Source organism: Necator americanus, chromosome III (genome assembly GCF_031761385.1).
Source record: "Necator americanus strain Aroian chromosome III, whole genome shotgun sequence".
NCBI classification, from domain to species: Eukaryota; Metazoa; Nematoda; class Chromadorea; order Rhabditida; family Ancylostomatidae; genus Necator; species Necator americanus.
The window spans coordinates 35,774,450-35,845,342 of record NC_087373.1 but is presented as its reverse complement, the minus strand read 5'-3'; the positions used below and the strand labels follow the sequence as shown (position 1 = coordinate 35,845,342).

The window sequence follows — 70,893 nt, the reverse complement described above, 5'->3', positions numbered from 1 at the left end:
AAATTGGACAAAGTGTTTATTACATCCGTACATCAGGAGGTTATTTGGAGCATTTTGCATACCCCATGTATGTATCTCTGAAACGCACCACATTTTACCTCTGAACCCCCCTTCCCTCAATCATCCAACCAAATCGCGTCCGTGAATGATATCACATAAGGATAAAGGATAAAGTGACCAATCCGCTTGGGATCCGCCCCCACGTTCAGTTCAATTCAAAATCGTTTGAGGTTTACGAACGTGTAACTGGCCTATACAATGACTTGCGGTGGCTAGCCGATATGTCAAGACAGTGCTTTTATTCTCCCAGACAAGTCTGGTACCAATTTATCAACTCCGGAGGGATGAAAGGCTTGGTGAGTGCTATGGCGGATTCGAACCTCCGATCGAAAAGGAAGGAAGCGGAACCTGTTACCGCTACACTACACCCGCCCTGATTGATATTACATAATTAATGACAATACTCACCGGTTTGTTTGGAATGCGAAAGCCCAAACATTGTGGATCGAGAACGCATCGATATCAAAGAGGAGCAGGATCAGTAGAATGAGTTTCATCGTAGTTTCTTTTCCTTTTTCGGCACACAAAGACATTATTCACAACGCTTTTATGTATTCTGATTCTGATCCAGAGCCATCCAGCCATTAGATGATTTAGGCTATTCTGCTGATGTCAAATGTTCCATTATCAGAATCGTTCCGCACATTTTTTTGGACGTGTGCAGATCCACGTGTCCAAAAAATTCAAAAACACCGTTTGTGTTCTCGAATGTATTGCGCTAATGTTATATTGTACGACACCTTTAGGAAAATTAGGAAAATGGAAAGGAAAGAAAAATGCGCTAAACACATAGCGTTGTGCTCGAACGAACATTTCTACTGTTGTAATTGCCAGAAAAAAAATCACACAGCTTCCGTGATTGTGAACTTTTTTCTTTTTGGTTTTCGAGCAAAATATCTATCCTGCTCGGCTAAGAATAATCTTGACTTATTGTTCTCAAAAATTCAAGGAATAAGTTTTTAGAGTGGACAACTTATCCGTTGAATTTTCGAAGATCTACAAGTTGTTGAAAAATCTGTCCTTTCAAAAAAATCTTTCAGAAAATAATCTTGGAAAAAAAAAGAATCTTTTCTTCGGTTTTCTGTAGGTGCCGTGATTTTCTTGCAAAATTTCAATTTGCAATTTATCTGTGTGACTTTGACGTAAACGAACACGACACAGCTTCTTCCTGACATTTCCCCGCGCGCGATAAGCGATATCACTGGGATTTTTTTCACGAGAACTTGATAACGGATAGATTATCGGGAATATTAATCCTCGTTCTAGCGTTCGGCAAATCTCCAAACCCGCTGCTCTTATCCCTTAATTTTTTATTTTTCACCTTTTTTTCACCCACGCTGATCGAAATTGAATACACTGTTGTCCGAAGGATTCGAAGCAACGTAAGAAATAATCAAAAATAAAAGTACAATGGAAAATGATGTAGTAAAAAATAATACGTACTAATAATAATAAATAATACAAAGTAAAGAGACAAATCCTTGAAAAAAAAAGTGAAACCGAATCGAAAATATTTATTATTTTAATTGTAGTTTATTATAATATAATTTAATATTATTTTATTACTATTTATATTACTGTTATTATTATTTTATTATTATAATACATTTTATTATAATATTTTCTTCAAAAATACTAAGACAATATCAAAAAGCACAACAGAAATCGATCAATAGTCTGCCACCTGGCCATTTCGCTCGCAGACGCGTGCGGCGCGTATGCGCTTGTGTCCTGTGGCCGTGGTCCGTTATAAGGTGCCTCGTAGGCGGTTATAGGTTCACCCGAAGCGGTTCTCACGTGGTCTTTTTGGATTATTAAGGGGAATTGAGCACTCCTATCCCTAATTACTCGTTGAGAAGATCTGATCCTGAGAATTTCGTGATATACTGTTTTTTGTCTAATTACACTAACAAACATTCTTTGTTAATGTCAATTATCGATTGATTAAAAAGTTGTGTCAACTTCTAGTATTACCTGATCCTCCTTTTTTTTTGCGAATTTTCTCCAGTTGAAAAACCACATCTATTTCTTGCCGTCGGAACGATCAATGATCAAATGATCGCTGGAAATTTCGCATTCATTTACTATGATTTAATCAATAAGATCAAGATGAATTCTTCTGAATAACTGGTAGTTACAACCAACGATCCACTGAACTCTGTTTGTCTTTGTGTTCGAATGAAGATTTTCGTCGTCGTCGTGTTTGCTTAGAGGAGACGATTTCATGTAAATCTCCCTCTCCCTCTTCCGCCGCCGATACGGTACGGTCAGAGAGAATTTCGTAGTTCGTTTCAATGTTTCAGCATCTTCAACTCACTCATTCACTTTACGATATGATACTCAGCCGAAAAAAATGGATGAGTTTTGAGTTTTTTTCCTTGAACGAAACTGTACTTCACTGTATTTCCACTATATTGCTATTTATATTCTTTATCTGCTTATTTCAGAGTATTCCGGTTTTTTTCCTCCTTTTCATTTTTCTCCTCTTTACCTTTTCCATGTGTATCTTCAGAGAAATTTCCTCTTCTCGAATATGTCTTGCGAGTCTAGAGGTCTGGAAAAATACTTCTAAAATAGAATAAATATGTCGATAATAAAACATCCGTATTAATCCCAAATCGAGCTCACTACTCCTATTCGTCCCGGCTACAGTAACCTATCGTTTTTTGAATGAATAGTTTCCTGTACTAGATGAAAAGTGTGCTGCACTGTATACGGTACTGCTACTGTAAGAAATAGAAACTTCACTTTCATTCTTGTTTTGCTAGATGAATCCTGAAATCTGTACGGGCGTAGCGTAGTGGTAAGACGTCGCAATTTGGCATTCGCAGTCGATGGTTCGACACCGCCGACGGGCAACTAGCGACTGCAACCTTTTAGGGTCAGCAAATTCCTACCAAAAGGTCTGGAAGGATACTGAACACTGACTTGGCCCACTTCTCCTCTGCAGTTGAGTTCTTAAGGCGCATACACTTTTATAAACCTCTGCAGTTTTGCTTATAATCAGGTTGAGGCGAAATTCTGACGCTTTCGCCCTGTGAACGCACACATCTGCGCTTTGTCTACGGTGACTTTCATCTCCTAGACCGGTAGAGCATCTAAAAAGGCAAAATAATTAAAATAGAGGATAAAATTGAAAAACGGATCGTTTCGCCTCCACCTAGAACGGTAAGTTGTAAGTTGAACGCATCGGCTGGTAGTCCACGATCGATCGATGGTTCGAAACCCACAGGAGCCAACCAATCTTTTCCTTTCATCCCTCCGTGGTCGATGAATTAGATGTCATACTTGCCTCCAAGGACAGTGCACATCGGAACACGTTCTATATTCAAAACACAATGTGTATCAAATAATAAATAATAAATAATAATAATAATAAATAATAATATAAACTATAATTCTACAAGCCGGACCCACTATTCATAAACCTCAAATGATTCTTAATTGAGGTCAAACTCATCGACGCGTCACAAACACTTAAAAAGACTATAAATTCTAGAAAAATCTCCAAAAAAAAAGAATAAAACTGCAAATAAATTATGAAATCGGGTGAAAATCCAAAAATTTCTTCAAACAGGTAAAAAAGATGGATATTTATTTGAGAAAATCCTACAGCTATATTCAAATCTGCACCAGTTCTATTCAGTTCAATCCGATTAGGACGTGTCTTTATTCTCTCAAAGTTTTTTTTTTTTAAGATTTTGAATTAAAGCTGAATTTCTGGAGCTTTTTGGTGGGATTCAGATCGATCGATCCACAAAAAGCGCTTTTCTCGTTTCCATCACCTGGAATTCCTCAATTTGTGGATGCTTCTTGTGATAAAAGTGAGAAAATCGCTGACATAGCCATTGTTTTTGACATCGGGAGTTGAGGGGGCGTCGATCGAGTCCAGGGAAGGTCTCGATTAACGCGATTTCGAGTTTTCTTGGCGTCGCATAAATCGAGAAAAGATCACTGGCGGCCGGCACCAAAGGTTAGCGTGAATGCGTTGAGGTACGAGGAGGAGGAGGTGGAGACGGCGGGGGGAGAAAGAGTAACTCCTTCCCCTCCGAGTGAATAAAAATTCAGAGCGCAACCGATTCTCATATGTTTACATATGAGGTCGAACATGTGCGCGCGCGCATGTGGGTGAGGTGAGGTGCTGCCTGCGTCATTCGGCAGGCAGCTCCTCGAGTCGAGGGCTCCGCTGCGCGCGAGCTACGGTCGTCGTTCGGTCGGTCGGTGGTCGGTGGTCGGTGATCGATGGGTCCCAGTCCCGGTCCCGGTGCCGCGCCCGGTCCTCAAGTGATTAACACGAGAACACGTCCGGTCCGCTCGATATTTTTCCAAATTCGCCTTCAAATTTCCAAATTTATTGATTTTTCTATCCGTTTTTTCTAAAGTTTCTAATTAGACTTTTGTTTTTAATTATTCTTTTTTAATTCTTTTTTTTTGATTAGAGTCTTTAGATTTTCAAGTTAACTGATCTTTCCAATAAGTCTTTAAATTTTTAAATAATAACTAATTCTTTCAAGCTAACTTTGAATACCCAAGTGAAAATTAATCTCTTTCCTAAACGTCTTTAAATTTTTAAATAAACTAATTTTTTAGACTTATCTTTAAGTCTCTGAATCAATTAATCTCTTTCAATCCATTCTTGAATTTTCAAATTTGGTTTTTTTTTTCATTTCTTCTTACACTCTATTTTTGCTTGTGAAATTTTTATTTTATTTTTGAATTTAATTGGAATTTTCGAATCCTCGGCGCCAATAGAACACCACCATTCTCCTTACGTTATCCACAAATTAATTATTTGCTACAGGGAAATTATTTTTGAAGCTATTTTTTCCTTCAAAAATGCATAAAAAAGGGGTAACACGTAATTTTAGTGTGTTGTACACAACAATAGAAATTGTAATAATGGCAAAAATAATAATAATAATAATAATAATAATAATAATAATAATAATAATAATAATAATAATAATAATAATAATAATAATAATAATAATAGAATAATTATGGTAGTAGATGACGTATTTATGCTTATCTGGTGTGAGAAAGGCTTGAAATTTCTATAGATTATTTTTTTAAAATATTTTTAAAGTTAATGCTCATATAATCGTTGCGGTGTCGTTGGAAAGGTCATATAACATTGTAATAATGCGATCCAACAACCACATCAAATTGTCCCTAATAGTTATTGATTTTTCCTTTGTATGTCACCTGTTACTCAAACTATATAGGTATGTAATCGTATTGTTGACTGTAAATGTTCATTGATCGCAATCGATCTGACAGTTCTCTGCATTTACGAAAAAAAGAAAAAAATTTCTGTGAGAATAACAAGAATATGGTTAGTTTAACAGGGACAGTGGTACTGTACGGGAACGACACTTGCTCGGGGATTTTTCTCGGTGAAAAATCCAAAATTCCTTCAAATTAGACCTTCCTCGAAAAAGAAAAGGGAGGAATTAGAAAAGGTGCGGTTCTAGCGGATTTTCTTAACTAAATGAAAATAAAATTTGATTTGATAATTTAATAGTAATGTTAAATAATTTAAAAGTTAGTATTTCGAATTTTGTTGAAAAATAAGAAATTCAAAGCGAACAAAACCTAATTTTCCATTTTTCTAGGTGACTTTGGTGAAAAAACTTAGCTGTCATATTTTTCTGTCCATGTCTATCCGTGATCTCGTTCACCGTCATACTGTAAATATTTCTGTTCATTTAATGAAGTTCAACCATTTTTTCATCCAGAAAATTCGAAAAAAAAGATGGAAACATCTATGGTGTGTATCTGTATAATATTTTGTTGTTTCTATTTATTTTACTTATTTCCACCAGTTATTTAGAAATTATAGAAACAATAAACGGTTAAATATAAAATGAACATAATATAGAATAAAAAATTAATAATTAAAAGTAAAGCCTTTATTTCTATCTATATCCATATATTTATGCATAGTTTATACGTAGTTATTTATTTTTATACTTATTTTTTATTTGATTGCACTCTTTTTTACTTTATTTTTACCTTTTCACCATTTTTTATTTTATTCGTTTTATTACTAACTTGTGATATTTACATAGATTATATTTATTTTGTTTATTAACAACAATAATTGATCAATTTTATCTAAAATCAAATAATCATAGTTTATTCAATTGAAAAATTGAAGGCACATGGTTAATTGAGGCTATTCTCGTAGGAAAGATTCATCCTAACGCGAATTTTTTTTTCGTTATGTTCTCATCCGAGGTCAAGGACATCCTTCGAGGAGTTCGCTAATTCATAGACGTCGACATCGACCACCTATTATTCCATAAAACAATGCATCTTCGGTTATGTGTGGGCGTGTCGGTGCGGTCGCATGACCTCATCACCTCATTACCTCTCGACGCTCACAAACGTCGTGACCCTGAAATTCCTGCTGTGGTGATATTATCGCATCATTTCTACTTCGTTCCTAGGTTTTTTTTCTACCATTTCCGCAATTTTAACGATGTTAGGTTATTTATTATTTTATTGCTTTAATTATTTTATGAGGAATTCCCTATTACATTTATTTATAATGTCTGCCGTATCGCATCATTTCTGCTTCTTTCCTAAATTTTTTTCCCACCATTTGCTTAATTTTAAGTGGTATTAGATTATTAGATTAATTCTAGAGGAATTCCCTTCTGCATTTATATATAATTTTTATTTATTTATTTTTTAATTTTTTGATAATTTTTTATTTTTCTTCGTCACATGTATTGCGAAATTTTTGTAATGCTGCTTAAATACCTCCGGGACTAAATGAAATTGCTCCAAAAACTTTCCTACTTTTCCTTCTTTACAGTCAGTGCTCAGTGCTCTTTTTTCCTTCCTATTTATCTGGAAAATTCTCAATTTTCCACATGTGATTTCCGTACGAATAGGATAAATACCAGAAAGCGGCAGGTGCGGGATGTTTATGTCCACCATTTGAATTCTCAAGGATTATTTTATAAAACTCTTGACATTCTAGCACTTTCCTTATATTGATTTGAAATTCGGAACCCATTCATATTAATCTGATAGAGATAGTAAAGGAAAATCGCCAGTTCCCATTCTCTTTTCTTTCCTGGGAGTGAGTGTAGTGTAGTCGGTAGGAGGTTCGACTGCGACTGCACAATCGATAGCTCGAAACCGCTCCAGTGCCAACTAAACGCTCTATCTTTTCGGCGTCGACACATTGATTCCAGAGCTGTCGGGGAGGATAAAAACGCTGACTTGACACATTGGGTCCCATCCACATTCCTTGTAGGGCTGCACACGTTCATAAACCTTCCTGAAAAATCCTGAAATGAGGTCAAAAACGTAGGTGCATCCCCATAGAGGTTCACAAACGTTGTCTGTTTAATTCTTTATGTTTTATATTTTGTTGAGTAAGGGCTTTTTCTGTAGGAAAAAAGTTGGGAGGAAAAAAAACTACCAGAAGAGTAACTTCGAGGAAAAAACACCTACATAGGGATCGAACCAGAGAAAAAAGAAAATAAGAAGAAGGAGAAAATTGTCGTGAACAAGTTTTTTCTATCGTTCGTAAAACCTTTAATACCGAAAAAAGAAAGCAAGATGTTAGGCTAAGAAAATTTCAGAGTATCGATTAGGTCTGAAACTCGGCCTCCTTCCTCTTACGGGCGGAAATCCAGTCCTAGGATTTAATGAGAGATCACAGAGAGACTAAATTCAGTATTTTCCCCAAAATCGTGAGGGATCAGAGGGAGATTAGTAGGAGTTAACGTTAAGTTCAGTGAAAGATCTACCATATTTATTTGTTTATTTATTTATATTATTTATTTATATTCATATTTGTTTATTTATTTGTATATTTTATTTATATTCATATTTATTTGTTTATTTATTTATTTAAATTTGTAGGTTAGATAAAAAGAACGAGAAAAGGGACTCCACTATTTGAAAGAGGGAGAATAGAAAAATCTGTGGGGGAAAAAATCCGTTATTTTTCTGGAAATATTTATTTAACATTGTAGAAAACTGTGTAAAACCGGTGACGAAGAGGAATGAAAAAATTATCAGGGAATTTTTTTTTTGTAAAAAATTAGGCAAAACAATGTAAATAATAGCAATGTAAATAATAATAATAATAATAATAATAATAATAATAATAATAATAATAATAATAATAATAATGTAATAGGGAGTTTCTTTGAAAACACTTGAGCCTTAACTCGAGGAAAACTTCCTGAAATGTGATCTACAGTAGTCAAACCTCGAGTTTGTTTGCTAACTTTGACAAGACAAGACGCTCGGTTGCGTTCCGAAGCGTTAGCACGTAAGCGGATACCGATCTTATGTTGAATCAGAGTTTTTTTCTTTGCGTTCCGTTTCATTGTTCCGCAATCGTCAACGTCGGCGGCGAGTCACACGTCGTCCGGTGCGATGCGATTGTTCATCCGGAACAATACCGTGATGGGTGATGATTTCTTAAATACAGCTGTTTGCTGTATAGAAATCGCGTTAGCACCGTTGTTTTCGTGTCAGTTCCGTTTTTTTTTTCGTTTTCTTTTTCGATTCCTGAGTGCTCTCCAGTTGAACTCACTGGATAATCATCATCAGCGCTGAGTGCACTGCTCTCTCCAGATTCTCCAGAAAAAAAAAACTATTAAATAACCAGTCAATGAGCATGCACTATGATTCAGTGAATAGGAACCACATCCATCCATCCATCCATCCATCCATTCATTCATTCATTCATCCATTCATTCATCCATTCATTCATCCATCCATCCATCCATTCATCCATCCATTCATCCATCCATCCATTCATCCATCCATCCATCCATCCATCCATCCATCCATCCATCCATCCATCCATCCATCCATCCATCCATCCATCCATCCATCCATTCATCCATCCATCCATCCATCCATCCATCCATCCAGCCAGCCATCCATCCATCCATCCATCCATCCATTCATCCGTCACCGTTGATCAATCGGTACTCATATTTGACTCGGTGTGCTCACGTAAGCAAAGCACCTTACTTTTTTTTTTCTTGCTATTTGCTCCACTCATTAAATCCATGAAAAAAAAAACAAACACACAGAAAAACTTATCAAGTCTTCCAGTTCCACCTGAAATATTTGAGTAGGATACAGAAACGAAAATACAGTAACGAGGAAAATGTAGGGGAAAGTTATCATCTGAATCTGTAAGAAAAATAAATCCGTATCTGCTAATCATGGAAATTAAACCTCATGGTGATTCACAAAAAATCGTATACGCAATTATTTGCACACAAAAATCCACAAATCCGCTGTACAACAAAAACACGAAGAAAAAAAAACCTTGTCGTATTCGTAGTTACTCTGGAAATATTTTAAGGTGTACTGTACAGTAACAAAAATGTAGCGGAAAAACATGAACCTAATTTTTGTGTGTTACGAAAATTAAGTTCCCAAGAGAAATCTTTTTTTTTTGGATTTGAAAGAGTGTTCAATGTTTTTTAACGCTAACGTTTTTTCTTCAGATTTATTCTGTTCCTTTTTTGTTTGTTTTTAGATTGTTTTTTCTTTTAAAATCCTAAACGCATTCACGAAAACGAAATCACCTTAAGTTGTTATGAAAATGTGTCAAAGTGGTTTATTTTTGATACTTCTTTATTCATTACTTGGTTTCCTACGTATATTTTGTTATATTATATATTTATGAATTACTATTTACTAATTTTATTATTTATTATATTATATGTATATCTGTATGTCTGAAATTTTTATTTCTCTATCTTTCCGCTGATTTCTTTCGTTTTTTTTCAGAGCTCAATATATTTTTTCTCTTCGTCGTACTTTTTTGAATGTTTTTTTTCTCGGGTAGATGAAGGAGATGAGGAAATTATGACAACTGGGAATAGAAAAGAAAAATAACTTCGTGGTGACGTGACTGGCGCTCCTCCTCTCTTCCCCATCTCCTTCCTGAACTTTTGCCTTTCTCGGTGCAGTTTACTTCTCCGCTTGCGCTGACAACGGTATCAACTACGTAAAAAACTCGATGCCGTAATGCAGATAAGACCATTCGTCTCCAAAACACTTTCATTTCACTGAAAAAATATTCTTTCGGCTTCATTTCACCCTTGATTTTGATTATGTTTTACCATTGATCGTAAAAATTTAGTAATTAGACAGTAACTATTTGAAATTCACAAGTTTTTATAGATTTTATTCATTTTATTCCTTATTTATTATTTATCACTCACTACTATTTACTTATTCTTTATTTATTTTATTCCTTATACACCTTAGGATGATTCTTCATTCAATTGTATACGATTATTTCGTTTAATCTGCCTTTAATTCTTTCTTTTAAATTGAATTTGTCGTTTTTTTAAGTTGATTTTTTAGCAGAATTTTTTTAGAATTTACTTTTTTCAATTTATTTTATTTTAGATCATTTAATTTTTCCAAACTGAATGTATTATTTCACTGAACTTGTTATTAGAACGCTTCAGCCGGGAAAAAAGTGGTGTTCTGTATCTGTATGTGTGTGCCGTAAATCTTATTTTTAACTAATATTTTGTATAAAATTTATTTTCTTTAAATTTATTTTATTATGAATTCTATTTTTTGTTCTCTAAACTGGATTGATTATTTCGTAAATTGTTGAGAGCCTTCGGCCGGGGAAAAACGTGGCTTTCTGAATCTGTGTGTGCCGTAAATCTTAGAACAATCTTAGAATTTTTCCGTGAACCGTGCATGGACGAATTCAATTAGGAATCGAAAAACTTGTACTGAGAAATAATTTATTCATGAAAGAGGCGGTTTTCCTTCGATGTTTGAATTCTGTTGTTGACAGCGTTTGTGGAAACTTGTTTCTGGAGAAGAAATCTTTGAGGGGAAATCTTTCTGGTTTACTGGAAGGATAGGACCAGGGGGGTTTTTTTTTTCGCCGTGTGAAGGAGATTAGTTGTTTCCTCCCCACACAACGATTCTTATTCCCTTAGTCCAGATCTAATCGATCCTAGAATGACGATCTAATCGATCCTAAAATGATTGGAGAGACAGCAGCAGAACACGCGGGGCTGAGAGTTCAAGTGATGTGACCTTCGATGATCCGAACACAGATCTTTCGTCGGGTCCATAGTTGTTCAACCTTACATAGACTTAAAAACATGTAAAATTTATTTATTTATTTCCCATTTCCATGTGTTTCGCTCCACATTTATTTTCCTGAAATTCCTTTTCTTCGAATTGCAACTGGAACATTATTGAATCTATTTTTTGCTTCTTATCACTAGTTTTAACACATTTATTTGGAAAATTATTATAAATTCTATAATAAAATTATTATAATTCTATAAAAGTATTAACAGATGTGACATTAGATTAGTTTTGTTCTCGAAGTTTCCATCTTATAAAAAGTAACAAGAAAAAATGCTCAATGCTTTTAAAGTTTTTTTTGTTAAGTTTGATTTTGAAAAAAGAAAAATACAATAAAATCTTTTTTCCGGAAGGAAATTTCCATTGTTTTTCAACGTGGTCTCCATAGAGCTCTGTAAGCTTTATTCCCTAATCCTTAATTAGTCCTTACGATCCTCATGAAAACCGTTTAATTCCGACTCGACGAGTTTTTTTCTTTTTGCTATTTAATCGTAAAATGGAGCTAAATCCTCTAAAAATAGGTTAAGGATGGTGTATTTAACTTCTCTGCAATAATAATAATAATAATAATAATAATAATAATAATAATAATAATAATAATAATAATAATAATAATAATGACATTATGAATAATTCTGAAAATTTTAGGAAAAAAATTAATAATCGGTATTCTTCTACGATCTACCACTGGAACTGATCTACTCTTACTCTGGAATCTGAAAAATTTGTAATCTGGAAAATTTCGTTAAAAACGATCTCGTTCACGTGATTAATCGATTCGAGAAAAAAGTGGTTTCTCTCCGTTGTTACCTGCTCCTCCTCTTTTCCGGCTCAAGTGCCCGAAGTCGCCCAACGTCACATATTACCACTTATCTGTTAAGAGTTTCCAGCTCCGCTTCATCGTGTTCATTTCGTTTCCGGATTGCTCGGAGCTGAGACCAGATGAAAAAAATCCGCTCGTTTTTCCTAGCACGTATCTCTACCAGATTCTCATGTTTGCTAGTACTTTTACCGTATCCTCAGCCTAGAGCCAGGGAGGGAGAGAGACTGAGTGAGGGAGAAGTGGGAAAAAAACGCTCATTCCACTATAAATCCACTTGTCCCCGTTCTGCACTTGTGGTGAAGCGCGGAACGGGACAGGATGGGACCGCGCGAGGATGGAAGTGCCGGGAACAGCTGCAGCATGATCAGGTGACTCAGCCGCTCTCGGGATCCCTGGGTTCCTCCTCGGGGCTTTTCTACTCATTCGAATTTCAATTTTTCCCGCGTATGTGTTCGATTCAAACCCCGGGGCCGGCCAGGAATTTAGTCGACTGCTCGATTCGTGGATTTTTCCCCCATGTCTACACTAACCGTTGGTGGGAGGAGGGGGGGACATTCCCATTAACAAACGGGTCAACCGCTCTTGCTGCACATTGGGGTTTTTTCCTCCTCCTCCTCCTCCTCGGAAATTCGAAACCCTTGAACTACTTTGAACCTCGTCGTCGTCGTCGTCGTCGTCGCTGTTGTGTCCTTGTTTCAGTGGACATTTTACATAAAGTTCTTAACCGTTGTTGCACGAACGCAACGCATGTGTACACGTTCCTTCACCGTCTTTATTTGATCAACGTGATCGGTCAAATGCGTAAACGTCGTTAAGTTCTCATATTCGATTTGTTCCATTCGTCAAATTACTTGTTGTTTATCGCTAGTGTTGTTTACGTTGTTCATTTGAAGGTCGTACAAAATTGTAGTCAATGAGCTAGTGAGTCATCTACGCATGACCGTGTCACATGTGACCTCAGTGATTGAGGTGATTTTTGTTTTTTTTTTCGGTGTGTAGAGGCAAAAAATCCCTCATATCCAGTGGATTACGCGCGTCCCCTACACACAGAGTAGTGGAGATCGGTCGGTGGAGACACGAAATTTACGTCCGCTCCGACGTCCCGACGTCCCATCCCCAATGACCATTCCCATAGAATTCCAAGTGTTTTACGTACGTTCAAATCAAAACGATTTTTTTTTTGCCTTCCGTGGTGGATAATCGCTCAAATTTGACTACCATTCGTATAGCGCAATTAACGGAATCGCCGGCACCAATCTTTTCACCGATCATGCTACGATCACATGTGATCGTAAAAATTCTCATTGCTTTCTGTTTTCTATGCGTTCCATTGAATTTATCCGTTGATTTTAATGCATAAATAAAAATTAGTTGAATTGAATATAAATAATTATTTACACATATTTTTTATTATTTTTATTCATTATTTTTTTTCTGGAAACCCAAATGCGAATTTTTTTGCTCGGATGCAAATAGGTGGTTCAAGTATTTACTATTTATTTATTTATTTATTTATTTATTTACTTATTCGTTTGTTTATTTATTAAGTACATATTAGGCACTTGCTTATCGAAAATATTACAAGAAATCAATCAATAAAAAAAAGATGGAAGTTTATTATAGTAGTTATTATATTTTAATTATTCTACACTATTTCTTATAAATTATTTATTCTATATTATTGAATTATTGCGTATTTAATTTAGTTTTATTTATTTTATCCATATTTTTTGTTTTATCTGTATTTTAATTTTATTTATTGTTTATCCATTATTTATTGTATTGTATTATTTATATTTTTATTTATTTATTTTATTGCGTTATTGCACATTTGTGAAGATTTACACGAAGCACTCAATGGCAACTTTATCTGCCGCTTTGATCAACCGTGTACACATGCGAGAACTGGTCCTCGTCCGAACTCTGGAGTTTTGACTGGTTCAAATATGCAAGCACAACTGCTTCTAGCACGGACACAGTTAGCTCCTCTTGAGACCATCGATAAATTTGCAGTTGGTCTAAATGAAAGATTGCCCAACCACTGAGAAGAAGAACATTTTGGGGCTCATCTCTCGAGGAGTTTTCTCCTTTTCTTTTCTTTTTCTTTTCTTTTCGGTCTTCACTTCATCTCCAAACAACTCAGTTTCATGTCTTCGGGAAAAAATTCAAAACTTACAGTCGCAAGATTTAAATCTGAATAAAATTATTCGGTATGCAGGAGTATTTCGTGTTCTTAATTATGTATTTGTGAGAGCATCCAACTTTCCTTCCTAAGTCTGGATCGGTTTCGGAGTACAAGATTTTATTTATTGAACGATGCCACAATGTTACAACATGCCGTTGCATGCTTCCTCTCCATCTGCTCACATCAGTGGACTTCGCAGCGGTTCGCATCCATTCGTTTCTCCAAACTCCGATACAAACGAGTTTCTCCATTTTAGTTTTTGTCGACCAACTTGTCACTTCCGAATCCATGATCGCCATTCGGTCTTCATCATCCTTGTTTATCGGTTCTCTTTTGCAACACTGCACATTTTTTTGCCCGCGTCCTTTTTTCAATCGCCCTAACCCTGATATCTGGGAGTTTTGCAGTGTTTTCCAACCACTTACTCGTACGATCGTTTTGCTGAGATTTCAATCAGCAAAATACACATTTTTTACTGACTCAGGCGGGTAGAGGTCCGTTGTACACATACGGTTGATGGTTCGAAACCGCCCTAATGTAAACCAAGCCTTTCATCCCTCCGCTGTCGCTGTCGATAAATTGGTACCAGGCTTGTCTGGGAGGATAAAAGGACACTGACTTGATCATCGGCTGGCCCCCGCAAGTCATTGTATAAGCCAACACGCATTCCAAAACCTTAACGATTACGAATTCCAGTAAAATGCATTGCCGCATCCCGAGTGGATTGATACGGTAGTGACTTTATCGTTTTTATTCGTACGATACGATGCATGAGATGAGTTACACCAAGCATTCTTCTCACCATTCTTCTTCTTCGAATTCTTAGATGGCCCATCTTCACTGGACGTGCGGGCCCCAGCATCTCTTCCACTCGTTTCGTTCCCTCGCCGTTGTCATCCAAGATGTTCTCAAGTTTCGTGAGTGACGTTGACGAGGTTCGTGAATAGAATTCTCACCATTTGCCGTTCGGATATCTGTATCTGAGTACTAGATAAAAGGATAAAGTGCACGGCGACTCCCAAATCCCTATGGGGATACGCCTACGCGTTCGACTTCAACTCAGACTTCGTCTGAGGTTTATGAACGCGCGTGGAGCCTATACAATAACTTGTGGGACCCAGCTGATGTGTCAGGTCAGTGTTTTTATCCTCCCAGACAAGTCTGGTACCAATTTATCCGACCTCGACGGAGGGATGAAAGGCTTGGTGAGCACTAGGGCGGATTCGAACCTCCGATCGATCGTGCAGACAGCGGAACCTCTTACCGACTCCGCCGCTACACCGAAGCGAGTCCTCGATATCAGGGCGAAATCATAGATGGAACTGATCGCTGCTCTTTCTATCCTTTCTTTCTTCCTTCCTTCTTTTCGCCATGTCTTTATTTTATTTGTTTTTTATTTTGCGCCAAAAATGAAAAGATAACTACTCTCTCTTTTTATTAACTAATAGGATTTATACGTAATAGTTGAAGGAGAAAAGAAAAAACTCTTATCTCAGCGAAGAAGTCACCATTTCGGCGCCATACCCTCAAAATACGACCACGTGCAGTCACGTACACGTCGCCTGCGCGTTGAGACGTGAGACCGGGTAGAGCTGGCCGCTGATAACAGCAGTTAACGCCACTTTAACGCGCGTTGTGTGTGATGCGATCATGATGATGATGGGATTCTTTCCCCGGAAAAACTGTTCAGGATGGTGCGACCATCATGATGAACCTGTTTGTGTGTGTGTTGTTGTTGTCGTGTTGTTTCTTCGTTTCTAACGTAAACGACTAAAAAGAAACGTACGTGAGTGGGAAAAAGTTGGTCTCGACAAGAAAAGTGGAGACCTTGTCGTCGTGCGTAAATTCGAAGGCGCAATGCTCTTCTTTTTCCGATATGGAACGTTGTAACGCTAAATTTATGCCATTAGTGGATTGAATTTTGTTTTTTTTTTTCCTTTTTGACGGTTCTGGTATCCAGGAAATGTCCATTTGCGGCTTTTCTGCGGTACAACCTGCTCCATCACATCCTTTCCATTTTTTTTTGTTACATTTAAAGGACTCGCATTCCCCTTATCCTCCGAGAGTTCACGATTTGTTTATAATATCTTGTGTCTCGTGAAGTCCACATTGGAAACATGCTACCATTTCAAATCAAAACATACACACACACCTTAATTGTCTTATTAAAATTTTGTCTTCAACATCATCACTGCACATCTTCACATCTTTAAAGTCTACTTATTGTTCTCTGAAGGTTTCTGCTCTCTAAGAAAACAAATAAATAAAAAATAACAAATAAATAAATAATGACAAAACAGCTCATATTTCCGTAGATATATTCGTTCCTATCACAAACTATACACTTAGTATAAGTTTGAAGAGAACTTAACTAAGCTTGAAGAAAAGAAATGACGAACCTGCACAGGAGATTTCGCGCCGGGACCCCGCCGCGCACCAATCATGCAGCTGTAAACCGCGGAGGCGGGGCGCGTTGCAGATTCGCGCACAATGTTTCACTTCCGCATCATATGGCTTCACATCCACACGTTCGCAACTAGGTTTTGCATGCAATTCTTTGAATCGTGTAGATTACAATGATATCATCACGTTTAATATATAAAATCACAAATTTGGGCAAAGTTTTGTGCTTTTGACTAATTTTAATAATTCTAATTTTAACTTTTAATAATTTTAATATTTCTAATTTTAACTAATTTTAATTTTTGTACTAGATTTCTTTGGTGGATACAAACAAAAAAACTCTGTTATTGTCGGACGTAAAATACATTTCACCATAAAATAAATAAGTTAATTAATTAATTAATCAATAATAATAATAATAATAATAATAAATACTCTGCTGGTAGTTGTGCGTGAATTGAAGTAGCAAGTATGAGTTTCTTTCCCTTAACCTAATTTTCTACTGTTTACAAAAGATTTCTTCGGTTCTTCTTTTTCGATTCGATGCCTGAAAGTCTGGAAAAATACAATATCAATTCTTGGAAATTACTCTGGAAAAATAGGAAAAATCATTGCAATTCATATACCTGGCTGAACTGTCAGCTATGTATTCGTGGGCTTTAGGCGAATAAGACTTAACACCTCCGTTTTTTCCGTTTTTTCTCCCGTCATATTCTCCTTCTTTTTCCCCGGTGCTTAAAAGTTTCTCGATCCAGATCGGGCAGTCGTCAAGTCGTCATTTCTGTTCTATGGACGAGAGGAAGGATCGGGAAAAAAGTAATGGATTACATTTTGTGTTTGCGAACGCTTTGAGAGATGAAAAATGAGAGGAATGATGGAGTTTCTTTTGTTTTGCTCGTTTATTCGATCTCTTGAATAAACAGTTTTTTTTTCTCTCTCTCTCAGGAAAATTATAGCTGTTCTTTTCTTCATTGCTGGCTTCATACCTCTCATCGCCCTCTACGTTTTTCTTTCACTCATTCCTCTAACGTTGAACGTAATTAATCACATGCTGTTTGAGTGATGGTGTGTTCTGAGGATCTCATTCTCATCGCTGCTGCTGCTGGTTCCCGTACAGGAAGAAGAAATGATCGGTTGTTAACGACCGACGAATTAGTTGTAACATTAAAAATGTTCAATGTGAAACTAGTTCTGCTATTGCTTGAAGAATTCTTTCGGAAGAACACTGTTATAAGTAGCGCTAAACGATGGTTATTCGTAGGAATGTTGGGGAACTTTCGCAAAAACCACCGAGTGAAACCAGTGTTTTCTCATTTTTCAAGAGCAATTCTTGCAGCACTTTCTTTCTATCGTTTCAGATATATGAGTGTTATGATGATTGATTAATTGATTTATAACATTTCTACATATTCATTTTGATTCTACTATTAATTTCATTTTATTTTAACTCATTTTACTCATTTAATTTTTTAATGGAAGTAGATATTATTATTATTGTTTTATTATTATTATTATTATTATTATTATTACTTTTATTATTCTTATTATTTTATCCTTTTCCTAAGTTTACGCTGAAACATTTTGAGAAATTATAATTACGAGCAAAAATCGTATTTTTCTAAGAAATACTCGTTATTACTATTAATAGTAGTAGAAATATTAGTGTTGGTATTAGTATTAGTATTTTATAAATATTTTTTAATATATAATACTACTTTACTATTTTTTCATTTTATTTCGGATTTCAAAAAAGGCAGAATTTCCAGAGCATAGCAATAGAAAAAAATCTTCTATTTTCTACTGCTGTTTCTTTGTAATTTTTTATTTTTTTGGTAAACAACTAAATAATAAGTAATTTAATAAACAGAAAACAATAACAAAACAATAATACTAAACCCGGTAATTAAATACAAAAAACTGGACATTGATCCTGACAGCTAACGAGTCGACGAGGTGCTAAGAAAGAATAAGAAAACTTTTGCTCATTTCTACGCAAGAACAGCTGCCTAATTTGCGCTTAGCTAACTTATTTTTCCTTTTTTTTTCATTACCATTTATTTGTATTTTTCTTGTAAAGCAAAGTACGTAACCATTATTACGTTATTTCACTTCGTTATTAAAAAGTAAATATTATTATTTGACTTTTGGTAGCACGCCGTCACAGTCAACACCCCGTTCATTCCTCTGTTCGCTCCGCTCGGAACTGATAAGAATGTCTCTGCCACTGTCCTGTCCGTGTGTGCCACATGCACTCATCCAGCGCTCTCCCATCCGTCCTCCATCGGACAACATTCCTGCTTCTCACGTGATGAATCACTTCAACTGATAACCGTCGACAGTTGTTCATAATTACCTTAATATAACAACAAAAAAAGTGATATGCAACAAAAAAGTTACATACCGTTCGTTAGCTGCAAAGTTCTTCGCTCGACAAACAGCACCACGTTCTCTCCACAGCAGCTCTCCGCTGCGCCGCGCTCACGAGTTTTCTAACTCCCAAAGCTTTCTGATTTTCTCGTTTTTTTACCCTTATTTTTCGTTTTTAATAGTACCTTTATGGTTAACAGACTTAATATTAGTATTTAATTTAATTGAGGAAAATTGTGAAAATTTCTGCGCATCAAATCGAATCACCAGATCATTAATTCACTAAATTCTTAATTATTTCTTGTGGATGCAGAGCAATCAACAAGTTTTTAGCTCTTCTTAAGAAAAATACAAATAAATTATGGGGATTAGTTGCCTGATTACCGACGTTCGGGGGGGGGGGGGGGGCATTTTTGAAGAACATAGAACTTTTGTAGGATTCGTAACGTAACTGAGTACAATCCTGGGTACCAGATTTATTGTTAGTATTTAATTATACGCAACTTATATATATCACTTATTTAATTTAATTTCCCTTTAATTTAATTTATAAAAACGTAAACTATTAAGTTTTCTTTTTTCTCTCTTTTTCCTCCTTTCTTTTCTTTTCTTTTTCTTAAGCGTTCTGTATAATTTGTTCTATATCTTCCTACCAGATATGGATACCTGTTTAATTCAATTTTCTTTTAGCTTAAGTAATGTAAAATTAGGCTCTCTTTTTTCCTCCTTTTCTTCTTTTCTTTTCTTTTTTCTTAAACAATCTGTTTGCCTAGTTTTATATCCTCCTATCCGATAGAGATACGTATTTAATTTAATTTTCCTTTAAGGAAAATAATGTAAAAATAATGTTAAATAATGTAAAATTAAGTCTTCCTTTTTCCCGTTCTTTTCCTCCTTTCTTTTCTTTTCTTTTTCTTAAAGAATCTCTATACTTTGTTTTATGTGTTCCTACTTTATATAGAATCCATTATTGCCGACGTACCGTGACAACACAGATGTCAGTCTCAAAATGTTCAACTAATCCAGACGTGTTTCGCACTTTTTTCTTGCTTAGCACTCTCCTACTTGAATATCGTTGAGGAGTCTTTTCAAGAAATTATTCATTTTATTTTTATCCTATATTTTTTGAATTTTTTCTATATTTTTTTTCTATATTTTTTTTGAATTTTCAAATGCTTTTGATCGAGTGACCTAACGAGTTTCTAATAATTTAATAGAGTTTTCAGTTCTAATCTTTGTAAGTATCGTTATATATGTTATATTGAGCTATTTTACCTATCTAATTATTTGGGAAATGCCAAAAAAAGCACAAGCCTTATTATTTCATTATTCATTTCCTTTTTCGTTTCTTTTTTCTACCTTCTTTGGTTTCTCACCAACAGTTTTTTTTTTGAGAATTTTCTACAGCATATTTCACCTGAAGGAAATTAATTCATGCATTTAACTGTTTTTTTTTTCGTGCTCCTTTTAATTTTCGACTGGGTTCCTTTCATTATTTCTCGACGTTTTGACACGTCTTCCCATTCATCTCCGCATTCATTGCTATCCTCTTTTATTATTTTCTCTTTTTAACGCTACTTTCTTATCTAGCCCTTCTTCACTTTTTATTACTACCACTTTTTTCTCGATGGGTGTGTTTCGGTTTCCATAGATGGCGGATCTCAGGAATTTGTTGATTTGTTTCATTTCATCCCGTTCATCTATTCATTTCACCGTTTCTTTTTCGTTCACTCGTGATTCATCGATTCATTCTCTTTCATAAGTGAAAAATTCACGCAAAACAGAAATTTACTCATTATTTATTATTTACTTTTACTCTTCATTTATTTTTTTTCTTAATTACAGAAATTCCACTACCCCTTTAACAAATCACTGTCAATTTCCAAATATTCTACTTTTCTCTTTTTTTTTTAGAAAAAAACTTCTTTGTGTATCATTTGTGTTCGATCGTAGAGCTAATTTTTCACATTTCGTAGCTGAAACTGAAACAAGGAGGGAGAAAAAGTGGAAAAGTCTTCCGTTGCCTATCAAATCGAACTCTGATCCCATTCCCTCCTATGTATAGGTAGGCGGGCGGTGAGCGCAAATAGCTGTGATTTTATTCCTTGATATATGCATGTCGTTCGCAATTCACAACTTATGACGCAATAAATTAGCGTTGTCGTCGTATTCGAAGGAAACATTACTGGGATGTTTCGATTAAAACTTTCATCAACGCGTATGTAATTTCCACTAATTCCCTACGTATTCTACTGTCTGGGGCTGTCTGTGGACGAGTTTTCGCTAATTATAGTACTGCTGAATCCTGAGTATATATGTATGAGAATAACCTCATAAATCTGTACCTCCCCTCATTTCACTCAGTGTGTTTCCTTTCATTTCCCCTGGTGTCTCATTTTTTCGTTTCCTTTCACCACAGCTCGCACTTTTCGTTGATCACCGTGTTTTCGAGAAAAATGTATGGATTTTTCTTGGAATTCCTTCTTTTTTTCTCAGGCAACCCTGGAACATTGCGATGAATATTTTGCACTTTTCAAACGGTCGACGACAGTCTCATCGACAGAGTGTGCTTGATTTGGATAAATGTGCATTTGATTTGAGTTCTTCAACGCATAAAGGTGAATTTTTTTTAACCTAAATTAAAAATTAAAAAAATCAACTTTAAATTTAAAAGTAAAACATAAAGGAATTTTCGAATTGAATAAAGAATTAGAAACGCAAAATTTCATGTATGTTTCATTGTACAAATTTGGTAAACTTTGCACTACGGTTTGCGAAGTTTTCCTAGTCGAATCAGGCAAATTTTCGCAGGAAAAAATAATGGCTAATAATTACGACAAATTTTAAAAATATGCAATGTTGAGCTTATGGTAAATTGTAAATTTCGCTAATTGTCGTTCTCTGCTCAAAAAAAAAGTTTAACGGTTAGGATTACTAGTACTGCATTAGCCAGAAAAGCATTTCTTTCATTTTTATCCACTTTTTTTTTATTTCCCATATTATTTTTCCACTTATTTTCCTGTGAAAACTCTCAGCAACAGAAAAATGATGATAAAAATTCTAGCGGATGAAAAAATGGAATAACGAGCTTATAAGGGAAATTACGAGCTTTTTTCGTTGTAATTTTTTAATTCATTATTTTTACGGTAGAAAAAACATTAATACGGCTAAAAAAATGATTGATTCGACACTAAAAGCTTAAGAACAGACAGTAATTTTAATTGGGATCCCGAAAAACAAGAATTTTTCATTATCTCTACGTAGTACTAACAATAAAATTTTTTAAATTATAATTATTTGTTACTATAAAAATATAATATAGTAACTTTGTATTCAGAATCGGTCATTTCGCTTGATTCCTCTTTGGGAAGTTTACCGTCAAGTTCGTCGTTGGTTTCAAGCTATGAAATCACATCGTACAATTCACGATGTCTTCGTAATCTAAAAAGGAGCGGTATACGGTAAGAGGAAACACATTACTGTATGTATGTGCAGTTTCTACAGCACTGCAGATCAACAATTACAATCAATACGCCACGTGTTTTCGTAGAATCACTCCCGAAGATGTCTATCAGCTTCGACGTGAACTACAAGCTGATTACGCGGCACAACGTACCGTTGCCGAGCGTAAACGTTGCTTACGTGAAGCTTGCGCTACGTTGTTGGAGTTACGAAGCGAACTATTGGAGGAACCGAAACGAGGTGATTACTTGGATATGGCAAAAATTCAAAGTTTCATGAACAGGCTATCAATTAGCAATTCCGTAGTGATCTAGACCCATGACGACTCATGAGACATTATTACCTATTATATCACCTTCACCTTGATCACCTTGACTCCCGTTGGTCTTCGAACCGATCGAGCGGGCGCCAGTAATTCTTCCATTTGTCCCGATCGCGTGCCAGAGTAGCCCAGTGGTAGAAGACGAAGAGCATCATAATTTTCTTTGAAGGACTTCGTGAAGAAATCCGACCATCAGGTCGGCGGTCTTCCTGCAGTGCGCTTAATACCGCGGGGAACCCAGTCGCTCACGACTCTGGTCCAACGGTTGTCGTTGAAGCGCATCACGTGTCCGGCCCACCTTATTTTACTTTCCTTGGCAAACGCGGCGGCCTCTCTGATCTTCGATCGTTGACGTAGGAGAGAACTTCGAATCCCGTCCCTCACTTGCGTGAAACGGGATACTCCTAGCATCACTCTCTCAATTGCGCGTTCAATGACTAAATATTATATATGATATATATATATATATATAATATGATGTACGGTATATAATATTATTATATACCGTACATCATATTAGGTCTACCGGAAAGTTCTGTCCGTTTTGAAATGAAACAAAATACAATTTTTTAAATTCTGTCAATAAACTTTATTGAATAATATAACTGCCATTATTAAAAACGACCTGTTGCCAGCGTGAGGACAGTTTGTATATCTCATTCTCAAAAAATGTTTCATACTTTGATGCAAAAATCGAACCACTGCTTATTTGACATTCTAATTTTTTTTTTGCCCTTAAAAATTTTGTAACGACAAAAACAACTGATAGTCGGAGTAGGCTAAGCTCGGGGCATATGGTGGATGCGTCACAATTTCCCAGCCTAGTTCTGCAATCCTTTGACGAGTCCCCAATGCAGCATGTGGCCTGGTATTATCATAATGCAGTCATGATGATTATCACGAATCTTTTCACGATCACGATTTCGAAGGGTTGTACCTATACAGGGTTGTACATTAATGAGAAGAGGGTGATTCCGTCCATTTTTTCCTAATTGTCTTTAAAAACGGCCCGGAAAATTTGGCACGTGCACAAGGCAGGCGCGCTTCAATCGAACTCGTTGTAGAAAATAGCGCCCCGGAACGCTCGAAGCCGCATCTTCCGGGCCGTTTTTTACGGCAATTAGAAAGAAATATACGGAATCACCTTCCTCCTGATAACTTAAGGCCCCGTGTAGGCATAACCCACCTGGAACCCGCACCACCCCAGATTCGTGGGATGACGTCTTTAAATTATCCAGTTGCTGACAATACTTCTCCTAATTAAGATTTTCGTTCGGTTTTAAGATCTCATAATGTGTTGGTCCCCAAATGTCCCACCATATACACAACATTCTTTTATTCAGAATCAAATTTGCTCTAGACAGGTGGAAGGGCTAGGTTTTCCGGATTCACAACAAGCCCTTTTCCTTGCTATGTGTTCGTAGGTAATCCACTTCTCATCCCCAGTTATCATCCGGTTCCAGAAGGGCTCGATTTTGTTCCGAGCAAGCAGAGATGTGCACATGACGCCTCGATCATCCAAATTCTTCTGACTTAAAGGCAGCTAACCACGAATCTGAGGTGATGCGAATTTGAGGTGGAGCATCCGTATACGGGTTCGTAGGTTATGGAGACGGGGGTAGTTCCGCTCATCTCTCCCCGCATCACTGCAAACAGCCGCCTCCAGTATGCTGTTTTGTACGACGCCATCCACTGCAACGCTCCACCCTTTGCGCCGCCTCCGCCCTGCGATTCGTCGAAAATCAATTCGGACTGCCCCGATAGGCTGTAAGGGACGCTACGCGTGCAATGGTGGCGTGGTTTTTTTTTTGACACGTGAATAACATCTTCTTCAAAAACTATAACAACTTTCCATTCATTTCAACTCACAACTGAAAGCTCTCCCCTCGTAAAGAAATAAAAAGAAGACGTAGATCTTTGCTCGACTCTGTTCATGGATGAAATCCGTAGAGTTTGCACCGTCCTTGTATCCCGGTCCAATTCGTTCTTCGTCCGACATTATGGCCCTAGTTAAAGCGGTTTTTATTTGAGTATTTGAGTTTGCTGAGCTGAATTAAGCCTTTCTACGATCTCTGACGATAACGTGAATGACGACGAAACTTGTTGTAAGAGAAGCGGACAGAAGTTCCCGGTAGACCTAATATATTTTATTACTATATACTATTATTCTAATGCATTATATATGCTATATTATTGTTTATATTACTATTATCTATTGTTGCGACTAAACTGAACACGAAAAACTCTCCAGATGATGAATCGATGGCATTTTTCGTCTTCGAATATCAAGCATTCCTGTGCTGGATCTATACGACAATCCGATTCGCCGGTTTCACCAGCGAAATGGAACGACATTTTCGAGATATGAAGGTACGGCGGGGTACTGTAGTGGCACAGTTGTGCACTACGAACTCAGTTCATTTCCCATATTTCTCTGATATTTTCAGGAGAATCATCGTATTCTCCTATCGGCACTACCGCCACGTGGTGAACCGTTCTTACTGGCCGTACTGCGTTTCTCACAGATGTGTATCGAATATTCAGCAATGTGTGATGATGAAGCACTGCAATGGTGTCGACTTGCTTACGCTCGAAGTATGTTCAGACCAGATCCTTTTCTCTTTTTTTTTTCTTCTTTTCCTCTCTCTCTACACATAAATCTCTCTCGCTTGCACATCTTAGTTGCGTTTTTCTTTTCTACATACGAACAAGACCAGTTCTACAGCTGGAAAGATGACCTTTGCAGTGATTTAAAGGTATCACTCCACGAATCTGAGAAGGTATGGATTTCAGGTGAGGTATTCATATACGGCATAGTAGATTATGGAGTGGGAGTTATTCCGTCCATTTCTTGCTAATTGCCGTAAAAAACGGCCCGGAAGATACGGCTTCGAGCGTTCCGGCGCGCTACAACGAGTCTACAACGAGTTCGATTGGAGCGCGCCAGCCTTCCGCACGCGCGGCATCTTCCGGGCTGTTTTTTTTTACGGCAATTAGGAAGAAATGGACAGAATCACCCCCCTCTCCATAATCTACTATGCCGTATATAAAAAAATCCCTGAAATCCGTACCACCTCATATCGTGGGTGATGCCTTTAAGGAAATAATATTGAATAGCAGGTTTATGAAAAGAAGTCCTATATGGTTTCCTTTCCATCGTATTTAACCTACTAAAGGCAAATATGCTGGATACGGATTATGATGTTTCTGGATTGCAAAGATACTGTAACCACAAAAAAAATGCACCCCATCGGATAGAAATTTGAATAGGGCAGTACTCTTCGTTGTTGTTGTTGGATTATTCTTACATCGAGCTTCACTATGAATGATGAGGTCCTACCGAGAATCACTGTTCCATGATCGCTTCCTCGATTAGTGTGGTTCGGAGGATTAATTATTATACCTTAGACATATCGCGAAAGAAGTCTTCGTCTTCAAATACAATTCGCAGCACATCGTCATTGAGTTCTTCGTCCTCATCATCGGATGTCGACGAAATTCTTGCTAGGTGAGTTCGTTAGCCGAATACTAGCCGGTCCCTAATCCTTGATTTCCATAAATCTTCCCATTCCAGAAGAGACTCGGAACGAATCGCCAGTATGCTACAAGATTTACGCAATAATATCTCTGAAATTGAACTTGGAATGGCACTTAGTATTGGCGGTAGTACCGGAGAGAAACTTATTCATTAACAACAGTTTTTCGTATGTAAAATCACTTCTCTAAGGTGCTAGAGATTTTGTTTGTTTATGTACAGTTTTTAACCTAGTCTCTTAATTATTGCCCATATGTTTCGGGTTGAATATACTAATGATTGATTGTTTTTTAAAATGCATTTATTTGTTAAAGAACATATATTGTGACAGCATTAGCAACACAAACGCGATTAGTGTTCTAGGTCATCGATTACAGTACGACACTTAAAACAATACAAATGCATGGTTGTTTTCCCCATTGCATACAGGAAAAACATCAATAACAATGTGAAATTACTAAGAATAAAATGGCATTCACTGTCCTGCTGTACAAAGGATAATTTGAACTCGGAAAAACAAAACTTTACTAAGAAATAAATTCAAACAAATTGGTATATTTAACAAAAACGTCTAGCTTTCAAAGCGTAACATCCAGTTGCACAGAAATATACTCTATTTTACGATCCTTTAACAATGTATGGTATTAAATTGTAGGGAAACACAGCAGTGAAGGCTGCTTAAAGGTGATATCTCAACTATTTTCATTTAAATACCACCTTTCAGGATCATCTACATCATGAACGAAACACCAGCAGTCACATAAATTGCTTATCGTTTAGAAAAAAATCATCTTAAGACCAAAAACTTCCCCTAACAAGTTCATTTCTAAATTATTACTTTTCCTTTATTTTCAAAAACAAAAACCAAAGAGTTTCCCCCTCAAAAAAAAGAACAGATTTAAATAGCAAGGTTTTGTACGTGGTTCTAATCCAAATAACTAGCCGCAGTGATTCAAATCACCTGCGAATCGCTTACCAATTTGTTTGTAATGTCAAAAACAACAAAAAAAAGAGGCGATAATAACAATTCACTGATGAAATCCTAGTCCGAGACCTCGCCCCATATGTGTTGTTTCGCGGGCTATTTCGTATTGTCTGTCCAAATCTCGCATCATTCTTTTCTGTTTTTCACTTTCCTCTTGAAGTCTTTTGCTGTCCGCCTGAAAAGAAGACCATATAAAACGAAACCCTAGAAATAAATCTGTGGAAATGTTGGGCCTAAAGTGATGAGAACAAATTTGGCAATGAATTCCAAACATGACCTAAAAAAGACCATTTACAAACAACTAAAGAGAAAGAAATGTAGAAATACTCAAGGTTGCCTTCTTACAAATTTAAGAACATATAATATGAGAATTTTTTTTTTTTTTTTTTTTTTTTCTACTTTTTTTAATTTCTTTTTTAACAAAAAACATTCAACAAAAAAAATTTAATATATTTTCTTTTTTTTTAATTTATTTTTATTTAAACAAATTTATATACATTAGCGGGGGCCCCCCCCCCCGGGGGGGCGGGGGGGGGGGGGGTGGGGGGGGGGGGGGGGGGGGGGGGGGGGGGGGGGGGTCTTCCCAGAGGGCCGGGGGCCGGGGGGGGGGGGTCCTAATTCTAAGTATATAATACTACAAAAACACAACGAAAGGAAACAAAAAACTCATCGAATTTGGATCTACATTCGCAGCATTCTTGATGCCCATAAGTTTCAAAAATTTGTTTGCTTGATCCCCACCAACACCACTTGCAGTAATTGCGCTGGACCATAAGCCAGCATTCTTTGTCAGATTCGACGGTGCTGCCGTAGCAACAGTAGCGCTCACTTCACCGCCTCCACTGCTTCCCTAAACATCAAATTTCTTGCTGCAGAAAGAAGCGAAGTTCGAATTGTCAATTGACTTCTCCGCCAGATGCTGAAGTTGGTTTCGATCCCCATAGCAGCTTCTTCTGTTTAGCAACTTCTTCAGCAGTAGGCCGAATATCCCATGTCGAGCGGTCCTCTCTGAATCAACTTATTTATGAGCAAGAATAAGATTTATAAAATTGACTTGTACTTCTCTCTCTTGTCATCTCTTCCTTTCCATCCTCCTTCTCTATCTCTGCCGCCATTCCTGCCTTGCCCACCACGTCGATAACCGCCTCCCCCTCGGTAGTCCCTCCGTGGACCACCATAGTCTCGCCGATCGTCTTTCTAAAATCCAGCACTCGACGTCGTGCGGAGTGATCCGTCGTGGCTGCACCATCCACCACTGGTGCAACTGAGACCAAACCACAACATTATTTTCTAGAAGTGCACCGCCTGCGCCGCAAGTGTCTTTAGTAAGTAAATAAAAGAAAAGAAAACATAACAATTCCTTCCAGGTGACACGAGCTAGAAAAGTATCTTGTCATAGAAAAAACCGCAAAAAAAATGCATTTAAAAGTTTAGACTTGTCATATTATAGATAACTTGCAGAAAAAAAAATTAAAAAGAGGACCAGTGAAAGGAGATACCCTCTGAAATCTATCTCTTTCGTCGCGATCACGGTTGCGATAGTCGTCCCGCCGCCTGTTGTCGAAACGACCTCCTTGTCGGTTGTCTCTATCCCTTTCCATATTTCTGTCTTCATAATCATCTCTACGCGGTCTTCTGAACATAAAGAAATCATCAGGACTGAAATCTTCAAAAAAATATCAAAAAACCTGGGGCAGAATTAAGGTTTACGCAACTGATATGCAACACTTTTCTATCTATTAGGATTAAAGACAGATATTACTACAGAACAGTTTTCGTCAATTTCAATTATTAAGGAACCATCTAAAAGTATCAAAACACTTGGTCATTCATTATGATTGTAACTGCTCAGTAAAAAAAAAGACAGCAAATGCATCGTCACGAAAACTTCACCATATTTCAACGGCTATGATGGAGTTAGCACCATTAATGCATTTTAAATCCCCACAATGATAAATTTGGCCACTTGGAGATCCCAAGAGTTGCGTTTGACTTTGTGTTTGTGCAAAAGAAAAAGCCAGCCCACTCTCCATATGTCTGAGAAACCAAAATTTCTATCCGTCCACTACTCCGCCTTTATCTCTACGCTAAGGTGTAGCTGTTGTGTTGAGCTCGCCATGGTGAGGCGCTTGAGATAAATAATTAATGACTTTGATTTTCCAGGCTCTGGCGAAGGCGATAGTGGCGAAACGCTACCTGTTAATAAAAATCAACACCAGTCGTGGTTACAGCTCAAGCAAATCAATATAAAAACTATGTCTACACCTTTTTGGCAGTTCTGTGAAAAATTGCATTGTGTTGATTTTGCCTCTCAAGCATACATTACAGTATTTACTGTAGCAGCCGATCCATGCCACAAGCATTTGGAAGGAGAAAAACAAGAGCTTCGTCAATGTTACGAAGTTGGTCGCCATGGAAAAGCATGCAGGCGCAGAGCAAAGATTTTTAGACAATTCAGAACAATGGTTTTAAAAAGTAAACCACAGTACAACCACAGTTGAGCTGGGTGCGAAATAGAGGTAATCAAAACTGTAAAATAAACTAGTGGTAATACACTCACTTGCTCGGAAATTCACTATCATGGGATTTCCGTCGATAATCATCTGATCTGTCTCTTCGGTCGTCATCCCTCGGTCTGTCTACTCGATCATCGTGTCGGTGGTCATCCACTCTGGACTTTTCCCTTCTCTCTTCCGTTCTATGCTTATCACGTTTTTCATCCTGGCGATCCCTCCGTTCATCTGTCACCTTCCTTTCAATTCTGTCATCGAATCGTTCAGGTTTGCTCTTCTTTTCCTTTGGTTCAGGGACATCACCGCAACTGATATCATCGTTCTGGTCCATTTTTTCTCTCCTCTTCTCTTTAGGTTCCGCTGATCCAGATGCTGCTATGTAATCATCTCGTGGTGATATACATTTCTTCTCAGCATTGTCAGACGTATCCATTTTATCTGAGAACTTCTCCAACGTTTCCGGGTCGTTTGTCGACTTCCGAGATTTTTGACCACTCAGATCAGTCGGTTCACTACAACGATCTTTCGTTTTTTCGACAGCTTCGTCGTCTGACGACTCGAACTTGATCTGAAAAAGGAAGCATACCGAAACGAGTACCATCTAGTTCTCGCAATGTACAAAAAGAAAAGGAACATTCATATTCAGTTGTTTGAAATTTTAATTAGAAGGAAAAGTTGGGAGATTTCTAGTTAAAAGCATAAACAACTTCAAAAGTCCGTTATTCAGAACACTTGCTATTATCGAATATAAATTTAGAGAGTTCAAAAAATACACGCTGAACTGAATTCTATAAAAGCCAGTGAACGACAAACATTACGATGTTGGGATCTCTCCACGAATACATAGGGGTAGGGTTATATCTCACGGATATGAGCTTCACTGCGCTCAATAATCACTATTAATCCAGAAGAACACGTGAGAAACACCCTTGACTACACCCGTGTCCCCAACGATGCAACTTATTACATGCTGCACAATGGTGCAATGAGCGGCGCGTCTACAACTAGGTGTAGGTTGAGGCGATATGCTGCTCACTTAGGGTAAAATGTAGTTTGGGGGAGGGAAGAGGGCACTCAGTGGCGCCCTTATTTCTCGATGTAAATATTTGAATCAATTGGGCCCCAAGGCCTAAGCGTTAGTTTTAGAGGACCTATGACGTATAAGCTAAAGTTACTAAGAGAAAAAAATAAGTTAGAGCGTCGAGAAATAAGGGCGCCACTGAGTGCCCCTCCTCCCAACCACATTTTCCCCCTCACTTAGTTATACTAATTGAATGACAGCATTGCCCGCGTTGCATCCTAAGGGAACCGATGCAACTACGGCTGTTTCCTACATCGTTTTTCTCGATTACTAGTTGGAATTGGGCGTGATCAAACACATTTCATAGCTGTGAAATACAACCATACCTCTACCTATTCTTGGAGAGGTCCCAAAACTGTGAATTTAGTGACATACTGCTTTTAGAAGATACTCAGGGGTAAAACATGGCTGGGCGGGCCACTCACTGGCGTCCTTATTTCCCAACGTTCTAACTTACTTTTTCTCTTAATAACTTTAGTTTACAGTTTAGATCCTCTAACACTAATGCTTAGACATTAGGACCAGGATTGAAGTGATTATTTACTTCGAGAAATAAGGGCGCCACTGAGTGGCCTCAAAACTACATTTTACCCGATACTCAGTGTCTACATATCCAGATTTGTGGGGATCGCAGCGTGGAAAATCTTATGCAGTTTCTCTTTAAAAAAAAAAAAAACGAAAACGCAAACAACGCAATACCACTCAGGAGCACACAAAAACAAACAGCAAAACAGCATCGGACAAACAACTGCTCCTGGTGGATTTGCTTCGAGAGAAATGAGGAAAGAAGAAGAACTCACATGAGGCATTCCACGGCGCACTCTGGTCGCAATCTCGTGAAGCAAAATCGATCCTCGGCGCGGAGGCTGATCTGGAGCGCAGCATTCTCAGTGGAGCAGTATATCCGAAATAAAAAGAACAACACTCGGAAGAAACCATTATATCACCAACATCAACTTTTAGATGTTTTTATCTTAACTAAACAACTTTACATAACCAACATTATTATCAAGATGTTTTAAGAAAAGTAACATGAATGGCTGAACATTCTAAAACAAAACAAAACAAAACAGCGCTAAAAGCGCTGCACGAAACTATTTGCCTAGTGATGGATGTAGCGAGAATGGTGTGTCAAGCAAAGTTGATCGTGTTCACAGGATGCTGCTAAGGATGAGGTAAAGAAACTACTCCTACGGCGGAATTTTAGGTTACTTTAACATTTGTAAACATCCTTAGTATATGTACACCAGAAATATGATGCAGTGTCTAACTTCCATTTCGTACCCTTTCCATTCATCGTATTGGAAATAGCACTTTTTTGATGTTAAATATGAAGTTTTCCGCCTCAGTAGCATGTAACACAACCAAACTCGCGTTCATCGCTCCAAACACCTACACGATCATCCGGCAAGTAACGACTAAACCAATTGCAAGAGCATGGGATTTAGAAAAGACCGTCAGAATCAATATTGAACGACAGAAAGTTCTCGTCGCTGAAAATCTCAGGGACAGAAAATTACAAGAACTATTCATAAAATCATAAACAACAAGTAGAAATCACAACAACAAACAAAACTTGTACATAACTACAGCATTTGCTCTGTAAAATTGTTTTGCACAGTTTCACCCCTAACATCTAATTACTAATAAACTGCAGGAACCAAATGATACTCGCGAAAAAAAAAATGTAGTAACCCTACAAAAACCAATTTTATCTCATCCATTAGATTGGTTCCAGCAACGACGATTTTAATGATGATGTAAGTGCACCTGCCAACGCTTGACGATTAGTTTTTCTGGGTTCCAATATTGCGAGCTACCAACTGCCTTTTCCCTTTCAATTACTCTGCAAAAAGATTGAATTGTTCAGATTTGTAAATAAGAGAGACAGGTGGAAGCAATTATCAATTTTCTGTTTTCGGAGCAATCAGTAACCGGAGAACTCTGCTCTAGATAGACGCTCTAGAAGATCTGTTATAGATTTTGGTGCTGCATAGTAAACAGCGGAAACATAGCGATGTTATTTTTTGCAGTATACATAAACTACTTCGGTTGCTTAAAACCAAAGCTGATTGGAAACACCCAGAATAAATAAAATCACTTCGGAGAATCACATGGAAACTCTATATTTGGTAATAGAGCAAATCTTATCCTGATGTTCGCAATAACAAGCAACGTGGAAAAATATTCAAGGAAAAGAAAAAGAGAAATCTACCGGCAACATCTTTACAATACAAAATTTGGTATCGCCGCGGTTCTTTCACACTTCGCCTAGTCACTGAAGAACGAATGACCAAGACTCGATTCGTCACTGTCACTGTCCTGAAATGTCAAAAACATTTACAGTTCAACGATTTTTAACAAAACGCTGAAGTCTATGTGGTTCCTAAATAAACTCCATGCCTCAAAGTATCAATAAAATAAATTTTGTACGAAATACTAAAACCGACCTCTTTTATGTAGTCGACAGGGTGGAAATCCGGCGCTGCCCCATTTCCATTATTCTTCGCTGAATATTGCGATGTTTTGGCAGTTGTACGATCCTGTACTGGACGTGGGTACGTCTGCGTACTGTCGGGTGTTGCGTAGATATTCTAGATTAAGATATTAAGATACATATATCCGTACTAGTCATCAAATAGGACTCCAAAGTGAGATGTAAAGTTTGAAAAAGAAAAAAAGACTTTTTTGAGTCATTCATTGGAATTTCTTATTGGGAAAGGGCAAGCACAACATCTCACAATGATCCAATTTGAAAATTCACCAAGTGGCATGGAGTGAAACTGCAGTCTATTTTAAGGGCATCACCCCACGAATCTGGGGTGGTACGGGATTCAGGTGGGTTATCCCTATACGGGGTCGTGGATTGTGGGGAAGAGGGTGGTTCCGTCCATTTCTTCCTTATTGCCGTTAAAAAAACGTCCCGGAAGATGCACATGCAAAAAACGTGCACAAGATTGGCGCGCTCCAATAGAACTCGTTGTAGAAAATAGCGCCCCGGAGCGCCTTAAGTCGCATCTTCCGAGCCGTTTTTTACGGCCGTTAGGATGCAATGAGCCCATCCATTTCTGCAATCCCGTATAGTCTTTGACCATCGGAAATCCATATTACGTCAGATTCGTTCGGTGATGCCTTTAAGCGCAGAAAGAGCAAATTAAGGCCTGAGCTGCGCTTGTTACATACATAGCCGACCAGACGGCTGAATTACGTAGGTGATCGAATGGAATGAAATCCGAGGTGACGAAATATTTTATATTTTATCTTTTTCTTTTGACTTTTTTTTCCATTGATCCTCATCAAACTGTTCAAGAATCGCAATGTTGATGCATGAATAACAAGTGTAATTAGATATCTTTGCTGATAACAGAAGATAAAAACACTGACATGCATTTGTACTTGGTGTGATCAATCGAAATCAACATTTTCCTCAAACTCTAGAAAAAAGACAGTTAGAGAGTGTGCGGTATATTTAGGTTTTCGTTATGTCGGTCATGGAGATCATGGTGTGCGTTGTCCGGTAGACTGTTGGCATGGAAAAGTGGCAGGTTAGCTACGCTGCAACGAAGGTCTCAATACAATGAGCACTATGGGAGAAAGGGAGGGAACTAACACCATGGTTGGGACTTTATTATGGACTGAATAGAACGCATCGACACAGGTGCAAAACATCAGCAAAAAATGCTCCATTAGCTATAGGAACCATAAAATGCCCAGCAGTTCGAATAATGATAACAATATGATTTAGTACGCGGCCTTTTTGGTACTCACCTTAACGCCTCCTCCACGCGCGTGTTGCGACATCGGTATCCCATGCATCACTTCGAAATTGTCGAAATTTTCTGCAGACGCAGCGTTGAATTGACACTCAGCATACGCATTCGACCCAATTTGTGAATTTTGTTCATAATCACTAGGTTCTTCAAATTTGATCATTCCGTCACATTCACCACCGGCAGCTGTTCTGACAATCGGTGGCTCACGCTGCGGCTGATAGACTTGCTGCCTTAGCACTGGTGGGTACATCTGTCCATTTTCATAGCCAAAATCAACGGATTCTGTTTTGTATACTGTACTATTCTGGTAGTTAGCAATTGCTGGTGACTGTACTTGAGTAGTATGCATGTTATTCGATGGTTCACGTTGGTAAACGTTTGTTACGAAGAATTCATTCACATCTCCAATCTCAGCCGTGTCCATACTTCCTAAAAAAAAATTACAACATTTAAGTATTCGCTATGTGTGTTTCCAATATGCTGGTGTTATAGCCGGGTCAAAACGCGAACTACAGTGATCAGTGGTGTTAGCAAAGGTTGATCCTTGATCATTAGCCGCTACGGCCCACCATGCCGCTTTGACCCAACTGTACACACTTATCGATAATTTCGCCGCGTCATTTATATCATTTTCGAATAGAGTGGTGCTCTATTTCGACTTCAAGACTCACCTTGATTCACTGACTGTGGTTCCATAACCTGAACTTCCGGGCTCATCATTTGTGTCACTCCACAAGTCACTTGGGCTGGCACTGTGCCATCAACATTACTGTATCTAAAAAAAGTCTGTTTAAAATACGTTAAGGTATTGAATAGATGACAATGGGAACGTTAACGAGCACAAGGTGGTTCGTAGAAAGACCTTAAATGTCGGCAAATATTTACAATCGTTAAGGAGGCAAACGAGGGCTGGTGTAGTGTACCGGTTAAAGGTTTCGCTTCCTGCCAGTTACACGTTCGTAAACCTCTTAAAGATTCTGAATTGAAGTGAACGTGGGGGCGCATCTCAAGCGGATTGATTAACGCCAGACACTTTATCCACTTTAGGGAGGCAAACATAACTAAAATCTCATTTAGCAACTTGTCATCATGATTACTTGAAACTATAAGTCTAAGAGTGCTTATTTGAGCTTTCATTCACTCATGCATTTCCACACTCCATCCCCGAACTGAGTAAAAATTCAGAACTAGTCACGTACCCAACCGATGCCTCATAACCGTTGACTCCCACATAGCCGGAATTAATAGGTGTGGGCGCAGCAGGTTCGGTCCAATTCTGATGATTTGGAGAAGCGAATATGTTTAGCGGTACATCGGATACTGGTCCTATATTATGTGAAGAGGATGAGTGGGATGCCGTAGTATGACGAGAGGTGTGTGAAGTCTGAAAAACAAAATTAAACATACATTTCAGAAGAGTATTTCATGAATTTCCTAACAAACATAGTGCTGAAATCCAAAGTTTAAGAGCGTAAAAAAAGACTAGATTAAACAATGGTTCTCTTGTTGATATAAAAGTGGAATTCAAACAGCTGAAAAGGGATACGAACTTCGTTGAGGAATTTCATCACTGTCACTGTCATGTTGTCACTTTTCCCATATTTTTCTTAGTTGTTACCTTTTTGATTGCGCAAAAGTCATTATGAAAAATTCAACATAAAATTGTTTTACAGAAACCTCACAGGGAATGTCGATGAGTCGGATCTGGAGGCTACAGCTCCTTGGCGCATTCCACTTCTTACTCGTGCTTAAAATACGATATTAATATATCAGCTGACTTCGAAACATAACAACATTATTGGAAAGTTTTAAATCCAAAAAAACTAGGATCTGCGCACATTTTTAAGCACAGAAGTTTTTCGGACCAAAAGCCTAATCACACAAGCTCAGTGAAAGATATAAAAACTCTTACATTTCGATCCAAACCATTCTACTACAATTATGGGTGGAAATAAGAACAATGGTCAGGTCGAGAAAATCTGAAGCCCGGTGCAGTTACGTATACGGCTGCACTCGAACCGGCGCGGTGAAACTAGCGGCCGCTTTTCAAGGTGGGACCTCAGTCATCTCTGCAGTACGATTGCAGCAAGCGAAAATTTACGCAATTGTACCAGGCTTTCACGTCGTTGTGTCTCGACTGGGAGGAAATGTAGTTTGGGGATGGGGCACTCAGTGGGGCCGTTCTCTACGCTCTAGCATATTTTTTCTCTTAGTTGCTTTCGCTTACAAGTCATAGATCATCTTAGACTCATGGTTAGGGCGCCGATTGATTTAATTATTTACTTCGAGAAATAAGCGCGCTTCTGAGTGCCTCCTCACCCCACCTAATTTTACCGTTGCGACTATACCTAGCATCAATTATTGCAGTAGAAAAAAGGTAGATTTGCTCACTTGGGCGTCTTTCCATCATTGCCGTCAAATAGTTGTTCTTGTAGTCTGTCAGTCCATAAGGATACCCAGAACTGGAAACAAATCTACGAAGTGTGCCATGTTCTTATACAAAAATGGCAGATATCGCCAAACTCTCACCTATACGAAGTTTTACAATTGCACTCCTCCACGGTTTACAAGGATAACTTCAGCAGTTCAAGGTGCATATGACAGAGTGAACTGCTAATTTTGCAAAATAACAAGGAGAACCTCCCTAACTCACGCTCGTCTATCAAGAGGGAATTCATCAACGTATCCTTCTTCAATTTTGCATGCCGCTCGGCGATAACGAATTTGTTCTTCGGGTTCGGCTAGGATACCAAGATACTCCCTTCAAATAATCAGAAATTGATAGAGGAAAAGACGTCGAGATACTTCACTCACAGATAATCCCTGTGTCCTCTGAAATCTCCGGTAGTTACCACATCACCGCAAGGGATTAAGATCCGAAATTAAAAATCGTTTTGCACGTATTTTTCTACTCATAATAAACAACGCTAAGGTGCCAATCATTCAAATATACCGGTGTTGCTTGTTTCCTTACTGCTAAAACTTCCTTCGGTAAACGAAACTCTCCAGGATAACCACCTTCACGCATAAATGCTTGGAGATCGAAGTTCTCATCGTACTTCTGCAATCAAAGGAAAAATAATAATTCAGCAGTGCTCAGAATGGACGAAAACAGAGAAGAAAGCAAAACTAGTAAATTCTTTACATTTTTACAAGTTAAACAACTTAGAGCTGAAGAATAAACTATCAATAAGGATGTCTGTCAGATGACAGTATAATAGTAGGGTCGAAACAACATCAAGCACAGTGCAGTTGCGTAAGCGGCTGTGCTCGAAGAGGTGTGATTGGGGTCACTTTGGGACCTTTGCTAGCACCAATCATCGCTACAGTGTGCGGTGGTCCCACCTCAATTCTAATCCCTATCTCCACCACCTTCGAGAGCAACTGCTTACGCAACTGCATTGCGTTTCATGTTGTTTTGATTCGACTGTATGCACGTTCCCCCAGCGTTCATAACTCATACCTATAACAGATTAATTAAGACAGAAATTTCCACCTGTGATCAAACGGATCAAAAGGTCATTGGCTGAATAATATCTGAGTGGCGTTCGTTTTCAATCGATACTAAAGTAGTCTAACATCGCACAACCTTTCACATTAGCCAGCTTGTTCAAATGTATCATACATCTTTACTTTCCTGTTTTTTTTTAAATTTTTAACTGTATGTTTGGCCTGGACGATAGCAGCAGCGTCTATAGCAGACTGCTGTTTTTTTTTTGCTGATCAACACAAATCTTCTCATATTAGAATATTGATGTCATAAAGTGGTGCTTTTATGTGCTGCATTTATGCATACCAGCAGTTATGTTACATCGGATGACCGTAACGCGGTCAGCTTTGCGTACGTTACCAATAGTACATAAAATCCCCTTTCTCCGAAGTTTTTTTTTCAATGGACATAAACGTCATGTCCGTCAGCGCTAAAAAAGGGGTTATAAAGCCTATATGCCTCTGCTGTTTTTTTTAAACAATTCGCAGTAACCGCGTACCATCCCACAGATCCTCTATGGCCTGCAAGGCTCCTTATCCCGATTTTTCATATCGATCGGTACAACCGCGTCGGTTGGCATCATGGTGCAACGATTCCCAGAATGAAAACACGATGTGAAGTGTGCATTCAATGAGATGCATTGAAAGTGATAGGGATAGGCTAAGGAGTAAAGTACGACCCCTTAAAACAGTGTATTCGCTCTTACATCAAATTCCGACCAAATCAAATTTATGTAGATATCGGCTTATCGATTTTTGTGCTCCAACGCCAGCCTAGATGCTCGCACTAAGCTGGTTATTATCTCAATCACTGCATCAATGATTTACTCAAACCAGTTAAATTTCGTGTTTTTCTTGGAACTTTTCGTGGCTATCGATCGGTACGAGGAACCTCGATATCGGCAGAAGACGTTGTTTCAGCATCAACGTCAGCCTTAGCGCGAATAATCACCCGTGTTTTCTTTTGTCAACGGTAGCTATGCATCTATACCGTCAGAATTTTTCTTCAGAATTCCGGGTGGCTGACATTCGGTTGTTTATTACTCAATCTATGCTACCTATTTTGCACGAATATTAGAGAAATCTCCGGTTATATTACATATCTACAAACATATATTAATGTTAAAACGACATGAAGCACGGTGCACCTGCGTAAGTGACTGCGCTCTATGCGGCGCGGTGGAGGAAGCGGTTGGGATCGAGGTGGGATCGCGAAGTGCAGCGGAGATTGATGTTAGCAAGGGTCCCACCTCGATCCTAGGCGTTACGCTCCACAACACCGCTTCGAGTGTAGCCGCTTATCCAACTACACCGTGATTCATGTATTACGTACTGTACGTACATACTTCATGCAGGTTTTTTTCTTCAGAGTAACTCTTTCGTATTTCAGTAGTCCAAAAACCAGCGGAAATACTCAAAAATGGTTAGTGTAGTATTCAAAAGTGACTAGTTATTCACATTCCTTTTCTTGCTTCTTTGCTCTCATTTTCTTTTCGGGGACACTTTTCCCAAGAAAATTTCGGATTTGCAAGGCAGAGCTTGATGAGTTTTTATGATAATGTTGCGTTAACATGTCTTTCAAAAGTAAATAAAAAGACTATTGCAATTCCCGCTAAAATTTTCGCTTCTTTTCTCATTACATTGCAACTACCTGTGCTTATATTGATATTACATTTATTATCGTGCTCGTCGACTGACATGTGAATTGTTGTGGCCTGCTCACGCAGTATGAACGTTATACAACGATCAAAAAGTCGAAATTTTCGCTTAGATTACCTTGCGCGCTTGTTTGTGAATACGTACTGTGAACATTTCTGGAGCATCTCTTCATCTTTTCCAATTCTCGGCAACCAATTCGTAGGAACATACAAGGACAGTTACCACAACAATAGAGAAACAGTGCTTCCATTTGTTGTGCATAGTTGTCAGCTATAGTTGTACAAGTTCAAATGTAAAGTACGCAAATACTGCGGGCAACTGTTGAGTTCCATATGTTCCTCTTAACATTTCCAAATTGATAGAGATATACATTGCTTTTTAATTTGTGTTTTTTCATGTAATTTCACCTTGAAGGAATGCTGGGGTCGCAAGATATAGTGGGATCAAAACGACTCTTCTGTGAAGTCTAATTGCAGCAAGCGAGGTCCCGCCACGGGCAGCAAACAAGGTCTTGCCACGGTCCGTACGTATAACTGCGCCACTTCGACCACAATTGTTTAGACAGTTAGATCAGCAGGTTTCAGGCCGTCTGACCTAACCATATGCCAGGAACAAATTAAATAAAGTTGGCCGCGACAAAAGAAATTTTTGACGATCCACACACGGCACTGAAACGTACCTTTGTGAGGTTTCTCCTACTACTACCTATCCCAGAAAACTAAGAGGTGGTGTGTATTTAAGACTGAATGAAACCATGCCTCAGAACTAATGCGCAATTTGCACTTATAATTACTTCCAGCGCAAATATACTTATCGGGAAATTGACCGTTGCAGTGAGGACCTGCTTATCGTCGGATGCAGCACACGCGCAGACTCGACTTTTCACTGCCGGGTAGGTTTCTCTATTTTCTCTATTTTGTAATTCTTTCTCGTAAAAGTGACATGAAAAAGTATTCTGAAAGCTCATCGACATCCAAGACTTGTCATCACTTTTTTGTTCCATCTTTCTAGCTCCAAGTGGTTTGAGAAGAAACATTTTGCTCACCGGACGACATATAACTGCTCCTATCCCCTCTGGAAACGGCACGGTTCGCCAGTCAAAACCGTCATACAATGACGGTGAGTTTCCGCGCCTGCCGCGAGACATTTTGAATAGTATCTGCAATGTTGTGATTGAAAACCATCAGATTGGAATCGTTTTAAACTCCACGCTGATCTCAATGCTTCCTCAAATGATAGGCAATACTCGAAAAGTTCGAAAATTCGGGAAACCTGTCGTCCAATGCTATGAATATTTGAAAAAGTCGAAATATTGAACTGTTCGAATAGTCACAAAGATGATTTGCACATCAGGCTGTTTTTGGTAGATGCTACAGAGACATATCGCTTACCTGCTTATCCTGGTGTGAAGGGCGCTGCAGAAACTACTGAATCTTTTCAGTAGTAGTCAATTCTTCTAAAAATAGATGTTAACGAGAGTTTCTAAAAACACCAGAAAACATCTACTTGTATTTATATTCCCGAATAAAGAGTATACGTAAATTTGACGTTAAAAAAAAACCGAAGCAAAACCTCTAGCTTGTACGAAACAAAAGTTAGATGAGAGATAATGCCTTATATTAAAAAAGGCACTAGTTCTTCCTATATCTTCTAGGAATTTTATTTATTATCATAACTCTTCTTATTCACTCATCTTAGAATAACAATGCAACAGAATAAACGTTACAACACTTCATTATTTTTTCGGATAATGTTATTTTTTAGAAGCTAAACCATGGTTCCAATCCCTCGGTCTAAATCTTCCTTTCTTTTGTTGTTTACCGAAATTCTTTTTCTGATAAGGATATATTATGATATACTGTGGTTTGTGTTAAAGGAAACGAAAAGAAGAAGGAAAGAGACGGGAATTTCCATCATGTGTTTGGTGGACGAGTGGCTTCGCCTCCATCTTTTTTCAACGCCATCAAAGCAACAACAAAAAAACTAAGTGCAAATGTGAATAATTACTCTTTCTGTCTCGGAATATTAATAATATTAATATAGAAGTGTTTTTCGATGTTCCTATTCCTACAAAAAATCCTACATAAGCCCACTCAGTCTCAATGAACTACAAACGGTGGTTCGGCGACCACACATTATCTCCAGGTGGAGAGCTCCCTTCTATTGTGTTGAATTATGCACTTACCGCTAAAAAGAGTTGCAAGAATTACCGCAAGACCTTCGGTCACCCTGATTTTCAAGTGCAAGGTTCCGAAGAAGAACGATGGAAAGCGGTTCTGCACGTATAAGTGAGATTCCGACGACCAACTTCTGATTAGTGAACTTCCAGCTGTCGATAAAACGTGTTCAACTTCCCTGAAACAAGATGAGACGCGTAAAAACAGAAGAAACAACGAAAATCCAACAAAAAAGCCTCATTCGACAGCGTGGCGGCGACATACCAGACGGGTGGTCCAGACGCGATCGCCCCCGCCTGAGGACGTATGGGTGGTCCTAAAGGGAAAACATGTGGCACAGGTTGGTGCGACGATGCGTTGATGAGATTTTTAAGTTACAAATGACATCGTGTAGAGTGCGAGGTCGAATCTACCCGATTTCACCTTCTGGAGCAGTTATTAGGTTAGTCCTGGCGGGTTTTCTTTTTTTTTTTGATGATGTGAATGGAATAAGGTGAGGGGACGGATTTAAAGGAAACTAGAGTAGACATGAATGTATAGCTTATTATTACTGAATCTCTAGCTCTTTGTTCGGAATTAGGTTTATTGGTTTGTTCATTTAATTCTATTTCAATGTCCGTACATGGTCACATCTTCCGGTTTGAAGGCAGCACCCCACGAATCGGGGTGATGCGGGTTTCACGTGGGTTGTGCCTACACGGAGTCGTAGATCATGGGGAGAAGGATGATTCCGTCCATTTCTTCCTAATTTCCGTAAAAAACGGCACGGAAGATACAACTTCGGGCGTTCCGGCCCGGTATTTTCTACAGCGAGTACGATTGGGGCGCGCCAGCCTTGTGCATGCGCCGCATCTTCTGGGCCGTTTTTTTTTACGGTAACTAGGGAGAAATGGACGGAATCATCCACCTCTCCATAACCAACGACGCCGTATAGGAACATCATTGCCAGCGAAAAACTGATACAATTTCTACTACGTTTCAATGACACAACATTACCGAACTATTCGAACCTGATAGAAGTTGCACATATTCCTTGTGGGAATAGGTGGATTTGACGTGACAGAGCGACTTGTTGTGATCTCGATAACATGTGTAGTTTATCGATTTCTGCCGTGGATCCGCAGCATCGCAACGAAGGAACTCGCGTGACTACGGTATAGTCGTGTGAAAATGATCTGAAGCTCGCTGCATTTTGCGTAAACGGTCGCCCTCGAAGATTCCCAGTTTAGCGTATCGGTTAGGATCCAGAGGGGACCCTTGCTATCAAGGTGGGACCATCACGAATTGCAGCACGCATCGCTGCAATTCGTGATGGTCCCACCTTGATTCCAGTCGCTAGCTCTACCGCGCCGCTTCGAGCGCAGTCACTCAACTATGAGCTTCACGCTGTTTCGACCGGATTATAATGTCTGATTTTGGGTCATCTTTGTGTCATCATAGACTTAAAAATCACATTCGCTCGATTTAAGATTCACTAAGGTTTCTTCTAAAAGTCTTCAGATCTGGAATTTTTTCCTTCTCAATGTGGTTTTCCTAAAGGGGATATTTAATCCATGTCTAAGCAATTTTAGATCACGTACGTACGGGATGGTACAGTACTATCCAACCGTAAGTCTATCCCTCTAGATTTCTTAGCCTCTATTAACGCCCACGTTTTGGTCGTTTGATGTCGCATGCGTCAAGTTTAGCAGCAGTCGAAAGGTGTGTTTCGCTGTCGGCAAAAAACTTTTTTTTTTGCCTGATAGAAAGGAATGCAGCTAGTGATAAAGTCAAGCGAAAATCATCTACCAAGCATCATAACGAGTAACCTTCAGTAAGAAAAAACTTCGTGGATGCATCCCCAGCTTTGCGCGAGGATTTCTTCCCCCTGTTTGGATTACTGTTTTGCGAATCTTATGTGGTTTTGTAGATCACTGACAGTAGCTGTTGAAAGTAGTAATGAAGTCTTTCATTACCAGAGAACAAAACTAGGGATAGTACATGTGATAATAATACACAAGATGGTGCATATAAAAACCGACAGATCCAATAACAGAAAGGACAACAACATTTGTCTTGAGTATGAACAGCCAAATTCACAGATCAGAATGAGAGATATTTACAATCACCGAATTAGCTATGGAGATCACTTACCATAACTATTTCTATCTTACAAATTCGCAAACTATCCAAAAGGAAGACGTATCTAGAATTTGTTGCATTGCACAATTCGAAAACGAACCGGTCGATAATAAACCTGAACAGTGCGCAAACAAGGAAAGTCAGGGCAATATAAAAAATGAGGTCCTTCATTTGAGAATCTGTGAAAACGTAACAAGAAAGACTACAAATAAAAGGCGAGGAAACAAAAAAAAGACTTTGGGTTCGTGTTCTGATCAAAAAAGCAGAACAGCAATAACAAGAACAAAGGAAAATGGAGAAAGAAACAAAAAAGTCAATTAATCTTATGGGAAAAAAATCCTTTCAAACTGGAAACAATACTGGATTTAATTGTGGTGTAGCTTTTCCCAGTTTAGCTCCTCTTCCTCTTCCGGCGAATGTTGGAGGTTTGAAAGATGGTCTAGCTCGTTTCGCTCGAGGTCCACCAGATCTATGAAGTAATACCATAATATCTATAAGCAATTCAGAGTATCACAACGGTTGTATTTTCAAAGGGTTTTCTTAAAGACGGAATGTAAACAGCCAAGATTTCGCTTTGACCTATAAATTACGCTGCACATAGATGGGCACGAATAGGAGAATCTCCCTCACGAAGATATATAAAAAAAATCGGACCCTATCCTCAAACTCTCGAAGAGAATCATTGTGTGCATGCATGGATCACGTAGAATGTATAGAACTTATTAAATTTCAAAAAGTGTAGGAACATCATCCTGGTGGCAGTAATTTTGGATAAGATAAAATGTTGGGATTCTGCTTTATATTAACAACAAACTGAAGAGAAACCCACGATGCTTGGCTATTTCCACGGCTGTTATTCCCGCTTTTCCTCTTTTTCAAACGTGGAGTTGCTCTTGGGGCGTGTCCCACATTGGCACCACCACGACCTCGGGCAAAACGACCAAATCTTGGTGCAAATCTCCCCGTTCCAGAAGAAGGTGGTGCTTAAAAAAGTTGGTGTGCTGCTTTGCTCCGTAAACCATACATCCAGTAAATATGTGGTTACCTGACGGTCCAGTTAATTCCGTCGGAACAGATGGGAGTGGAGCGGCTGTCTCATGCTCCTTCAATTTCTCCAACTGCGCTCGCATTTCAGCTTCGTCGCGATCTAAGTGGGTTTAGTTTCGTCAATCTCTCGACCTTTAGAAACTTCACTCTTTTGATGGTCCAACCGTCTACTTCCTTCCAGAATGGCTTTAGAGCAGTCATGATTCGACCACCATATCTCTCTACCTTGCTTGACGTCATTGAGTCCACCTGTACTAAGTCTGTGTTCGTCCTCGGTAACAATGCTGCCACCTAAGACAGTAACATTTGACTATTTCAGCTTCGTCGCGATCTAAGTGGGTCGAATTTAATTTAATCTCTCGGCCTGTTTAAAGGCGGCGCATCACAAAATTGACGTAGTAAGGAAACTCCGAGGAAAACATAGAGTTCGGGTTGTTGATTTACGGAGACGAGCGTGGTCGCACTCATTTCTCCTTAGTAGTCCTGAAAAACGGCGGAGGAAGCGCTTTAGATCCTATGAGATATATTAAAATGTGCACCCGTATACACTCTCCGGTCCTCTCAACAGCCTATTAGTTGGTTTTACTTAAATAGACTGGTGAGAAGAGCTCTTTAATCTTTGACCGCTCGGACGTGGACGCAACGCGCACGCAAAGGTGGCGCGCTGAAACTGATTTCGAAGGAATAAGCGCCGTCTTCCACGTCTTTTTTACAACAATTAGGGGAGGATGAGTGGAGCTACGCTCGTTTTCGCAATCTACAATCCGAACTCTAAGTTCTCCCTTGGGCTACCGTACCATGTCACTCTCGTGATACGCCGTCTTCAAGTGGAAAATATTATCTCACCTGCTCCACTCCCTCTCTGGAAATGATTGCATACGGTCCGGACAGTCGCCCTTCTTCGGCTAAATCTGTCAGTAACTGGGTAAGCGCTTGTAGACATCTGGTGAAGATATCACCATACTTTACCATGTGTCTGAAAACTTCTATCATCACACCACATATTAAAATTGAGAACGGGAAAAAATCACATTGACAATAGAAATGTTCCATCCATCTCATTTGCTGCTTATTTTCAAAAAATTTATGGTTTACACATAAAATACAACTGATGTAAAGATCTCAAACAGCTCGAAAAAGAGACGTAGGAAAATACTGACATTCTTGAACTGTGTTAACTGTGAATATGACATTGACTACTAAACATTCAACGGAAACCCACTTTTCTTTTAATGCCTTCGCCTCAGAAACTGCTGTTCTAGCTAAGAGATCAGATGCTATGGATTTCCTCTTCTTATCCGTAGTAACGTGCAGATACACCTTCAACGAAATGCATGAAGTGAACTATTACAAATCCACTTGTGATTTAATAGTATCGTTCAAACACAGAACGCAGAAATAAAACAAGCCGTCTTGAAAGTTTCAGTTGTAGAAGACGTCAGAGGCAGAAAAAAAGGAAGAAAATTATGGATAAGGGGATTAGCTTCAATTTCTCCGTACCATACCTTTGGTTTCGCTCCTCCCATAGCTACCTGTCGACCTTTAGGTGAAAGTTCAGCATATGCTACAGTACTCTCAAATTTGGTACGGTACAGACGTTCAACAATAAACCCTTCAACCACCTGAAACCATTAGTAATCAGCTAAAGTACGACATCGTCGTTGTCTCGACATCAACAATAACAATAAATGATGCTGCTATGACTATCAGATGTTATAACTACAGCAAAATTTCTTAAACCAAAATGCGATTTATAACTTCAAGCTCCATAAAACTTGCCATTTTTCTTAGGAAGCGTAGTGAATCTTGTTCAGACATTCCAACACCTCGACCATAGAAAGGCAATGCGGTATGTCCAAGTCGCATTGCTTGATCAGCGTCTTTTTTGCTCAGTTGTCCACGGAATAGTTCAGCAAGATACCTAATCATCCTCTAAGATTGCGATTCAGGCAAAAGATCGAAGAATTGGTCAGTAACCTCAGTGTGACATTTCTCATTCGCGTCATCGCTGTTAGAATCAATTGTGCCTCATCGGAAACATCGTAAAGTTTCACAGCATCTGAGTTTTGCTTCAGTCGTTGACAAACATCACATGGCGTCGTACTTCTGAGACACATCTGAGCGTCGTAAACCTACGAAAACTAGAGAAATACAAATAACAAACAGAATCGTGTAATTAGAGATCAAACCAACAACAATATCATCGTACCTCTCCAAAGTGTTCCACAAGAATCTTTCTTCTACATACGGATATGTTTTCACAGTAGGAGACTACCTGATAGATATTCTGCAAATGCATCGAGCGAACACTCACCGGTGCATTGCTATCATCAGCTAAAATATTTCTTCAAATCAACTAATAACAATTTCTCGGGGTTGGTGAGTAGGAGTGCCAACCTTCAACCATCTTTCTCAATCTTATTGCATCCTGATAACTGTACAGTAGGAGACAATAAGAAGGATGACCATCTCTTCCCGCTCTTCCTGTTTCTTGGTAATAACCCTCGATGGATTTAGGTAAACTGAAAGCTATCAAAAGTATATATAGTCCCAATAACGAATAAATAAATATGCAATTGGCATGTGCAAATCGTATTTGCCTGAGCGCTGCAACGCTTTAGCAACAATTAGGGTCCTAGAATCCTTCATAGACGCGATTGTAGGCGTCTGTGAAGTATAAACTGGGAGCACCAACGCAGGTTCTCCGTCTCAAACTCATTTTTCTATCCTCAACCGACATAATCAGAGAAGTATCACGATTACAAGAGCGAATGTGAGTATAGACATAGAAATCTCGGAAGTACATCGTTAATACAAAACATTTCTCACCTGTAATGAATTACAAATCGCACATCTGGCTTATCAATGCCCATACCAAATGCTATAGTGGCACAAATAACATTTATATTATTTCGTAGCCATCTGTGTTGAACCGGAAATAAGGATGTATTTTATCACATGTTTATCACAACAACCTCTAAAACTGCTACCTGTACCCTACCTGTACTCGCGCTTTATCCGGTAAACCAGCATGATATACCTCAGCACGCACGCCTGCCTTGGTCAGTGATGTACAAACATTTTCGCATTCTTTCCTAAAGAGCAACCAAAGAAGGATTATGATCGCTTCAGTAGCTATGAGCCTGTGCTTACCTCGATAGACAATAAACAATACCGGCTTTTCCAGGATATAATTGCTTCATTTTTTCGACAACGTTTATGAAAGATTTTGCAGCTTTTGGAATTATTTCGTAAGTGAGATTACTTCTGACGAAGCTACTAATAAATCTGGAAACAGCGAAAATTTAGAATTATACAAGAATTTTTGGACTAGCTTTTGATACAAACTATATTTTAGAGATGCAAATCACATCACACACAAAAAAAAAAATACTAAGCAAAATGAGGTAACAAAACTAATGAGAAGTTGAATAGCTTCTTAAGCTCAAATACATTTGAAAATCTAAGAATTTAGAAGTCTAGAAATTCAATTTGTTCATTGTGATTAGATAAGAATCCTTACAGTTTAGAATCAGCAATACCTAGATGATCTTTGGTGTCAGCGACAATTTTTGGAGTAGCTGTGGCCGTTAGTGCAATTATTGGTACCTTAACGTGAAGTTTAACGTTACGTGCATGTGCAACCAAAATACAAAGAAAAAAATCTCATATACCTTTGGTTGTGCATAGTCTCTACGTAAAGACAACAGTTTCTTGTAGTCAGGCCGGAAATCGTGACCCCATTGTGATACACAATGTGCTTCATCGATAACAAAACGGGCTAGAAGATTCCTACGATGCAAACTTGCAAAAACCGATGCTAGCCGTCCGGATGCACTTATCTGGAAAACAGTAGAAGAAAGAAAGAAAGTGTAAAGAATGAAGCGTAAGATAACAAATAAATGCTGGTGAAGCTTCCACTCTGTGCCATTCCTGCATAAATTCCGATCACTGCCAAAATTCTTTCGAAGCTTTTACAATTATCTATCTTCAAAAAAATCCTGTAACAACCATTGCTAGGGAAGTGAGACAGTGAACGAAGATCACATTTTCTACATCAATACAAATAATGATATTTCATAACACTATCCAGCGAGCAATAATCGTTCTCCTCTTCGGATCCTAGGAATTGGGTATTTTTTAGACACCATGCTCACTTATCAACAAGTTTTACTGTTGTTTTCAATTAGTTCTAGTTCCAAATAGTCCCACATACACGCAGCCTACAGTCAAAAAAATACAGATGGAACTTCGCAGATATCCAAATATTGCCATCATTGCTCCTCTAAATTGTAATCTGCTCAAAGTAATAGTAAGTAGTTAGTAACAGTTCAATATACCTTCTCAGGAGTAACGTACAACAGTTTAATATCCGGAGGTGAACACATCAATCGATTGTAGATCACTGTCTGCTCGTGGTCGTTTAAGTCAGATGTCAAAGCTTCACATGAGATCTGAAGTGAAATTTATCTGAACTAGAACTCTAGGCAAATGCATGCATCAATGAAAGATTCAATAACGTTCAAATTTTTAAAAATACTTTAATTCACTGAAATGGGTGTAACTTCTTATCTGGAGTACTTCCGATCTTTAACGCGAAGTCGCGATTTAACAAGAAATCAATCCGTGTATGACGATTTATATTTAAATCAATGTTTAATGTTCTAAAAGACCAGCCCAGCCCTCGTTTTCTAACATGAGGGAGCAAATAAAGTAGGCACAGTTCACGTTTTCGACAGTCTAGAAGCAACTTAGTTTGGCTTGAAAACGTCAGTTAGAAATTAAAATAAAAATCCGAGAAAGATTACAAGTTAATCTAACAGGTACCTATGAACTCGGAGCACATACAATGTTCTTTTGAATAGGATGAAAAGTCTGGAACTATCCGCTCTTCAATCTTTCGATGAGAATATTCACCTTGGATCGGTGGGGCTGAAGGCTCTTGTCTGGAGAATAGCGGTCGGTGCATCTCTATCGAGCAATAAACAGGGCCGAGTGAATGTTTTCTATTGGTCGCCATCGTAGATCAAAGATAGATAAAAAATCAATCAGTCCTACTTCCCGTCAATCCAGCTAGGTCACTGTTTCAGTTGAAGACTTCAAGACCCACCGCCGGATGCCACCGTAGTTGACTCTATATTTAAGTGAATATCAACAAAGGACAATTACCGCTAGATCCTTCATTTTCGAACGTTGGTCTTCGATGAGCGACTTCAGAGGAGAGACTACCACTGTCACACCGTTCGACATAACTGCTGGCAGTTGATAACACAAACTTTTACCGGCACCTACAATCCAGGTGAAAATGAAAATATTTGAATAATTCCAAAAGTTAAGTTGGATAGAAACAACGAACCAGTAGGCATAAGTACAAACGCATCGTATCCCAAAAGAATTGCTGTGATTGCAGTTTTTTGACGATGTCGGAAGGAGTTGAACCCGAACTTCTCTTTCAGTGTACGATACAGCTCATCACGAAGTTCTTGCCCAAGTAGACCCACTGAATTTTTTTTTTATCAATTCAAATTATTCATCTAAAACTTTTCCTCATTATTATGAAGCACACCTTCATCTTCAAAATCGTCTCCGTCGTCTTTCAGGAAACCTCGGAATTGACCGTGCATATCTAAGTACGACAAAAAAATGTAAAAAAGAGTAAAATAATGAATAGTGAAATAAGTGAAAGAACATACGGCGTTAATCATGAAATACAAAAGTTGGTAATAAATTGACCAAAAAGAAAAAAAAAACGAATTAAAGCATACCGTGCCGCTCTGTAGAACTCGTAGATCGTTGAAGCGGTACAATCTGAACAAAATTCCGCATTAAATGTTGATACTTAAATGGATTAGTTGAATGATATGCCAAACATACCATTACTGAAAAGGTAAGGCAGAATTTCAAAAAAAAAAGAAGTTTAAAATGAAGGTTCGAAATGAAAGTTGAAATGAGTAGGTTCGCAAAAGTTATAATGTAAGTTTCTGTGCCTTTCACTTTAATTGGTTTGATTTTTAGCCACAGCCTTTACTGCAATAAAAATAGAGGCATCCAAGTTTTAGTCCTTACTTCGTCATCGAATGAATCGTCTGAATCAGCGTAGTGCACAGCATTCGTCGATGTTGCCGTATCCATGGGCTCGACCTCATCCAAAGAGTCATTCTGCAACAAGTAAAGTATATGATTTTTCCTTCACAAAAAAAGTAAGAGTTTATGTACCCATCCTTCGGTATTCAAAATTTTCAGAACACCGAAAAATGGATGCAATTGGATAATTATGCTAGAAGGTCCTAATTAGTGTTGCGGCTATGCGTTCGTTTTCTTACTTTACGATCATTTTTTAAAATCATTTGTACACGCTTATGAGGAGACAGACACTTACCGCTGCTGGTTCGTCTTCAAGTAATATGCAGTCATCAGATGGTTCATCTCGAAAAAGAATTTCTTCATCGCTGTCCTCGACAACATCTAATGCAATAAATGTAAAGTCGGGTAAAACCACACGAAACACGGCGCAGTTGCATAAGCGGCTGCGCTCGAAGCAACTCAGTGGAGACAGCGGTTGGAATCAAGGTGGGACCATTCGCGAAGTGCAGCGATAGGTGGTCCCAGCAATGGTTGCGCCACGCTCTACCGCGCCGCTTAGAGTGCAGCCGCTTACGCAACTGCATCGTGCTTCATTTCCTTCTCACCTTGCTATATATAGTCAAATCAACGAAAAGAATCCATCCTATTTTATACCAAAAAAAAACAAAAATGAATAAGGCGAAAGTCGGCAATTATGCTATTAAAATACAGTAGTCGATATATACCTAAAACTTTGCAGCTGGTGGTAGATGGATTCCGCGACACAGACTGGACACTAGGTGGAACAGTTATCTAAAAGCGCTTGCCTCATTCCGTAATTCGGACCATCTGTTGCGATATTACTTTTATGATGGTGAGCGAAGCTGTGGACCGAAGAAATTTTAGGATTCGGTAATGAAAAACAGAAAAATGCGGCATGAGTCAACTTTCTAGAATAACGTCTACTCGGATAAGAAGGGATGGAAAATTAGTGTATATTGAAAATTAGATATGTAAACATGATAACCACAACAATCTTTTTTTGAGAAGGCGATTGAAGTGGGATAATAATAAAGAATGGGAGATCTGTATAGTGTACTTTGAAATGAAAGCTGCAGAAGTATACAAACTGTTATAACAGATCGCAAAGAAAGTGTCTAAAGTATAAAAATCCACAATAATGGAAGATAAAAAAGCAAATAATGGAAAATGGAAATCGAAAATGACATTGTATCAAAATAATGGATGTGATGGTTGCAGGTAAGATATCTTCCATTAAGAAAAAAAACTCACATTTGAAGTGGCTGACGCTGCCGCTAATGGAGATGGTTTTGAAGAGAGAGAAACTGCAGTAGTATAACTTGCAGTGGTTTTTGCCAAAGTGCTTCCATCATTTGACTTTGCGGACTGAGAATTTCGTACGACTTTGGGAATAAGTCTCTTTGGCACAGAGTCTTGTAGTTTTGGAACAGGGGTTGGCGCTTTTTGGAGATTTTGTGCAGTTTCCGTTGTTGTTCTCGTCGTTTTTGTCATCGTTGAAGGAGGAGAACTTTGAGCTTGCAACGCTTCAGATGTCGATGTGTTGCGGATGATATCTTGCACCTAAAGCGGAGCAACTAAGATAAGTACTAAACTGTTAGCTAACTCTTACCTCATTCGAACATTCAGCAAGATCAAACCTATCAGTATCATGTTCACAAAGATCCACTCCTTCGTGCGCACCATTACAACATCGAAATTTTGGCATTTTAAAGTCTAATGAAGGAATTACAAAACGATAGCCACCGAATTCGACTCGTTCGCGAGGTTTAACGCTGTCATAGCGTTGCTTCGGCGTCTGCATTCTGGTGCTGGTAAGTAGCAATCTGAGGATGTACAGCAATCAATTTATGCTCAGAACACAATAACCACATAATTCTATAAAACATTGATTGTTATCATTGATTTCTTCGTCTAATTCTATTGTTCTAAAAGTATGATACTACAGAAGGAATAAAACATAAGACTGAATGTGTTCAAGCAGGCAGGACACGACTCATCTGCTGTGAGGATTTCTTTTTATCTGCTTCACATGTACTCATTTCTTTATTTGTTGCACAAGGAATCATGTTTTTCTTCGTCACAAGTTTTTCTTTCTAAAATTTGTCCAACAGCTTATTTGTCCTCTTATGTGCAGTCGAGGGAAAACGAGGGGAGAGAGGCATAGTCCCATTGTTTGAGCGGTTGCGTTTCATGTTGAGATGGGGCCCACACTAGCTCCAATCGAACTCAGAAATTGTTAGGTTCTCATTACGCCACTTCAGGTATAACCGGTTATGCAATTACACCAAGATTAAAGTTGTTTCGACCTAATTGTATATGTATAGTCGGAGTCCTTGCCAGAGTATCCACGATGCGTTCATAACTGATCTGCTTGGTCCTTTTTCTTCCCTTTATCTTATTAAGTACCGGCGGAATGTTGCCTTCACGTTGTTGTAGTTACTTACTAGTCTCCAACAATACTTTTACCTTTGCAGATCATGAAGAGTCATAGAGTTATGGTAATCGTATCATGGGCAAGCTATCAGAGCCTCTGTACAGTACGGTCAAAACGACATGAATAACAGTGCAGCCCCGCTCGAAGCGGTGCGGTGGAGCATTGCAGTTAGAATCGACGGAGGTGCCTTGTCAGCACCATTCATCGCTACAGTTCACGATGGTCCCACCTCGATTTCTAGCGCTTTCTCGACCGCGTCGCTTTTAGCGCAGCCGCTTATGCAACTGCAACCTTCATGTTGTTGTGACCCTACTATACACATTTTATTGACGGATCCTTCCTGATGGGTAGGCAAGTACCAAGAGTTCTTGTTGAAAAAAAAATCCAATAACATGACATTTTCCTTCAGAAATGATCTCTTCTATATAAACTAGATAGGCGGTTCACGATCTGACCTAATGCGAACATGAAACTGGCGGGAGCTTGACTTCTCGAATTTGCTGTACAAAAGAATGACAACACCTGACCCGGTTTCTTTTTTTATAATTTCCTTTCCTCCTTTTTAATGTTGCCTGTTATCTTTTCCTTTGCAGTTTCCTCGCAGAATTACCGAAAGAGTCAAAAGAAAACTCAGGACCATAAAGTTGTTACCACTGGTACAGTTCCAAACCCCAAAACCACTTCAATGTGAAATATTTTCCATTCCCTTTCTATGTACATTATACATAAGGTAATTATGCATATTCATGCTTCTATTTGAAGAAATTCGGAGCAGAAGAACTATCCCTACTGTATGGCTATAGCAAACTGTCGCCGTTCAGGAATATTTTCAATAGTCGTGATCGCTGTCACATCCATAATAAGCGAAACTGTAGATTAAGCAAGAAGAGAGTTAAGTTGTTTCCGTGCCAGAAGGAGAACAACGAATCATGTCGTCATAAGGCATCTCGTACGCAATAAGCAACGGTTTCTTGTGAGCGACCACGTTTGTCGAAAGATTTATCACAAATGGAAAGAAATCTTAAGACAAATACACACTCTACGAAAATAATAAAATCAGTCAAGCAAAACCTAAATATGTTTATTTACAGAAAAAGTATGTCGGAATTTGATTGGAAGTAACAGCAGACAAGAGACCTCGGGTGTTGGTGTTAGATCGGACAATATGATATCATTCTTATTAAAATCGATCAAAAACCGTTCGAAACATGATCGAAACTTAGCTGTGCACTACCGCACCGGTCACGGCAATGGTACGACTGTGGACAGAAAGAAAAGGGATAGGAATGATTACGAGAATGGAGAAGATGTCAGAAAAAAATGGAAATAAATGACTACATGCGCAAAGAAAAGAGCGATGGAACAACTTAGGCAAGGTGCATCAGTCAAGAAATGTTTAACATTACCTTGCACCACTACTCACACGTTATACTGTATAAATCCTCTGTAGACCAATTTGTAGCACTATGTTGGAGCAATACTTATGATTAAATAACATGCAACATGGTGGTGATGAGTCGTAAAACTGGTAGTAGTTAGACGCACATAACTGGCATCTGTCACCCCAAATTACTTATCATCGAATTTAATCATAGCCTCTGCGGGTGAAAACCAAGGCATAAAAATGTTAGAAATCTCCGAATCACTTAGGCACAAATGAAGGCCGATCCCACATTAGAACGTGACGCGCCGTTTGGTTGATAATCTCCATCCAACTATCCAGGTAGGCTTTCGTATCCGCAGCTAGCATCACTCTGCAAGAATTTTTTTTTAAGGCAGAAGAAAAAGAGGCCATGTCATTCATTACAGAGATGTCAAAGTCATCTATATCACTCATGTTTATAACTAACTCACCGCAATTTTTCCATCTCGGGTTTACCGTTCGACTGTCGAGCACCGCCTTCTTTCGGTACCCAAACGTCTATGTGGAAGGAATTCGGATACGGGCACACCTCATTAACGGTTGAGGCGCCGTCGCCTGCACACGTTTGAAGATCGAGAAGCACTAGCCACTGCTGCAATTTACCGAATTAAAAAAGCACACCTGGGTTCATTTTTTCCCTCTTTTCTTTTTTGATATCGCTCATTTTCTACTAGGCTACTTTTCTGATGCGCGCTTCAACAAAACATAAGAGATAATGGGGAATTAACCCAAGATGAAAAAAACTGTTCAAACTGCGGATTTTTAGAAAGGTAGTGGTATCTTCGAACAAGCTCTGTCCAGCATTGGAAGATATCGGTGAAAAAGTAAAAGTAAGTTTGATACAGTACTAACCTTCCCATCTCTTTCTTCATCGGGACTGCGCCAGAATCTCATCTCTCCGCACTCTAGTACACACCAATATCTGAAATTTTAGAGACATTTAGCAAGAATTTACCCCCCTGAACTGACAGTAATTTGCCTGAACTACTTGTTGAGCAAAACAGATGAATGGTAAGGAAACAGTAACTGAGCGAGCGCACACAAACCTTGTCCAGGTTCCCAAGCCATCTCTAGTACGCTGGTACATCGACAGAAACCCGCGATGAATCGTTCGGCTCTTATCCGTGGCATGTCTAGATATCAAAGATTTAAAACCTTGAAACGCGCATTCTGTTCTACTGGTTAAGCAGAAATACCGAATTTGTTTCTGTCACTTTTTTCTAATTCGAAAGACTCACTTCTTCATTTTCACAACTACTGAACCTTCCAGTGGCGACATCACATCTTGCAGCGTCAGTTTTCGAGAGTGCGTGTCAATGTCAATAGTGAGCCTGCCAACCAATTGAAATGCTGGTTCAACTACAGCTGACGGACCTCCCAGCGACGTCTTTAGTGTCGCTATCTTCGAGCGCTGCTAAAAACTACATTATAGCTTCAAGTACTCGATTGCAAATTTGAAATCAACATTGTTCATAAATACTATCGACCAATCGGACAATAAACGTGTCCTTTGATTCTAGTAGTGGTATCGTAGAGCTCATAGACGTTTGAAATATGATCTACACTCGAATTGTCACCAAAATTCTTAGCAATTGAAAAGAACTATATTAAAGAAAAATAGCTTACAATTTCCAGGAAGACCTGCTTCACCTGTAACCACCACATTTTATAATGAGAAAAACGTTGAAGCAACATTGAAATGTTGGTAAATTATACGATCCCTACAAAGCCTGGGAATCTTGATTTAGCCTTACCTTTTTACCCAAGGTTCCCCCAAGTCGATACTTCACTTCATGCGAAATGTGCTCCCGTTTCGTTCTCTGGAAGAGTTTAAGTTTTCGAAACTTATTTTTAATCGTATTAAAAACAAAGATTAAAATGATTTGAACTGCTAAAGGTATCACTCCACGAATCTGAGGTGGTACGGATTTCAGGTTGAGTATTCATATACGGGATAGAAGATTATGGAGAGGAGGGTGATTCCGTCCATTTCCTCCTAATTGCCGTAAAAAACGGCCCGGAAGATACGGCTTCGGGCGTTTTGACGCACTATTTTCTACAAGGAGTTCGACTAGAGCGCCAGCCTTGTGCACGCGCCGCATCTTCCGGGCCGTTTTTTACGGCAATTAGGAAGAAATGGACGGAATCACCCCTCTCTCCATAATCTACTATTCCGTATACAAATACTCCACTTAAAATCCGTACTACCTCAGATTCGTGGGTTGATGCCTTTAACCATAAGCAAAAATAGAGTCAGGAAAATAATAGTGTTGGTATAAGAATGGTGAATAACCACAAGAAATAAAAAATAACAGCAAAAATATACTAACAAGTCCATAGACTTCCAAGGCGCATACGAAGTCAGGTGGTAGGTCCTTTAGCGTTAGATAGTAATTGAATTCAAGAAGACCCTTAAAATAATGTATTGGTGGACTAAAGCATGGCCAAATGGTTGGAAAAAAGACTCAAAGCAGCATGAGCAACTTTATAGTCACCTTCTTTCTTATTCCTTCATCGCTAGTAACCAATGAAGTATGCTGAACATCACAACCATATCGAAGAAGTACAATGAAGTAGTAGATATCATCTAAAGCGAAAACTACTCATTTGAAGTTCCTGCTGGACAAAAATATTCAGTCATCTAACAATACACACTTCAGCAAACTATCCCACCTTTGTGTGACGCGTAGTTGATTTGAGTGTTAACAAACTCGCGATCCAAAAATATCGTAATGTTGCTAATAGTAAGTGTTCCATGTGGCCCCGGTGCTCTGAAATTTAAAATGGTCCCATTTAATAAGGTGCTCTAAATGGTAGAAATAAGTTTTATGTTCTAGGATCCTTCACTATCAAAAGGATGCAACATACTAATGCGAAATCGCTAATACGGTAATAATTCTATCAACTTGACTTGTTGCTCATCCAAATACAGCAGAAAAAAATGGACGGAAAGAGAATCAGATACATTTCCCGTCAATCTCAGTCAGGATGTTCTCTCGAATCTTACAAATAATACCCACACTCAAATAGCAGGAATAAAAACCAACGATAAAAACAAACCCCTTCAACTCCCCACGATTAAGACGATCGATCTCAAACAGTAGTGCGCGTCGTGTCTCGGTAGCTATTAAAAGTGCACGTTGAGCATCAACCTTGAAAAAGTCAGACAATAGATACTACAGAAACAGTTGACAGGCACGAAATTGACAGATTACCGGCAACGGAAGGATAAAAGATGGGAACAAATGAACAACACAAGTTAAAACAGAATGGGAAGAAAACAATAAATCTTTTGTATTTAAAAAAAGGAATTGACATGAAAAAACAAGTGTGATAATAAAATGGGAAAAAGTACTAAACAGCGTGGTTTAAACTGTGATCAAAAATGATGTTAGCTAAATTTCGTTTAATCCAATGTTTAAAAAAGTCCAAGTTTCTATATTTCAGTATACCTCTTCACGACTTCCGCGGAATTCCGTGCGCTCCCTGCAGTACCGTAATGCTTGCATGGCCTGTGCTATTCTTTGCTGTTGCACAGAAACCTCACGTTCCATAGCAGCCTTAGATCACATATCACTCATGTTGCAATTATAGCAGAAGAGGATGTGAATCCTTCATTACCTTCCTCTCCGCTCTGGCTTTCTTACTTTCTTCTTCATTACTGTAAGTACCTCCACCACCACCAATAATCATCTGTTGAGGTACGGTTGAAATATCAGTGGTCAAGTCAATCTTCTCAACACCAGCATCCGCAGAACGCATTTCTCTCATTCGTTTACGATAAAACGATACTGTATACGGAAGAAGAGATCCTAAATAATTATCACTACAACCTCAACCTTCTACAGTACGCAACAAATTCCTACTGTTATCACCTTTGCTTGTATCGCCTTCACATTCAACATTTGCCTGACTTTCAGATGGAATAAACACTGGATCTTGCTTCGGCTTCTCAGGTGGCACAGGCAATGGGCTGGAGACTTGCTTCATTGGTGAAAACATTTCCTGAGTGGGTTCAACATTAATATGATAGGTGGAAATATTAGACACTATGAAGACTTCAAACAAAGCGACCTTCGTCTTACTTTTCGAGGAGTGGAAAGTGAGGAGGAGGAATCAATCGATACAAAAGTTATTCTTACTTGGCGTAGTATAAAAATAGTACTATTTAAGTATAGTAATAGTACTATCCCTGATAAGAAGCTACACATGTAGACTCGGATAGGAGATCGTAGACGGGGAAAGAACGGAATATCGGGCGAAAGAAGAAATTGTAAGAATTAATTGAATAACGAACAAAACCAATTCATTCTAATTTTTGGGCATATTGAGTCAACAGAAAAAGGAATCATACTCGCAATAACAAGAAAATATGCCTTCTATAATCTTACCTCTTCGGCAGTCGGTGCTAACCCTTCTGGAATCTTCGTAGGTGTTACGCCAGTGCATTTATTTGGTGTGTACTCCATGAATTCGAAAGCCTGATCAATCAAATGCGAAACGTTATGCGACGCGTTGACTTCATCACCCGATTCCTGGAATGATGTGAAGCTCTCATTTCTGGAGCACATCTTTCAATACAATTGCGGAAGATAAGATATCTCACCTCATCATCCCCAAAGAGATTCGCTTCTTCAGCTGTGTCTGGATGCTGAAGATGTATTGGTGACTTTTGCGACGTGATGTTGACTTTAGGCGATTTTCTTTTCGGTGACATCTTGATGGCGGGAGATTTGTAGGGTGAGTATCCGTGTCTTGTTGTTGACTTAACCTAGGAAAACATTTTTAAACAAAAAAAAGAAATACAGAAATAATCTTTGTAAAATTAAGTTACTTGGTGCGCTGTTCTTAGATCATCATTTTCATCCGACTCATCAGCGTAACGAGGACTTTTAGAGAGCGGTGAGCATGTTGGAGAACGCTTCTGTAAAAACATCAGTTAATTCCCCCTAACACTCCATATGAAATAACATGAGGAAAATTACCTCATTTTGCTTAATTTGCTGCGCAACCTTTGTAGCTAGATACGGTTGCGGATTCTTTGGTTTTTGGTCAAACTTTCGCGGAATTGCTGTATCACGCATGCGGATCGCTGCTTTTAGGATTTCATCTTCAGTTTCATCAGGGTGAATAGGAGTTCCAGTTATAGATGAAAACTGAAATGTATCACATATAGATCAACAAGCTAGACATCACTATCCAGTTTAAATTCGCTTCGAAATTGTTTTCTCACCTCCCAACGAGTCTTCAAGTTCTTCACTATACTTGCGCGGACATCAGGTTGAGTTGGTACACCTGGAGTAGAGCCCACAACTACGGCCGTATCCTGACTACCACGCCACTGTGTCTGAACTCTAGGGGTAGTTGGAGTGATTGGTGCGGTATGAGTGATAGTTGTTGTCGAAATGGTGGCGATAGGTGTTGGGGTTGGGATCTTGAAACCAGCACTAATTTTGTTCTGAATCAATAACAGTTGTAGGAAAAAGATGATCTACCTTAGCTTGGGTGGTTTTTAACTTCTCTTCAAGCTGTTGAGCAATCTTTTTCGCCTTAGCTGACTCCATAACAGCGGTTCGAATGGGAGACATTTGTTTTGTAAATGTGTTTTCCTTCTCATCAGCTACACTCTGTAAAAAAAACATTTTCAGTGATGACACATATTTACCAAAATACCCACAATGAGAATGTCTAAACAACCGGAAAACTGTCTTGAATCCTGTATGAATCCAAAATTTGAAGAAAGATACAAGAAGAGATACATTAGGTTTATCCCAAACTCTACTACGTAAAAAAACTCATTCATCTATTTCTTCCAATTAAGGCACTCGACACAATGGTTCTCAAATGTGTCCAACATTTTTTTTTTGTCACAAAATTGTTTATATAATGCCTAGCTTTGTTCCAGACCCTCTGTATATTCTGGGCACGAACTGGAGTTGTGGAAACTAAGCAGCTGGATTTCCCTAACAAAATACCTTCCACGACGCTGACATGGGAGTAGTAGCTTCTGGAGTACTAGCAGTTTTCGCACGAGCTTCCAACTCGTCCATAAAGTCCTTTCGAGTTTCGGTTGGTCTCAGTTTCACCTCAGATATAGCTGAAATAAGGTCTTTCAGCATCAGAAGTTCTAAACACTATCACAAGCAGAAATTTGTCATATGAAGATGAAAACTCACGAATCTCTGCAGTCATTTTCGTATCCATGGTAATTGTTCGCACCTCAAAATTTGGCGACGATGTTGTGACGGGGTTCTGTTTAAAAAAAACATCAACATGCCAAAGTGGGTTCAACACTTGCAGAAAACTTGCTTATCAAACACCAAACACCTTTGTAATGACAAAAAAAAGCGGGATACAAAGCATGGAACTCACAAAATGCACCGGTGAAAAATGTGTTTGACTGGCACTATGACTCTAAACCCGAAAGCGAATAAGTAAGCGGATTAATACAATTGCTGCATTCAAACAAAAAAAAAGAACTTTTCACATTTGGAGAAAACACTTTAAAAAACACCAACATGCAGTTAGGACATATAAAGAGGGTAAAAATTCCGGAACTAAAGTTCAAACATGCATAACCACGACATTACCACTCACAAATGGTTTTGGCGATATCATATTAATCGAGGACGTAGAAGAAGACTTTGCTCTTGGTGGAGTTTTCTAAAGCCACTCTCGTTCACATCCGGAGTGCAATATCCGGTAATCACATTGGTCATTCCTAATATTTAGTACCTTTTTAAGGAATGTATGCGCCCCATACTCATCGCTTGAAAGATCCACTTGTTCTTCCTTTTCCTTGATGGACCCCGATTTCGTTGTCTGAAACATTAGATGCTACTAAGCCATCATTTTTTTAAATCTCATTCTCTAGTGTTTGGAGTTGAATTCAAATAAAAATCAATTAACTATATTGTTTTAGCAGTTAATTATTGGCATACGAGACTAAATCTTTTGTTCTGTAAGGTTCGGATGCGACTAAGAGCTTGTGATAAAGTACTGACGAATTTTTTGTTCGGAACAGTAACCTCAAAATGTAACGGTAAAGCTAGAGGTTACACAATCATACAGCGCATAAAACATTCAGACACTACAAAATATTTTGCGCTTATGTTTATTAGCTCGAGCAAGTAATATAGATGAAGGAAGGTACGGTACACGTAGAAACATATTTCTTGACAATGAATTGAGGGCTCAGGCAAACGTAGAATGCTGAGTTATCGCGCTCTATGTGAAAAATACTGACCCAGCAATTCTCGCATTGTGTTCAGCGCGAAATTCACTATTCTTGGAGTTCTTCCGCTTTTGTTTGTCTCTTGACCTCACTTAAGTGTGTTTCAGTTAGTATACGAACCTTTTTAGTAAATGTATGAGCCCCATATTCATCACTTGATAAGTCCACTTCTCCGTTTTTACTCTTGAAGAAAACTCTCACTGCAGGGATTGGAGGAGCCCCGGCTAAGATTGTACTCTCGTCAGTCGTGTTCTGCAAAGGACTCCCAAGAATTCATAAACAAGTAAGAACTATGACAGAACTCACAATGGTTATATAACGATAAAAACGCTTAGAACTGGACGAACTAGACGAGGTAGTAGTAGTAGAAGAAGACATGTAGTTAACGGAGAAAATAAGGCCACCGATCAGTAGTTATAGCATAAATTAATAGAAGCAAACTGGTCGGCATGTGATAGCTTGTTAGAGGAGATAAGGATAACATGCGAGTAAGCTAACAAAGAAAACATTCAAGAAAAGAGAATTGGCGAGCAGAATAATTCCGTGGTAAATAAACTTCTTAACGTCAAAAACAATTTCTACTAGTGAGAAACAAATAACGTTTAACTTACCACTGTAGAACACAACGAAGACTCGTCTGTCATTACATGAGTGTCGGAAATTGGATGCGCAAAATGTATACGCCGTTGGTCCTCTTTAACCGGTTCAAACTTCTGTGGCGCTGAAATCGAACAAATCCATCGTTCATGTATTAGAATTCATTACTGGTTGTATTAGTCATATGCGATAGAGGAGCAGCTGATTAGAGGCGTGAATGGAATGTGAGCTATCTGCCTATCTGCCTAGGAAGTGAAAAGCAAGTGAGTCTCCACTAGCGCATCTGTGCGATGGCATCTTATTAAAGGCATCACTCCACGAATCTGAGCTGGTACGGATTTCAGGTGGAGTATTCGAATACGGGATAGTAGATTATGGAGAGAGGGGTGATTCCGTCAATTCCTTCCTAATTGCCGTTAAAAAAGATACGGCTTCGGGCGTTCTCGCGCATTATATTCTACAAGGAGTTCGACTGAAGCGCACCAGCCTTGTGCGGCGCCGCATCTTCCGGGCCGTTTTTTACGGCAATTAAGTTTCCTCTTCATAATCTACTATCCCTTGTAAGAATACTCCACCTGAAATCCGTACCACCTCAGATTCGTGGGGTGATGCCTTTAAAGCAGGTCGAGTGCAAAACTTCGGCAACTTCAGTTTTTTCTTTGATGCAGTAACTTCACGATACTAAAGAATTCTTCCCTCAAATCTGAAAGAAAACAGAAACTCACTTTTATTGCATGTTATTGAAACAGGCTTCAGTGGTGAAGACTCTTTACTAGACGGAGACTTTGCTGTGCTGGATGTTTTCAGTTGTGCCATCCCAGCCGGAGTACACAATACGGAAGGTCTTGTCTACAATATACACCAAAGACGTAATTCCGACTATTTAGCACACACAATTATATCCTACCTCTCCCATGCTAAGCCGAGGTGACACTCCTTTCATATACGCTTCTTTCGGCTTAGATCCGGGATGATGCCAGTTTTGATCAATTTCAAATTGTTCATACTCGGCGGCAAGCTCTGAGAATCGCGATTTCATCCTTGACGAGGGCGTCTTCGATGGTGAAGTGGAAACATCGGATGTGACGTTGTTTGTTTTGTTTTTCAACGGCGATGCCTATGAGTGAGTGTGGTAACTTACGACCGCTGTGGCGAACAACAAGCATGAAAAAGTCCAGAAGGTTAGATACGGTGATGAATGAATGTGACAGTCGAAGTAATGCGAATGAAGGAAAATCCCAAATCAATACCGAAAAATAGAAAACAGGTTAAGAAGCTAAATTTGTACCAAAAAAAAATAGAAAACATTGAAACCTACCGAAGGAACGTCCACTGGCATCTCATTGAATGAATTCTTTGACTCCTTATCTACGGATTTGTCTGAAAATAATTTGAAATACAAAGAAAAAAAAACATTAAAATCATTTTTGAAGCAAAGAAATCTTAGCTCCAAATCACGAAAAACAAACCGCTGGTACAGAAAACAAACTTGTGCTACATATTTCTTTAATAAAGACCTAGGTTTCAGGAAGAAATGTTCGATTTCAAGACTGTACATCGGAAATGAAATCAGTGACGTAACAACATAGCTGCACAACCTTACCTCCAGATTTCGCAGAGAATTCAGCCTTCATCGAGTCGTTCTCATTCTCATGTTCCATCGAAGCGCTCAACTCCATATTTCTCTGTCGTACTCGTTCCATAATTCGCTAAACTCATAATTGCATTGAAAATATTGCTAACAGTGAACTACGAGCAAATCAAATGAAAACTAATTAGTAAACATAAATGGGAACTTCAACGTTGAAACTGCATAAAATCATATGTGTAGAGTATCTATTAGAAGTATATTTGATTTGAAAGGAAGAGAATTCTTTTTTGATTGATTAATGCTTTAAATATGATGATCTAATTGAGTTTATATCCAGAAACTAACCTCAGCACTCTCGTCCACAGATTCCATGATTGAAATTCAAACTATACTTACAGGGCTTAACTGTGGATTGTGATTTGAACTCGTGTGAACTGTGATCACTAGAACATAGATAAAATCAAGAGCAAGGAGAAGATGGCGGGAAAAACAAACGTCACATAGGAAACGATCAGATCCAACAAAAATGAGGAATGAGGTCTAAAAGAACAGGACCTGCTACCGTATCTCACCACCACGAAGGGCACTACTTATCAGTAAATCAAAATTTTCAGGTCAACAGCTGTTTCATAACGCACAATTCAAAATTTGTTTATTCGCGCGTGACGCCGTGACGTCGGGCGTGGCGAAAATTCGGTGGGCCGGTTCGCCGATAGAGCACGTAATTACATGCGGGGGATTTGTCGCCGTGGGATCTTATGCGAGGAAATTTTTGAGGTTTCGGGAAATCCTCAGTGACCCGAGAAGATCACGATGTCGATATTGTTATGTTTTTTCTACAACAGCTAACAGTAGGAAGTAACAACAGCTTAGGTTTCACCAGAATAATGAACCGAGAAATGTTCTTAGGTGCAGAAACGTCTGGAAGATATCCATTGTTGTAAATTCAGAAGGAATAAGCTAAGCATTAAATGAGTTACAATAATTCACCGGTCAAAAATTTGATAGTAGGATAGTATCCTTGGTTTTTGGGGTACAACTGTTAGCGTTTTAGGGGTTTAAGGTGGCAGGGGATTGGTAAAAAAAAAAATCAAATATTGTCAAATACTTGAATTTCTTCCATGGAGGAATATGGAAGATAATGCTGCTCATTTTGCTCTCCCGATTGCGTTTTCGGTGTATTTTAATTTCTGGTAGAGTTCCAATAGAAATCTATGGTAATTACTGCTGAGAAAATCAATTAGCACTTTATTCTCGTGTATTAGTCGGTTTATTTTCACCATTGTGCTTCTTTTCTTTTTTTTTTCAAATATGTAATTTTCCTAGTAATCAACTTCCTTTTTCAATTTGTTTTCTCTTCTTGTACACTTTAATTAATTTACTTACTTTGATTATAGTTGTACGGTCAGACGGTGGTGCGGTCAGAAGGATGTGATCTTCATATCGGAGGTCAAACTCTGGACGAGTTCCATATTGTTTGAGTGGTCTACGCTCTGAGAAAGATGAAGATGTCCAATCTCTGGAAACTTTTGATTATTTATCTATTTGTTGACGTTTCACCTTTGACTCCCCCAACTTTCTCTTGTTCTCGTATTCTTATTGTTTATTCTATTCATTTCCCTTATTTTAATTGCGTTCCCCTTATTTTCTGTGCGTTTTCCTATGGTTTTCGATATTTTTGTACGGATTGTGCGATTACTGTAGCGCTCATTCAAGAACTTCAGACTTTCTTGTCACACTTTTTGGAAGAAAAGATATGAGAAGTGGAGGTGTGGTAGAGTGCCGGATTATGCACCATCATAGGGAAGTACAGTAGGGTCAAAACGACATGAAGCATAATGCAGTTGCGTAAGCGGGTGCGCTCGAAGCGGTGCGGTGGATCCCAACCGGCTGGATTTGACCCGCCTACCTCTCGTGGCCCCGATGTGCCGCTCCTGACTCGGCGCGGGTGGTTGAGTTAGAGCGCGTAATTTCCAGCTGTATGGATGAGAACTCCACTTCAGTGCTCATCAAGTGCTGTCAGCAGAACGGTAATATAAACCGTACAGTACTTTGTTTGAGCAGAATCAAAATCGTTATTGATTATTAATTTGGCTAACGTTTCTGTCATCGCCTTTTTTAGAAAAATCCAAGACGTGAATAATCTGTCCCCTCATACGCCTCCTCACAGCACAAAATATGACTTAGCAAAGAGATTGCTCAAGGACAACGTCAGAGAAGTAGACCGCAATAGCATTCATCTCGACAGCAGCAAAGTTGCGACGTTAGGTTGCGGACCGGCCGGTGGTTTTAGTGGCGCTAATTGTAACTAATAACGATTCCCCTTGCATCTGTAGGTCAAAATCAGCAGAGGTCTTGATACGGCGCCAGCTCGTTGGTCACAGGGATGCATTCTTCCTTACGATTCATTGTTTTAGTTATGACTGTTATGTAGAATGCTTCCAATGTTTTCCGCGCCAAAACGTCGGATTCGCGTACCATGACTAAGATCTTGACTGATATCTTGAAAGGGGTGTCGTCATGAGTTGTCTGCGATGAGCACCTAAAGGGGTCAGCGATTTTGATTTTACAAGCCCATCTAGCTGGACCTGGACCCGAGCGCATAGTGCTCTTCCCGTTTCGCCAATGTACTCAGCCCACATAGTTGACAGGTGCTCAGATAGATAACTCCCGATACCACGCAGTCCTCTCGCCTTCCATTCGGACATGCGACGCAGTTCGGTGTCTCGCAAAGTTTGTCATAGGCATGATTGCGGACTAACTGCTTCTTCAGGTTCGCATGTGGTATGTCCACTACTCTCACCGAGTCTTGCAGACCACCTGTCGTAAGCTTGCTCGCACCGCCTTGCTCTTGTCATCCGAAATAAAAGGAAGGCGGAAAGGGACAATAAGAATGTTTACTACTGCTGTTACTGTTACTGGTTTCACTATTTTTAAATGTTAATCTGCTCGAACTTTCTTGAGCATTTATAGTAGAGTCAAGAAACATGAAAGAAGGTGCAGTTGCGTAAGCGGCTGCCCTCGAAGCGGTGCGGTCGAGCTACCGTTTGAATCGAGGTGGTATAGTCGGGACGAAACGACACGGAGCATGGTGCCGACATCGATTCCAACCGCTTTGTCCACCGCGACGCTTCGAGTGCAGCCGCTTACGCAATTGCACCGTGCTTCATGTCGTCTTGACTCTACTACACTTCTCAAGCAAAAATTTCCGCATTCTCTTTACATGGTGCAAAAATCCCATACGGCCTTTGTGACATCTTCACTGACACTTTTTTTTTTGGTTTCAGGAGAACTCCGATGATGACGACTGTCGAAAGAGATTCATTTGTAACGGTTGTAGCTGTGAGGTGCGATTATGTTAGTATTCTTTATGTTCACTTTTTTAAAGTATTTTTTCCTATTGTTTATTTTTTTCAGAATACTTTTTCCTGTGTACTTGTATTGAATGAAAAATGTCTTGATAATCTTCTTTTTTTTTTTTTGAAACCAAAAGCGATTTTCTTGAATCTTTTCTAGGATCTCGGAATCCCATTCGATGCTTTCCTTGAGTGGATAATGAACAAATTCAGTAATGTCCCTCCTTTGGGTACGAGAAAAATCAGTCAGCACCGTTATTGTTGATAAACTGAAAGGGAGTTCACGATTTCGCTCGTCTTCGTTAAGTAAGTTAACTTGAAATTTAGTACAAAGTTAATTACATTATTTCAAAGATAATATAATCGTAGCCTGTTGGGTTTTCCTTCATCAAATGTCGCTGCCATTGTCAAATTTTGCGCATACGATCCCCATAGATAAACAGTTTGGTCAATTTGAAAACGTTAAAAACGAAGAACGTATAGTTGGTCCCGAATTTCTATTGTGGATTTATGATGTCGTGATTAGAATAGCGTATAATCCCCTTTTTATTCACCATAATATCCCAATTTTTACAACATCCAGCTTTAAGAACTCGCCGTAAAATGTGCTTTATTCAATATAGAAAAAAATCCCACTGCCCAGTTTATAAAGTTTGCATGTTTCGGATGTTTTTTAATTCTTGTAAAAGATCATTGTGAGTAATTGAATCATGGTAAACGTTCAAGACAGACAACTAATAGTCTAAACTGATTGTCTAAAGACGAATGTGTTTCCTGCGGTAAGGGTTATCCTCCACAGCAACATCGTCAGTCTTCTTACGTCGTTCAGGACAATTACAATAGTGAGCATCGAGACCTGGTTCACCAGCACGACCCATCAATCCTGGTAGCCCAGGATTTCCGTCATGTCCTTGGTGTCCAGGAATACCAGGTGGACCTGGGAGACCGGCGGCACCCGGTGAGCCTGCTTCCCCGGCCTTACCAGGTTGACCAGGAGGGCCGGCCCATCCCGGCTCGCCTGGTTGTCCAGGAGCACTTGGGAAGTGAGCGAAACCAGGCTGTCCATCAGGACCGGGGGCCCCGTCAAACCCGGACAATCCCCGCGCTCCTTGCTCGCCTTGTTCTCCTGGTTGTCCGGGCTGGCCATCTTCTCCAGGTGGACCACATACTCCGATGGCACCTGGGAATCCCTGCTCACCAGGTAAGCCTTCAGCTCCTGGCGGTCCTGGTGGTCCCGTCGGACAGATTATACATCCTGAAAATGGCCGGCTATAGTGACTTCAATTTTTATGGATTTTCTGTTTGCCATGAAAACTTACCACCAGGAATCTCATAGGTGAAGGCGAGGCTAACTCCGGGGGCGCCAGGTTTCCCGTCTATCCCTGGAGCTCCTTCGTGTCCTCGTAAACCTGGTCGTCCAGGTGGTCCTGGTGGTCCCGCAGGGCATCCGATCGAAGACACAGAACAATGACATACATCCGATTTGATGGCACGTTTTGCACGAAAGAGGCTAGGCATAGAATGAGCTGATTCTCCAGTGGGACTTTGAAGTACCAGAAGTCGTTCCCAAGTGTCATCGACCATCAAACGGAACTCGCCCATACCTCCAGTGATCTCATCTCGGAGGGAAGAGATGTCTTTAACAATGTGAAATATGCCGTACAGAGCACCAAAGACACCTAGAAGACAAACACTGGCGCCTATGTAGCCGTAGGTGGTCATCGTTAGGAATGAACAGCTCTAGATGGCTGCGTGGAACTTAAATACGCTGCTTCGATCCATTGAGAAAGCGAGAAATCGCTCAGTGAGATGTGAAAAAAATCGGTCACCCCCCAATGCACTTTTGTTGTTCACCTGATAAAACTGGATATTTTTTTCCGCTTGTAGAAGATTGAAGCATTCAATGGTCGTCGTGGAATGTTAATAAATCCGAGGTACTTTCTCGAAAGAAACAATGTTTACGCCATAATCTCGGCTCTTTCCCCTCCAAGAAAACATAAATACACTATCAAATGCCGAGGTTTCAAGAAGAGAGGACTTGGAGAATGTTTACGCCATAATCCCAGCTCTGAAGTAGATTTAACAGAAAAACGAGGACAGCCAAACGATGGGGCCTCAATTTTGATGGTTTTCTCTTCCTCAGAGCAAAAATAGTCGTCCTTGAGGAGTAGTATGGTTGGGTTGTAAAAAATCCTTAAAAGGAAATTTCTGGCTTTCAAGGAAGAGAGGTACGGGTATTTTGGACGAGTTCTGCCTGAGCTATGAGCCCCGTGTTTTCAGCTGATCCAATTTCTGAAAACATTTGAACTACCTTTTTCGAAGATAAATATGTATGGTAATCAAAAATATATGGGTACCTGTAAAGAGAGTATGTCCCTACAGAGATTTTTTTCCGCGCTTTTGGATTTTTTTGCTGATCTTTTTTGAAGATTCCTGAATTATATGTATGGTAATCATTCGTTCGTGGGTAACCGTAAAAGAGAGTAGGTCATTATAGATATTTTTTTTTTTTTTGCTGAAAGATTCCCGAATTTTTGGAAATATCACAAGTTTCTTGATTCTATCAATTTATTGAAGAGGAGCAAAACAAGAAAGATCCTATGTATTCCATAGAAAAGTATTAGTATAGGCAGGAAACTATGTATAGAATCCTTCGTATAGAAAAATTTCGAACTTTTGTGCATTCAAATTAGAATTATTCGTGAATTTTCCTCATTGAACGTGTACGAGCACCGTTGAACTATAACCGATATAATGAGGAGATTCGGAGTGCTCACTTTGAGCACAACCTACCCATGTAACATTTTCGCGTATATATACAGTGTAACATACTTGCGTAATAAAAAGTATACTAATTTTACGTGATGACATGCTGAGGAGCGCAGAAAATAGAAATTTCCTAGAATTTTCTCCTTTTTCTCTCCCATAGAAGAGTTTTCCTTTGTTATGTTTTTTTTTCGGTCTTCCCTAAAATACTTTTCTCAGGAAGAAAGATGATTGCTTTGAATTCTGTGGAACTTTTAGTTTATC

General features: G+C 38.9%; 8 protein-coding genes across 16 annotated transcripts; 1 reads left to right on the top strand and 7 right to left on the bottom strand.

Annotated features, from left to right (window-relative positions):
* Positions 1-8,770: 8,770 nt before the first annotated feature.
* Positions 8,771-8,998, bottom strand: RB195_012036 (uncharacterized protein; the record flags this gene model as incomplete). The annotated part of the gene is made up of 1 exon (XM_064193711.1): positions 8,771-8,998. The coding sequence occupies one exon, from the start codon at positions 8,996-8,998 to the stop codon at positions 8,771-8,773; it is 228 nt and encodes a 75-aa protein (XP_064051294.1).
* Positions 8,999-21,474: 12,476 nt separating this feature from the next.
* On the top strand, positions 21,475-26,435 carry RB195_012035 (uncharacterized protein; the record flags this gene model as incomplete). The annotated part of the gene is made up of 7 exons (XM_013453346.2): positions 21,475-21,577; positions 22,297-22,420; positions 22,510-22,661; positions 24,995-25,113; positions 25,191-25,338; positions 26,152-26,251; positions 26,318-26,435. The coding sequence occupies 7 exons, from the start codon at positions 21,475-21,477 to the stop codon at positions 26,433-26,435; spliced, it is 864 nt and encodes a 287-aa protein (XP_013308800.1).
* Positions 26,436-27,306: 871 nt separating this feature from the next.
* RB195_012034 (uncharacterized protein) lies at positions 27,307-31,666 on the bottom strand (the record flags this gene model as incomplete). Of its 2 annotated transcripts, XM_064193710.1 has the most annotated exons (7): positions 27,307-27,438; positions 28,009-28,113; positions 28,169-28,271; positions 28,324-28,460; positions 28,763-28,898; positions 29,824-30,344; positions 31,658-31,666. In XM_064193710.1, the coding sequence occupies 7 exons, from the start codon at positions 31,664-31,666 to the stop codon at positions 27,307-27,309; spliced, it is 1,143 nt and encodes a 380-aa protein (XP_064051292.1). The 2 variants fall into 2 exon arrangements, with proteins under 2 accessions (XP_064051292.1, XP_064051293.1); XM_064193709.1 differs by lacking the exon at positions 27,307-27,438 and having other exon boundaries at positions 27,898-28,113.
* Positions 31,667-32,320: 654 nt separating this feature from the next.
* Positions 32,321-41,914, bottom strand: RB195_012033 (uncharacterized protein; the record flags this gene model as incomplete). 2 transcript variants are annotated; one of them, XM_064193708.1, is made up of 16 exons in its annotated part: positions 32,321-32,350; positions 32,628-32,703; positions 33,073-33,081; positions 33,145-33,179; positions 33,308-33,451; positions 34,626-35,059; positions 35,302-35,405; positions 35,830-36,014; positions 36,313-36,377; positions 37,022-37,092; positions 37,284-37,391; positions 37,445-37,462; positions 37,543-37,691; positions 40,824-40,937; positions 41,170-41,193; positions 41,894-41,914. In XM_064193708.1, 16 exons carry the CDS (start codon positions 41,912-41,914, stop codon positions 32,321-32,323), a joined length of 1,587 nt encoding a protein of 528 aa, XP_064051290.1. The 2 variants fall into 2 exon arrangements, with proteins under 2 accessions (XP_064051290.1, XP_064051291.1); XM_064193707.1 differs by lacking the exons at positions 32,321-32,350; positions 32,628-32,703; positions 33,073-33,081; positions 41,170-41,193; positions 41,894-41,914 and adding an exon at positions 37,531-37,538 and having other exon boundaries at positions 33,129-33,179; positions 37,584-37,691; positions 40,824-40,925.
* Positions 41,915-44,418: 2,504 nt separating this feature from the next.
* On the bottom strand, positions 44,419-47,996 carry RB195_012032 (uncharacterized protein; the record flags this gene model as incomplete). Its single annotated transcript, XM_064193706.1, has 12 exons — positions 44,419-44,545; positions 44,906-45,059; positions 45,122-45,223; positions 45,288-45,414; positions 45,970-46,099; positions 46,346-46,443; positions 46,629-46,745; positions 46,903-47,044; positions 47,101-47,255; positions 47,333-47,457; positions 47,521-47,645; positions 47,953-47,996. 12 exons carry the CDS (start codon positions 47,994-47,996, stop codon positions 44,419-44,421), a joined length of 1,446 nt encoding a protein of 481 aa, XP_064051289.1.
* Positions 47,997-48,030: 34 nt separating this feature from the next.
* Positions 48,031-53,029, bottom strand: RB195_012031 (uncharacterized protein; the record flags this gene model as incomplete). 3 transcript variants are annotated; one of them, XM_064193705.1, is made up of 16 exons in its annotated part: positions 48,031-48,045; positions 48,125-48,218; positions 48,277-48,411; positions 48,647-48,732; positions 48,798-48,965; positions 49,464-49,577; positions 50,041-50,094; positions 50,293-50,411; positions 50,480-50,623; positions 50,690-50,749; positions 50,889-50,931; positions 51,190-51,282; positions 51,503-51,588; positions 51,933-51,999; positions 52,480-52,788; positions 52,838-53,029. In XM_064193705.1, 16 exons carry the CDS (start codon positions 53,027-53,029, stop codon positions 48,031-48,033), a joined length of 1,779 nt encoding a protein of 592 aa, XP_064051286.1. The 3 variants fall into 3 exon arrangements, with proteins under 3 accessions (XP_064051286.1, XP_064051287.1, XP_064051288.1); XM_064193704.1 differs by lacking the exon at positions 50,041-50,094 and adding an exon at positions 49,365-49,408 and having other exon boundaries at positions 48,798-48,915; XM_064193703.1 differs by lacking the exon at positions 50,041-50,094.
* Positions 53,030-55,304: 2,275 nt separating this feature from the next.
* Positions 55,305-64,879, bottom strand: RB195_012030 (uncharacterized protein; the record flags this gene model as incomplete). 5 transcript variants are annotated; one of them, XM_064193701.1, is made up of 32 exons in its annotated part: positions 55,305-55,416; positions 55,517-55,677; positions 55,938-56,007; positions 56,132-56,218; positions 56,324-56,499; positions 56,712-56,735; positions 56,840-56,905; positions 57,416-57,496; positions 57,581-57,672; positions 57,759-57,856; positions 58,146-58,237; positions 58,538-58,645; positions 58,707-58,897; positions 58,961-59,090; positions 59,477-59,620; positions 59,692-59,856; positions 59,920-60,009; positions 60,071-60,241; positions 60,319-60,519; positions 60,581-60,712; positions 61,061-61,182; positions 61,262-61,337; positions 61,458-61,499; positions 61,683-61,748; positions 61,821-61,907; positions 62,440-62,571; positions 62,931-63,040; positions 63,642-63,765; positions 63,824-64,033; positions 64,235-64,296; positions 64,520-64,625; positions 64,853-64,879. In XM_064193701.1, the coding sequence occupies 32 exons, from the start codon at positions 64,877-64,879 to the stop codon at positions 55,305-55,307; spliced, it is 3,555 nt and encodes a 1,184-aa protein (XP_064051281.1). The 5 variants fall into 5 exon arrangements, with proteins under 5 accessions (XP_064051281.1, XP_064051284.1, XP_064051285.1 ...); XM_064193699.1 differs by lacking the exons at positions 62,931-63,040; positions 63,642-63,765; positions 63,824-64,033; ... (1 more) ...; positions 64,520-64,625; positions 64,853-64,879 and adding an exon at positions 62,626-62,697; XM_064193702.1 differs by lacking the exons at positions 56,712-56,735; positions 62,931-63,040; positions 63,642-63,765; ... (2 more) ...; positions 64,520-64,625; positions 64,853-64,879 and adding an exon at positions 62,626-62,697.
* Positions 64,880-68,618: 3,739 nt separating this feature from the next.
* On the bottom strand, positions 68,619-69,585 carry RB195_012029 (uncharacterized protein; the record flags this gene model as incomplete). The annotated part of the gene is made up of 2 exons (XM_013453351.2): positions 68,619-69,118; positions 69,183-69,585. The coding sequence occupies 2 exons, from the start codon at positions 69,583-69,585 to the stop codon at positions 68,619-68,621; spliced, it is 903 nt and encodes a 300-aa protein (XP_013308805.2).
* Between the last annotated feature and the right edge of the window lie 1,308 nt (positions 69,586-70,893).